Source organism: Cornus florida, unplaced genomic scaffold, assembly GCF_030987335.1.
Source record: "Cornus florida cultivar Cherokee Brave unplaced genomic scaffold, ASM3098733v1 CherokeeBrave_3.0.0_Hap2_Chr06, whole genome shotgun sequence".
Taxonomy (NCBI): domain Eukaryota; kingdom Viridiplantae; phylum Streptophyta; class Magnoliopsida; order Cornales; family Cornaceae; genus Cornus; species Cornus florida.
The window spans coordinates 99,069,567-99,141,655 of record NW_026775576.1 but is presented as its reverse complement, the minus strand read 5'-3'; the positions used below and the strand labels follow the sequence as shown (position 1 = coordinate 99,141,655).

The 72,089-nt window shown below is 32.2% G+C and overlaps 4 protein-coding genes and 1 long non-coding RNA gene across 7 annotated transcripts; 1 reads left to right on the top strand and 4 right to left on the bottom strand.

The window, feature by feature from the left end:
• Nucleotides 1–29,646: 29,646 nt before the first annotated feature.
• Nucleotides 29,647–31,381, bottom strand: LOC132313277 (UPF0481 protein At3g47200-like). The gene is made up of 2 exons (XM_059811975.1): nt 30,908–31,381; nt 29,647–30,814 (listed from the first exon to the last, which is right to left on the bottom strand). Exons 1-2 carry the CDS (start codon nt 31,240–31,242, stop codon nt 29,848–29,850), a joined length of 1,302 nt encoding a protein of 433 aa, XP_059667958.1. The 5' UTR covers nt 31,243–31,381; the 3' UTR covers nt 29,647–29,847.
• Nucleotides 31,382–32,730: 1,349 nt separating this feature from the next.
• Nucleotides 32,731–42,061, top strand: LOC132313274 (uncharacterized). Of its 3 annotated transcripts, XM_059811972.1 has the most exons (5): nt 32,731–33,003; nt 33,661–33,711; nt 40,923–40,934; nt 41,350–41,397; nt 41,518–42,061. In XM_059811972.1, exons 1-5 carry the CDS (start codon nt 32,799–32,801, stop codon nt 41,784–41,786), a joined length of 585 nt encoding a protein of 194 aa, XP_059667955.1. In that variant the 5' UTR covers nt 32,731–32,798; the 3' UTR covers nt 41,787–42,061. The 3 variants fall into 3 exon arrangements, with proteins under 3 accessions (XP_059667955.1, XP_059667956.1, XP_059667957.1); XM_059811973.1 differs by lacking the exon at nt 40,923–40,934 and having other exon boundaries at nt 32,732–33,003; XM_059811974.1 differs by lacking the exons at nt 40,923–40,934; nt 41,350–41,397 and having other exon boundaries at nt 32,732–33,003.
• A 296-nt stretch (nt 42,062–42,357) lies between these two features.
• LOC132313275 (uncharacterized) lies at nt 42,358–43,875 on the bottom strand. The gene is made up of 2 exons (XR_009483406.1): nt 43,021–43,875; nt 42,358–42,936 (listed from the first exon to the last, which is right to left on the bottom strand). It is a non-coding gene; the product is annotated as an uncharacterized LOC132313275 (long non-coding RNA).
• Nucleotides 43,876–60,210: 16,335 nt separating this feature from the next.
• Nucleotides 60,211–63,163, bottom strand: LOC132315065 (UPF0481 protein At3g47200-like). Its single transcript, XM_059813823.1, has 4 exons — nt 62,739–63,163; nt 62,344–62,391; nt 61,201–62,130; nt 60,211–61,020 (listed from the first exon to the last, which is right to left on the bottom strand). Exons 3-4 carry the CDS (start codon nt 62,075–62,077, stop codon nt 60,398–60,400), a joined length of 1,500 nt encoding a protein of 499 aa, XP_059669806.1. The 5' UTR covers nt 62,078–62,130; nt 62,344–62,391; nt 62,739–63,163; the 3' UTR covers nt 60,211–60,397.
• Nucleotides 63,164–68,713: 5,550 nt separating this feature from the next.
• LOC132314703 (UPF0481 protein At3g47200-like) lies at nt 68,714–69,367 on the bottom strand. The gene has a single exon (XM_059813530.1). The coding sequence runs from the start codon at nt 69,365–69,367 to the stop codon at nt 68,714–68,716; it is 654 nt and encodes a 217-aa protein (XP_059669513.1).
• Between the last annotated feature and the right edge of the window lie 2,722 nt (nt 69,368–72,089).

Below are 72,089 nucleotides of genomic sequence, written 5' to 3'. Positions count from 1 at the left end.
GACAAACACTTATCCCTTACAACAAGGCACATGAGCATTGTTAAATATATTTTCTTTCTTCACATTATTGATAGTATCCTTCAACTAAATGGGTTGCAATACATAAATGTTCACGAGGACCTAAATAATTGACCGTCCTTCTCATGGCTTTGTCCCAAAAATTGGACCAACAACCAAAAAAATAATTTCATCCACAATAAATGCATAACAATCATGTTTACATGTGAAGACTCTAATTAAAGTCCTCAACTTTAAAAGCATTAACTAATTATTTATTGTTTGGCCTATTTGAACACACACATTAATAAAACATTGACAGAATAAGCATTTGGACTTACTAGCAGACACGCTACTTCGTTCACATTTTAGCCTTAAATTGCACTGTTGTGATTTAATCTCGTCCATTCATGTTTCATGGGATGAGGTTAAAATGCAATATAAATGAAGAGGTACAATATACAGTATATTAATTTTTTTTTTACTTCGGGACGTTTTAAAATACTAAAAATTTAGATTCTCCAAAATACTCAAGAATTTTAAAAAGGAGGGAGTAAAAGAAAATCTTTTAAAAAAATTAGCATGATAATTTTAATTAGAAATTAAGTGATAAAAGTTTATACTCTCTATTTTCTTATTGATAAAAGCTTGTTGTTAAAGTTCACCAGAAATTGAAGTCAAGGTATAAAAAAAAAATTTTAATTTTTAAAATATTTTTTTTATAATTAAAACAATTTGTGAAGAAAATTGACTACCTATCAAATTTTCATTTCTATTTATTTAAGGTGGCATATTTTTTGTTGTTTTTTTTTTTTAAAAAAAAAAAAAAAACTTGTGGTTGAATTTTATAAATATATAAAATGTAATACTAAAATGAAAAAAAAAAAAATACTAACATGATATATAAAAAAAAAAAAAAAAAAAACTTGTGGTTGAATTTTATAAATATATAAAATGTAATACTAAAATGAAAAAAAAAAAAAATACTAACATGATATATAAAGTAATAATACATAATCTATAAAAATTGTCAATTTTAAATTACAGAGTACAAAGTCCTCTCTCCAAAAAAAAATTTATGACTTTGCCCATATAGTCCACGAATCATATTGTGAATCCTATATATACTAGGATAAAATTTTAGACTTTAGTAGACAGATACTCTCTTTTCTTTTGGAGCCCAAAACCTGAGATTCTTCGTCTTTCTTCCATTGTGCTACATTAGAGCCTTAATGGATTGTTCGACTTCCCTCAACCAAAACATAAAATGGTTACATGTCACATTAATATGATAACACATCAATTATAAGGAAAATATATTTACTTCTTTCCGTGTAAGGAACACAAATATTATTCATACATATTCAATAATTTTAAAGAGTTTTCTATTTTTATTTTTTTTTAAAAAAATCAACATGCAGTTTTTAACAACCTTATAATAGACGGTGATTGCTGTTTTGTAATTTCATCCTCTAAACCTCAGTCTTACATGGCATCAATTTGGGAGCAGCCACAATGGACAATGAGTTGGGTAAGGAGAAAATGTAAGAGTTGACTGAATAAAACTTTACCCGAAAAAAATAAATAAATAAAAGAATAAAACTTATCATAAGCTACCAAAATTTTGCCCCTAAAATCATTTATGAATAAAGACAAGTGCGTGATTATAAAACTGGTCTTGATTTGAATTTCTTAGGTTTACAACGTGAAGGTTAGATTTCTCAAAGAATTAAAAGTGTCTTGTATAAAATAATTCATTAATATCATGTATAACTTAACAAAATTGGTCACCAAGATTTTATGCTAGCTTTAAATGGAGACAAGTGAATGACTACAAGTTAAGCTGGTCATATATGTTGTAACTTAATCTCTTGAATTTATCTTTACCCATGGATGGCCTTAATTTGAATTGCTTATCTTTACAACTGGATGATCACATTTATAAAAGAATCTAGTGAAGATTATATGCTTTCTATTACAATAAATGTTGTAAATTTACTTACCCAAAAAAAATAAATGTTATAAATGAAAACAAGTGAATGAGTAATTTTAACCCAAAAAATTAAAAAAAAAAGTGAATGAGTAATCGAATCTATTATAACCTAATCTCTTGAACTTGAGTATCAAATATCTAAAAGAATTTATTGTCTTGCATAAAACAATTCATCAATATCATATATAATATATATAAATGGTAACTGTGACTAAATGTTATCTATCTAGTGTAAATGTGTAATTGAAAAGTTTGACATCATTTATATACTTCAACTAGTTTTGTACGTAGTCATAGCCTTAGTTGCTTTTTTTCTTTTTAAAAAAAAGGAAAAATTATTCTTATACCAAAATCTCAAATTTATTTATCTAATCAAAAGAGTTTTTATCTATTTAATTTAGTGAATGAGATTCATATTTGGGTTTATCCACACTATCAAATGAATAGAAACCCTTGTCGAGAGACTAATAGAAAGAATGAGGTTTCTTGCTTCCCTTGTTCAAAATATAAACACAGAAAAAATTCCCTCACAATCTCGTGAATTCTTGCCTTGTCCAATACTAGAAACTCTATTATTTGCACAAATACAATCCACAATTCATATTTTTTTTTTGAGTACATATTTCAGCCCTATAATACATGCATTATTTAAGTCAGAATATGAATCAAAAACAATATCTTAAAAATTTTTCTTTCAAATCTTTACCGATACGACTATGCCCTTACGCGTCGTCGAATACTAAAAATTCTAATATTTACCAAGACACAATCTACAATTAAGTTACATGATCTCCAATGCAAATTTTGGTTGTGGGAAAGTCTTCGAATTGATAGCGCGGTGGGACCATCCCAAACGTAATGACGTATGCAAAGAACTACTAGTACAATTTTGACTGTCGTCACTAGTACCCATGCAAACTTGATTCTAAATTTTTTAACGTGGTGCATTTATTCTCAATTTCTCACAATTTTTATGAGGACCTAATTAAGTATCTGACCGTCCTTTTCATGAGTGGTCCAAAAAAGTGGATCGATAAAAATAAAAAAAATATTTTCTTCTTTTGGCGCGACCTTGACAACTGACACGAAGGAAACATTGGCCATAAGCATTTGAACGTCTTATTCGATATCACTATTGTTCACATTTAGCCCTAAATGACCCTGTCGTGATTCAACCTTATCCATTAGTGTTTCAAGGGATAAGAGAGAATTAATGGATGAGGTTAAAATGCAATATAAATGGAGACAGAATTTTGTTTCAGATATTATTTTTTTTAATAAATAAAAATAAAATAATTAATACAAACAAAAAATAAATATAATAAATAATAAAATTTTTGGCGTTTTTATAAAAATTTTAATTTTTTTTATTAATTAGTTATTTTGTATTTTTTTTAGAAATTTTTTATTTTTATTTTATCTTAGGGACATTTTAGGTATTTCAATCTTCAAATTGAAGAATTGTTCTTAATTAGTTACTCAATTTGAAAAATGGACAAAATACAAACCCTCTTTCCCAGAGGGGAGGTTGGGTGTTTGAGCCATTGTGAAAGTATGAATGTATATTTGCTTAACCTTCATGAAAAAAAAATTAAAATGCATTTTCTCTCCGGCCAGATCAGCTTGTGAGTAAAAAGAAAAAACAAGAGTCAACCATTGATTATGAAATAATTTTGATTTAATTTTCATATTTCATGCTCTTTTTTCTTGAAATATGAGATGTTTTCTGCGGGGTGATACTTAAAGTAGAACTTAAATGAAATTGATTTTTTTTTAGATACAAAAGTTTGAACAAGAAGTTCGATTTCTTTAGTGGAGAAAGTATTTCACTAGTGTTCAATCACTTCTCCCAAAAGAGAAAGAAATATTTTCACCGAACTATAAAGTAGGATGTACTTCATCATGAATCTCATGCTAAAACCATATGTTGATCTTAAATGGACTGCAAGTTGGAAGCTTAACAACCTTATACTAGAAGTTGAGCAGGTCTTGATTTGGATTTCATATCTTTAGAACTTGAATATCAGATTTTCCTAGAAATCTGGTGTCTTATATAAAATAATTCATCAATAGCATATATATATATATATAACTTTACAAAGAGAAGTGATAGATATTTCGACTTCAATTGTCGACTATTCCTCCGAATATAATGTAGTTGGGAATGAGTTGAAGAGAAAGAGATGTTTACGGAAATTTTTTTAAGAGTTTCAATGGGATCCAACCACGTTGTATTTGAAGTAAGAGTCGACAATTAATGTTAGAAGATCTATCATTTTTCTTTTAGAAAATTAAGATTATGTTATGCTAGCTTTTCTATCACAATATAAGCTGGAGACAAGCCAATGACTGCGAATCCTATCTACTGTAACTTAATCTCTTGAATAATCCTTACGAATATTAGATGTATTCAACGAGAAGATCACCTAAATAAAAGAATCTAATGTATACTCTACGCAACCAATAAATGTTGTAAATGGAAACAAGTAAAAGACTAGGACTAGAAGTGGTCCTGTCTATTGTGACCAAATCTCTTGAAGTATCCAGACCAAATGAGTGGTGTTGATTTCTTTTGTTTACCTTTTGAACTGAAATATCATATTTTTAGAAGAATTATTGCCTTGTATAAGACAATTCATCAACATCGTATACAATTTATACCAATATCATATTTCTATTGGTCACGAGTTTGTTTGATTTTCTATGACTATAAATGTATCTTATCTGTGTGATAGGGAAATGTTTGATAACTTTTATTGGAAATTAAGTGACATTTGTTTGCTTTTCTATGACAATAAATGTTGCTTATCTGGTATGATAGAGAAATGTTTTAACAACTTTTATTGGAAATTAAGTGACATTTAAACAGAAAGTTCTCTCTATTTTTTATTGATAAATGTTTATTATTAAAGTTTATGAGAAATTGAAATCAAAAGATTCAAATAAAAAATTTCCAGAATTGAATTTTGAAAAAATTAAAACAATTTGTGAAGAAATATGAACGACCTAACAGTGCTTTTCAGTTACCACTTCTGTTATATCAACTTTGTCATCTCCATTAATTTAGGTTGCATCTTTCTTTTACTTTTTTTTTTATTCTACTTTTCTCAATATATATACACACAATAAAACTATTATATATGATATAAAAAGTCGATCTTTAAAATTTTCAAGTTTTAATTGCAGGGAACTAATTTGGCTCCCCAAATAAAGTTTTTTTAACTTTGCCAATGTAATTCCAGAAGATAAAGTTTTAGGCACCATAATATATTTTTTTACCATCTCAAAAGGGTACCCAAAAGTCTCTCCCTGATTTGGAATTTTCATTTGTGATGGGTAGTTATACTGTGCAAAATACAAACACAGATTAGCCCCTCACAATCTCAGAAACAATCACAATGGAAATGAATATGCCATTGCCATATTGTATGAACAATATTTATCTCCTGAAACGTAACTGAGGCAAAAATGAGTTAACCAATTTGGAATGAGTTTGACACAAGTATAAAAATGGGTTTTACTGTTTTGCTATTTTATTTTCTTCTTTTGAGTTTTTATTTTTTAAATTATAAAGGAATGTCACATTAATACGATGACACATCAGTTATAAGCAAAAGGTTTCTCCTCCTTTGCATGTAAGGTTACACCTCTCTCTCTCTCTATATATTGGGGAAAATGTATGTTCATATTATTCAATATCTTTTCAAAAATAAATATTTTTAATAAGTAAAAATGGAAAGCGCCCAAAACTCGCCCGTTAATAGAACTTCCACTAGTCAAATGAATCTAAAATAATTTGATTTATTTTTCAATTTGCACTCTCTTTTTTCTTGAGATTTTAGATATTTTAATGTGACATATGTTGAAAGAATCTAGTGAAGATTATGCTTTCTATTGCAATAAATGTTGTAAATTTACTTACCCATAAAAAATAAATGTTATAAATGAAAACAAGTGAATGAGTAATCGAATCTACAATAACCTAATCTCTTGAACTTTGAGCATCAAGTATCTAAAAGAATTTATTGTCTTGTATAAAACAATTCATCGATATCATATATAATATATATAAATGGTCACCGTGACTAAATGTTATTTATCTAATGTAAATGTGTAATTGAAAAGTTCCACATGATTTATGTACTTCAACTACTTTTGTAGCTAGTCATAGTCTTAGTTGCTTTCTTATTATTTATTTTATTTTAAAAGAAAAATTATTCTTGTACGAAAATTTTTAAATTTATTTGTCTAATCAAAAGAGTTTTTATCCATTTAATTTAGTAAATGACATACATGTTTGGGCTTATCCACACTATGCTTATCTACACTATCAAATGGACAGAAACCGTTTCCGATAGAAAGAATGAGGTTTCTTGCTTGCCTTGTTCAAAATATAAACACAGAAACCCCCCTCACAATCTCGTAACATACCAAGATTCTTGCCTCATCCAATATTAGAAACTCTAATATTTACACAAATACAATCCACAATTTATATTTTTTCTTAGAGCACATATATCAGCCCTACAATGCACAAACCATTAAGGTCAGGATACGGATCAAAAACGATATCTCAATAATTTCGCTTTCAAATCTCTACCAACGCGACTATGCCCAAATGACTTGTCCAATACTATAAATTCTAATATTTACTAAAACACAATCCACAATTCATTAAGATACATGACCTCCAATGCAAATTTTGGTTGTGGGAAGTCTTCGAATTGATTGCGCAGTGGGATCATCCCAAATGTAATGACGTATGCAAAGAACTACTGTACGATTTTGATTGAAGTCATTACCATGTAAACTTGATTCTAAATTTTTTATTGTTAGGGTGCATTCATTCTTAATTTCTCACAATTTTTATGAGTATCTAATTAAATACCTTATCGTCCTTCTCATGCATCGGCCAAAAAAGTGGACCAACAAAAAATAAAAAAATATTTTCTTCTTTTGGTGCGACCTTGACAACTGACACGAAGGAAGCATTGGAGCATTTAGACGTCTTATTCGATATCACTATTGTTCACATTTAGCCCTAAATGGCCCTGTCGTGATTTAACCTTATCCATTAATGTTTCAAGGGTTTTAAAGAGGAGTAATGGATGAGGTTAAAATGCAATATAAATGGAGACAGAATTTTGTTTCAGAATTTTTTTTTTAAAAATATATATATAAAAAATAATTAATACAAATTAACAATAAATAATAAAAATTTTGGAGTTTTTATAAAAATTTTAAATTTTTTTATTAATTAGTTATTTTGTGTTTTTTCAAAAAAATTTTACATTTATTTTGTCTTAGGGGCATTTTAGATAATTCAATCTTCAAATTGAAGAATTGTTCTTAGTTAGTTACTCAATTTGAAAAATGGGGTGTTTGAGCCATAGTGAAAGTATGAATGTGTGTATTTGCTTAACCTTCCTAAAAAAAAAAAAATTTTAGCATGCATTTTCTCTCGGGCCAGATCAGCTTGTAAGTAAAAAGAAAAGACAAGAGTCAGCCATTGATTATGAAATAATTTTGATTTATTTTTCATATTTCATGCCTTTTTTTTTCTTGAGATATGAGATGTTTTATGTGAGGTGATACATAAAGTAGAACTTAAATGAAATTGATTTTTTAGTAGATATAAACATTTGGACAAAAAGTTCGATTTCTTTAGTGGAAAAATTATTTCACTGGTATTTAATCACTACTCCCAAAAAGAAAATAAATAAATAATTTTCCCGAACTATAAAGTAGGATGTACTTCATTATAAATCTCACGGTAAAATCATATGTTGATCCTAAATGTGCTGCAAGTTAGAAGCTAACAACCTTATCCTAGAAGTTGAACAAGTCTTGATTTGGATTTCATATCTTTAGAACTTGAAGATCAGATCTTACAAGAAATCTGGTTTCTTATAAAAAATAATTCTGGTAGCTTTTCTGTCACAATATACGCTGGAGACCAGCGAATGACTGGGAATTGAGTTAGTCCTATCTATTGTAACTTAATCTCTTGAATAATCCTTACGAATATTAGATGTATTCTACGAGAAGATAACCTAAATAAAAGAATCTAATGTATATAATATTCTACGCTACCAATAAATGTAGTAAATAGAAACAAGTAAATGACTAGGACTTGAAGTGGTCCTGTCTATTGTAACCTAATCTCTTGAAGTATCCAGACCAAATGAGTAGTGTTGATTTCTTTTGTTTACCTTTTCAACTGAAATATCATATTTCTAGAAGAATTATTGCCTTGTATATGACAATTCATCGACATCATATACAACATATATATCAATATCATATTTCTATTGTCCCGAGCTTGTTTGTTTTTCTATGACTTTGAGAAGAATACAAATAAGGTAATAAGACTATGGACACTATGAAGATGACCGGAAAAAAAAAATTGTTTGAGAAGAATACGAATAAGATAATAAGACTATGGATAATATGAAGATGACCGGAAGAATGTGGGTATATATAAATAGAAATATATATATATATATATATATATATATACACACACACAATTACATATATATTGGTAATAGATCATAAATATTTAACGATTTTTTTGTACAAATTTCTCAATAGATTTAGGTATTACTCAATAATCTGATTTTAAGAATTACATATCATCTTGTATTCGAATCATGCACGACGAGAGTATTCACAACATCACTCTTTGATTCGGGATTGGCTCTCTCTCTATTTAAGGTTTTGAATCAGTTTTCTTCTCTAGCAGTAATTCAATTAGTACAGTGATTTAATTTGATGTATCTAGTCCGTGTAAATTCTAAAATATACCAATTATGAAAAAAAAATTCTAAAATATATTACATAACAAGATAAAGATAAGTCGATTCTTAAAAAAAAAAAAAATAAATAAAGATAAGTTGTATCTAATTTTGGAGACTTGTGAGCTTTTCGGTATTCCTTTTTAGGATATACAATCACCTTCCCACCTTCCTTTTTATTTATTTCTTTTACGATGGGTTGAGAACTTGACATGGCTTGGTGTAACGGGTGAACGCTTGTCCATTTATGCAAAAGCTCCCCTATCCAAACTCGCAACGCCCTCGTTGCGGTCAGGCCACCTTGCTTACCCGGGGTGGCTCACCCGGACGCCTTCCGGGCCGGGCGCTTGGCATGGTACCGGATCAAGGACTGGATCTGGCTCTGATACAACTGTAACGGGTGAGCGCTTGCCCATTTACCCAAAAGCTCGAACTATTGGGTAGTACTGCATACCCACTCATTTATACCCATGTCACTTTTCATCCGGATATGATGTGAGACAAATCTCCCTTTATAACACTTGGCCACATCAGGTTCGGTGATTAATTTGGAGATACCTTTCTATTCCTATTACTGCTCCTATAACAATAAGTGAAAGTGAAATGTTTGACAACTTTTATTGGAAATTAAGTGACATTTGTTTGCTTTTCTACGACAATAAATGTTGCTTATCTGGTGTGATAGAGAAATGTTTGATAACTTTTATTAAAAATTACTGCTCCTATGGTGTGATAGTGAAATGTTTGACAACTTTTATTGGAAATTAAGTGACATTTGTTTGCTTTTCTATGACAATAAATGTTGCTTATCTGGTGTGATAGAGAAATGTTTGATAACTTTTATTAAAAATTAAGTGACATTTAAACAGAAAGTACTCTATTTTTTTATTGGTAAATGTTTATTATTAAAGTTTACGAGAAATTGAAATCAAAAGATTCATATAAAAAATTTCAGAATTGAATTTTGAAAAAATTAAAACAATTTGTGAAGAATAATGGACGACCTAACAATGCTTTACCTCTTCTGTTATATCAACTTTTTCAACTCCATTAATTTAGGTTGCATCTTTTTCTTTTCTTTTTTCATTCTACTTTTCTCATTATATATACACACAATAAAACTATTATATATGATGTAAAAAGTCGATCTTTAAAATTTTCAAGTTTTAATTGCAGGGTACTAATTTGGCTCCCCAAATAAAGTTTTTTAACTTTGCCAATGTAATTCCAGAAGATAAAGTTTTAGGCACCATTATATATTTTTTTACCGTCTCAAAAGGGTACTCAAAAGCGGTGATTGTTCGTCTTTCCCTGATTTGGAATTTACATTTGTGATTGGAAATTATACTGTTCAAAATACAAACACAGATTAGCCCCTCACAACCTCAGAAATTATCACAATGGAAATGAATATGCCATTGCCATATGAAAAATATTTATCTCTAGAAACGTAACTGAGGCAAAAATGAATTAACCAATTTGGAATGAGTTTGACACAAGTAAAAAATGGGTTTAACTGTTTCGTTATTTTGTTTTCTTCTTTTGAGTTTTTATTTTTTAAATTATAAAAAAGGATACATGTCACATTAATACGATGACACATCAATTATAAGCAAAAGGTTTCTCCTCCTTTGCATGTAAGGTTACACCACCTCTCTCTCTCTCTCTCTCTATATATATTGGGGAAAATGTAAGGAAACAAATATATGTTCATACTATTCAATATCTTTTCAAAAATATATATTTTTAATTAGCGTCCCAGCTGACATTTATTACAATTTTATACGCATGGTTTTGACCTATAGAAATTCTGTAGTAATTAATAAGTGAAAATGGAGAGCGCTTAAGACTCTCCTGCTGATAGAACTTCCACCCGTCAAATGAACATAAAATAATTTGATTTATTTTTTTAATTTGCACTCTTTTTTCTTCTTGAGATTTTAGATATTTTAACTGACATATGCTGAAAGTAATATGGTTGTCGGTCATCAGTAATAGGTAATTTTTTTTGCGAAAAAAAAATATACTCACTCCGTCCTATAAAATTTGTTTATTTGAAGAACTGTAATTCACAATAAAATTTTAATTGTAACAAATTCATCAACACGATAAGATTTATTTTATCACTATAGTTGATAGATGTAATATATACTCTTTTCAGCTTATTAAATTTATTCACCTTGAAAAGTGTGACTCATAATGTACTTGTTTTTAATTACACCTGTAAATACTAAATAGAGACAAACAAATGACAACGAGTTATTTACCCAAAAAAACAAAATGACAATAAGTTGAATTAGTCATTTCTCAGACACTTCGGGCACATGAGTTAAGTGTTTGATAAAATGATTCATCAATATTTATCATATACTTACCAAGTGTCTTGTGGTTTAGTAATTTTTTCTCTACCGAAGTTAAAGGTTAAAATTCGAGTCTTTAAACGAGCAAAACGGATGCACGAGTGCTTTTGGTCAATGATCAAAAAAATAATAAAATAAATATAAATAAAAAAAATTTGTCAAATACTGTAACTTAACATAGTCACTAAAATTGTATACTTTTCTAGCTATCACAATAATGTTATTTAGGTGGTGCAAGAAATGCTCGACATGATTGCTCACTGGTGGGTACCTGCTAGTGTTGGGCATAGCTTTAATTACCGCCGCTTAAGTTTGACATGATTGCTCAACGACTTAGGTTTCAGCTAGTGTGTGAGTTACTTTCGCATTAATTACGTAGTAATTTACCTACGTAGTATTTTGTTATCTACTAACTGAAAGGACTTAACAACAAGTACGTGCGTCCCATTACTAATACTATCTCCCAATTGGCTCCCACGTGACAAAATTCTTAACTTATTTAGAAATTTAATTTTTTTATTTTTATTTTATTTTATGATATTGAAGTTTTAATAGTTTTTTTTATTACATAAATAAGATTAAAATTTTAAATACATTCTTGTTAAAAGATAAAATAATATTTTGAAATTAGTGTACTTGTTTATACTGTATTTGATAAGAAGGAAGAAAACGTATGGAGAAAAAATAAAAAGGAAGTAAATTTATTCAGTATAGTTGATATAAGGAAATAAAGGAGAATAGGAAGAATGACACGTCTTTCCTCCTTTACAAATTTTCATTTGCCAAAAAAATGAACAGAAAGGAGGGAAGACAAGTGAACTATTATAGAAGTTTTAAATTAAATGTTATCCTAAATTATACAATATTTAAATTACAATATTATAACTATTATTGGATATATTTGTAAAATAATTCAAAAAAAATTATTTTCTTTTCACTTGATAAATTATGAGTTTTTCTTTTCACTTGATAAATTATGAGTTTATTATATTTTCTTCTATCCAATCGAACAGAAAGAAGAAAATATACCCATCACTTCTTATTTCCCTTCCATACAAATTTTTTTTTTTTTCCTTATCGAATAGAGCATTAATTAAAAGAATAATTTGAAAATGTTAAAAAAAATTAGTACATCTATTCTTAGACTGGACATGTATTTTGAGACATTCCAAAATAAAAACATGAACAAGTATTTTGAGACAAGAAATATTTGAATTTGTCATCTTGCATACGTATTTGTGGAAACATTGGCCATAAGCATTTAGACTTCTCATTAGACATAAGTATTGTTCACATTTAGCCTTAAATGGCACTGTCGTAGTGATTTAAGCTTATCCATTTTTTTTTTCACAACCTTATCCATTCATTGTTCAAGGGATGAGAGAGGAGTAATGTGTGAGATATATTTTTGTAATTGGCAAATTTTGGTAACAAAACAAGTACTAGTCGAGCTGTAATTTCAGTTACCATATCAGGATCTACATCGATTGCGGAGTTGTAGAGTTGTTCAGAAGAAGAAACTACCGTTGATCATCAAAAAGGAAAGAACAACACATTAGGAAGTCGTTTCTCACTTAGGACATAAATACCTACAAGATATATTTTCCAGAGTTACCAAAAATACAAAATCTAAGTCCAAATTGGATTCTGTCAAGTGGGAACCAGTACCTGAATTTGGGAACCGATTCAAGAAAGTTGAGATTCGAGAAAAATAATTCTGTCCTTTGGGAACCTGTACCAAGATTCTTCTACCGGTACCACTACTATTTCAGTTTATGGAAATTCAGTCCTGATCAGTTTTGAACTTCCTATTTGGTCTAGAAGTTTACCAAAAGTACTATGCACGAAATTTCCTTTATTTTCAGAAGGAATAGGACTTTGAAAACTCTATATAAACCCTGGTACACATTTAGGTTTATTCATGACTTTAGTACCACAACTTCATTATTCGTAAAAGCCTTAGGAAGATTCGTAAAAGCCTTAGGAAGAATATTCTTGTAGAAAATCCAAGAGATTTCTCTGTCATCTTTCTAGAGCACATACACATAAACACATAGTGAGTTTAGAGTTGTGGTGTTCAAAATCCTGATCGTGATCATATAGTTACATCTACGACGATCAGAAAAAAACAGATCTACTTCTACATCGAATTCAGATATTGAAAAAAAGAAGAAGGTAAAAGCGATCACACTTTGAAAGGGTTTGAGCATTCGAGGAGTGTTGTCTGATCTACCTGGTACTCTTTTACAGATATCAAGCATAAGTTTGATGTCAAGTTGTTGTTGGACAGGGAGTCGCAAAGGCAAATGATTGTTAGCAATAGGTGTTTGGTTGAACGATAGGGTGTGAGCCAGAATCAAAGTTCAGTGTACTTTGTTTCAAACATAGTGGATCTATTTACTTTGGACTGCACAGTCCACGAAGATTTTTCCTTCAACTGGAGTTTCCTCGCTAAAAATCCTGGTGTCCTTCTTTACTCAATCTGAAAAATATAAAGAGTTTTTTTTTTAAGTGATATTTACGCATTCTGTATACAGCAGAGGTGACTAATATTTGAGATACGTCATTGCCTGGTATATGATTTATTTAATCAGGTTAAAATGAGTGAACCATTTTGGAATCTTTTTGACTATGTAAAAATATGTGGGCTTTTTTTATATTTTATTTTCTTCTTTTGAAGTTTTTTTCTCAAAAACATAAGAAAGGAACATGTCACATTAATATGTTAACTATCAATTATAAGAAAAAGAGTTTTCCTTCCATCCATGTATGAATATTGTTCATACATATTCAATATTTTTACAGGTTTTATCAAATGGACAGGAGCCTCTAGCTACTACAAACTCTAGTTTCTAAAGGAGAGGTCGGGTGTTTGACCCTTAGTGAAAGTATTAGTACGTATTTATTTAACCTTCCTAAAAAAAGGAAAAAGAAAAATTTAGCATGCATTTTCTCGCAGGCCAGATCAGCCTGTAAGTAGAAAAGAAAAACAAGACTCAACCATTGATAAACCTTCCACTAGTCAAATGAATCTGAAATAATTTTGATTTATTTTTCATATTTCAAGCTTTATTATTATTCTTTTTTCTTGAGATTTGAGGTGTTTTATACTAGGGAATACATAAAGTAGAACTTAAATGAAATTGATTTTTTGTATATACAAAAAATTGAACAAGTAGTTCAGATTTCTTTAGTGGAGAAAATATTTCACCGTTGTGAAAAAGAAAGAAATAATTTCTCCGAACTATAAAGTAGGATGTACTCTATTGTGAATCTCACGTTAAATCATATGATGATCTTAGGCTGTAAATTGGAAGTTTAACAACCTTATACTCCTACTAAAAATTGAGTAGGTCTTAATTTGGATTTCATATCTTTACAACTTGAACATCAGATTTCTCAATAAATCTAATATCTTGTATAAAATAATTCATCAACAAACGTATGTATAACTTAACAAAATTAATATTATGTTATGCTAGCTTTTCTGTCACAATATATGTTGGAGACAAATGAATGACTGCGAATTGAGCTGTATTGTGTTACGTATATTGAATTCTAGATTGTAAAATACAATTTATGGAATGGGAAAGATGTTATAATTATAATAAAACAATTAATATTATAAAAATGATTATACAACAAATATAATTGTATTGAAACAGTAAAACAAATCAGAAAAGGAAAAGATCGATAGTTCTGGCCTGTTAGATAGAGAGGCACGCAATGCGCTGTCCTAAAGTCTTTGAAGTCTCCCTTACGTGCAGTTAATTTTGATCCACCAAAGACTCCAAGATACAACTCTAATGTTCCCTATGCGCACGATCACAGAGAAGCTTTCACCAAGTTTGTGGTCACGTTGCCCAGAGAAACAGAGAATATATATATATTGTAAGAGTATACTGTATGATTGAAAAAAGGATATAATCGTAGTAGGTTTTCTTAGAGTAAAACTTGTTATTTTATATATATCTCCGCTAATCAAACCCTAGATAATAATAGAATTCGATTACGTATTTTCATAAAGAGATGCGGCGTTTGGCTTAACAGTTATAATATTTATTTTAATTTCTTTTAATTTCATTATTATTATTTACAGTTAATTATAAAGGAATTTTGAATTTCTAACCAATAGAAATTCAAGAGTTAGAAGTTTTTAAAACTTCTCTGATAACTCTAACAATCCCCCACAAGTTTTAAAACTTAAAAAAAAATAAATAATAATAATAATAATAATAATAATAATAATAATAAAGATCATAATTAAAAAATATATCATAATGGGCAATTGAATACTATGCAATGGAAGCAAGACTCTTCCGAACTTGAACTTGCACTTAGTGTCGATAGTTTTCATTTGAGGGTCTTGAGAGACTAGGTCTTGAACTCGGCCCTTGAGTCAAACTTTAACATATCACACACACACTATTGACGATAAACTTGGTTTCACGGTTTTAGCGCTATTAATCGCCATGCGCTTGTATCTTGATTCTCATGAGAGTTACTAGAGAACAACCCAATTCTCATAGTCGCAGCCTTACGACAGCTCCCATTTAGGTGAGTTCTCCAAAGGTACATGTGACAGATACCTTGCAAGAGTATGCTTACCTCGGGCTCATTCAGGGCAATGCCCTTCCTAACGTCACATTAAACAGCACAAATGCCATAGGGATGGGTGGGAGAAAATCTTCATGAGAAACCTCCTAAATAAAGTGTTGTAAACGAGTCACGCAGTACGGATTGTTTCTACCCATTGAACCTTCTTCATGGTATCTCCAATCACAAAGGACGGGTTACCTCCGAAGGTGATTCCCTTATGGGCTTAAGCCCATCCCCCTCGACAAATCTAGGACTACGCTCTTAGACAGACCTTTAGTCAATTGGTTGGCTAAACTCATTTCCGACTTAATATACTCTAAGGAGATTATACTCCTATTCAACATGCTCCTCACAGACTTATATCTTACTTGTATATGTCTATTCATTTTCTTATTTGTATGGGATTGTTTCACTAGATCAATAGTTGCCTTACAATCACAATGTATATGTTTTGCAGGAATTGATTTATTTACTAATGGTAAATCTAATAAAAGACTCTTGATCCATTCAGCTTCAGTGCATGTTGTATCTAATGCTATAAGCTCAGATTCCATTGTACTTCTGGATATAATTGTTTGTTTTCTGGAACTCCATGATATTGCAGCTCCTCCTAAGAGAAATATATAACCACTGGTTGATTTAACCTCTAAACTATCGGTAATCCAATTGGCATCACTATATCCCTCTACCATCTCAGGAAAACCTTTATAACATAAAGAATTTTCAATAGTTCTTCTTAGGTATCTAAAGACTCGCTCTAAAGCTGTCCAATGTTCTATACTCGGGTTATGAGTATATCTACTAAGTCTTCCCACAGCATATGAAATATCAGGCCTAGTTTTATTAGCTAAATATAGTAAAGATCCAATCATTTGTGAATATTTTAATTGGGAAACAGGATCCCCCCTATTTTTCTTCAAATGTACATTCGGATCATAAGGAGTTGATGCAAGTTTACTCTCAAAATAATTAAATTTTCTCAACATCTTCTCAATTGTATTAGATTGACTTATAGTAATTCCATTTAAATTTCTCTCAATTTTCATTCCTAAGATCATATAAGCTTCTCCTAAATCTTTCATATCAAAACCCAAAGATAAGTATGTCTTAATGTCATTTACTATTTCCAAATTTGTTCCAAAAATTAATATGTCATCCACATAAAGACATAGTATTACATGATCTCCATAACTCTCTTTATAGTATAAACATTTATCATGCTCATTTATTTTAAATCCATAATCCAAAATAACTCTATCAATTTTTTCATGCCACTGCTTAGGAGCTTGCTTAAGACCATATAATGACTTGACTAATCTACATACCTTGTGTTCTTGGCCTTTTACAATATAACCTTCTGGTTGTTCCATATAGATTTCTTCATCTAAATCCCCATTTAAAAATGCGGTCTTTACATCCATTTGATGAATTACTAAGTTATGTATGGATGCTAAAACTATTAATATCCTAATAGTGGTAATACTATATACAGGTGAGTAAGTATCAAAATAATATATTCCTTTCTTTTGTGTAAATCCCTTAGCTACTAGTCTTGCCTTATACTTGTCTATACTTCCATCAGGTCTTAATTTCTTTCTAAATACCCATTTACAACCAATGGCTTTATTTCCAGGAGGTAAATCAGTCAACACCCAAGTATTGTTTTGAACTATAGATTCAAATTCACTATTTATAGCCTCCTTCCAAAAAGGAGCATATATAAAAGACAAGGCTTCTTTGTAGGTGTTTGGTTCTCCTTCTACTACAAATGTATAGAACCCTTCTCCAAAATTCTTCTCTATTCGGGGTCTTTTACTTCTTCTAAGTTCATCAACTATATCAACTATATGGGGTCTTTTTCGGAAGATATACTAGAAGAAGGTTTCTCGTAAGTAGAGTTTGATTGTTTATCAACTATATGGTGTGGAATTCTTGTTTTAAATGGAAAAATGTTTTCAAAAAATGTAGCGTCTCTAGACTCAATTATTGTATTATTTGATATTTCACTAATTTCAGAGTCAAACACTAAAAATCTATTAGCATCACTATTTTGGGCATAACCTAAGAAAATAGCATCTACTGTTTTAGGTTCTATTTTCTTTTTCTTAGGTTCAGGTATAGCCACTTTTGCTAAACAACCCCACACTCGTAGGAATTTAATATTAGGTGTTCTTCCTTTCCAAATTGCATTGGGGGTCTTTTCATTATCTCCAACAGTTACCCTATTAAGTATCAAACATGCAGTGAGTATTGCTTCCCCCCACAAATTCTCGGATACACCAGAATTAGTTAATAGAGCGTTTATCATGTCCAACAAAGTCTGATTTTTCCTTTCTGCCACACCATTAGATTGAGGTGAATAAGGGGCAGTAACTTCATTTATAATTCCACTTTCTTCACAGAATGTACCAAGAACATTCCATTAATACTCTCTTCTTCTATCGGACCTAAGTCTTTTAATTTTCTTCTCTAGTTGATTCTCCACTTCATTTTTGTACACTTTAGATCTTTCAAACATCTTATCCTTTGTTTTAATTAGGTATACATAAGAATATTTTGAACAATCATCTATAAATATCACAAAGTACTTTTTCCCACCTCTAGTTGGAAGTCTATTTGAATCACATACGTCACTATGAATTAATTCTAAAAGTTGGGTATTTCTTTTAACAGACTTAAAATGTTTTCTAGGTTGCTTTGCTTGAACACATACTTCACATTTTTGCTTCAAATCAATCTTAGTCTTTGGAATTAAATTTAAATCCATTAATCTTTTAATTTTCTTCAAGTTTACATGTCCTAATCTTCCATGCCATACATCATAGGATTCAACATTACAAACTTGAAGAGAATTTTTATTAATATCAGAAATTACTTTCATCTTAAACAAACCTTTGGTAACATAACCTTTTCCAATAAATATATTATTCCTAGTAATCACTATTCTATTAGACTCCATTACAACTTTATATCCTTGTTGCACTAAGGACGATCAACTAATAAGATTTTTTCTCACTTCAGGAACATGTCGCACATCCTTGAGAACCAAAGTCTTTCCAGAAGTCATCTTTAGCTCTATATCTCCAATTCCAAGTACACGTGTGACCGAGTCATTCCCTAGAGTTACACTTCCTCCACTTGAGTTCTAAAATTTTTTAAAGCAATCACGATCAAAACATACATGTACATTAGCACCAGAATCTAACCACCAATCTCTGTTGTGGTAAGTGTAATTAATAATTGGATTGAGATTATACCTTAATGCATTTTCATTTGAATTTTCTTGATCCACTAACAGATTGACTTGAGCTTTAGAACCACTCTGATTTTGAAAAAAACTTATGCCTGGGCTTGTACACTTCAGTTTTCTTGTAAAAGCAGTCCCTCGCTTTGTGATTGATCCTCCCACAGACATAGCAATGTTTATCCTCATTGCCCTTAGTATTTTTGAATTTATTACCTTGATTATTCCTGACATTCTTATTAAAATGTTTGTGGTGGTTGTTATTTCTAATTGTTCCCTTAAAGTTCCTTCCTTTAGGCCTAAAGTGATTCCTATTGTTATTAGAATTACTTGTATTTTCAACTAAGTTTACTTTAGTTGTCTTTTCATTTTCATTTTGGACTCTTGACCTATGGTTTTCTTCAACCCTTAGTGAATTAATTACATGGGTCAAGGTTAGATCTTCTTGTTTATGTCTAAGAGACCTAGCAAAATCAGACTAAGAAGGTGGTAATTTTTCAATAAGACAAGACACTCTAAAATCCTCACTTAACTTAGTTTCTTTCCTTTCCACTTTCCTAAGTAGCTCTTGAAATTCATGGATTTGATCACTAACTTTTTTATTTTCAACCATCTGATAGTTATTAAAGTTTGAGACTGCAAATCGTGTAATACCCCTAATTTTAAAAGGATAGTCTCGGTATTTATTTATTTGTTTTAATTGTATTTTTAATTATTTAATTGATTATTTGACTAATTGCTTATGTGTTTAATTGAATTAGGTATTACTTGATTATTTGATTATGTGTCTATGTATTATTTGTATTTGTCTATGTGTTAATTGTTTAATTAGATTATGTGCTTAAATGGTGTTTTGATTAATTGTAAATTAAATGTTTTCTTTTCTTTTATTATTTTATTTTATTTTTCTTTTATAGTTATGGTTAGTAGTAATGGGCCAACCAATTGAATCCCGTGAACTACTTGGATAAGAGGTTGGATGATATTATATATATATATATAAAGGAAAGTAATTTATTAATTACTTTTATGGTAACTTGGGTAGTAATATTTAATCTAATGTATATGTTTTATATTTAAATAATAAAAATATACATAGATTTGATATGTGCTATGTTTTGAGTTACTTTATAATATAATGGTAACTTTAGTATTATTGGATAATCCATTAATAAATAATGGGATGTGTATAATTTATTTATTTAACAAAGATATACATAAATTATATACTTAACATATTTTATTTACCTTTTTAATATTTTAATATTTAGTTTTTTAAGTTGACTTGGATTGGGAAAAGGGTTAGGGTTATTTTATTTAGCGTATAAATATATAGCTATAAGTTGAAAAAGGGGGTTAGAAATATTCACATGATATATTCTAGAGAGAGAGTTAGAGAGGGAATGATGAAAAGAAAGGAATGAGGAGAAAAACCCTGTAGAGAAAAGATCAAGAAAGAAGAAATTTAACTTTCGATCCGAAAGTTTATGGCAAATTCTTCTTCTATCTCTTTCCCTTTGATTCGTGTTTCTGTACATGCTTAGGAAATTCCAAGATTTATTAAACACAGAAAATTAAATAATTATGCATGTTTAATTGGATTAAAACATAGGTTTTTATAAAATTGGTTCATATCTGTTCTTGTATTATGAACTGATAAATATATGATTTTGATTTGTTTTCTGGTGTGAATTTTTTACATGTTTGAATTATGTATTTTTCATATCTGTGAAATGATGGAACGTAGAAACATGCCTAGGATTCCTGAACATTAAATAGGGACTAGGTTTGGGTTTAAATAAATTTAAATGCACTCAATCATAATGATGCTTGCTATTTGAAGGTTTTAAACAAACGAATGGAATTAATCTTTTAATATGTTTTAGCAATTGAGATTAAATATGTAGGATGAATTGGATATGGAGAATACTTATTTGACGGTATAATAAAATATCATCATATGTATAAGATTCAGTTTATGTAGGACATATGATATAGGAAACTTAAATAAATAATAAGTCATTCCTATTTTGTGATAACTTGATATCATATTATCATAGTTATTTTTGGATTGTTTGATGTATTTCCTTAATCGTTACATCAATTGTTGGATTGTGTGATTTAATGTACCGGTATGGGACGGTGGCATTCTAGGGACGGATTAACTTATCAGTTAAGTCTTACCTATTTTATATAAGGGAATGGATTAACTAAAATGTTAAGTCCTACTTATATTCAAGTCAGGTCAGCTGAACAAGTTGAATGACTTATGGAGGATTAGTTTATTATATAAGGGAATGGATTAACTAAAATGTTAAGTCCTACTTATATTCAAGTCAGGTCAGCTGAATAAGTTGAATGACTTATGGAGGATTAATTTATACTGGATAGGATGGTTTCTAGATTATATATATAAGTATGGTGCCATGATATGAGCTTGAGTCTCAGGATCAGTGGTTAGGGCGCGTATATCGCCAGGGATGTGTAGCTAGATATAGTGTAGTTGTGTACCTTGGTAGGTCTAGGTACTCATGCCCACTATATGTGCGTTTTGCATGTTGCCTACTATTCAGGTTGAGACAACCCTATAGTCTAGTGAGGTTCCTTTAGTGTGTATATATATATATACGGACTACTAGTTATTGTTGGATTGATTAGGATGTATACGTGTATCGAATCTGTGCTTGGATTGTAGTAGAGTAGAACTTGTTTGTGGGTCTGACCCACCATTATTTTTTTAGGTGTTCGTCAAGAGTAGAGGTTATTCGTACTAAGCAGGGACCAGTCTACTTCACTTTTCCGGAGTCTACATAGGAGTTTCTTTTACGTTTCAGTTTTTTGATGTAGACAATTATTGTTGTCACTTGTTTTATTTTGGATTTTTTTTAGGGGTCCACACAGTATGGATTCCCGAGTTGTATTAATGGAGGATTAATTGTATCAGAATATTTTTATTATTAATAGGAATTTATTTTGAGGAGTTATTGGATTGTTATTTTAGTTTTCTTTCAGCAAAATATTTATTTCTATTTATTCTTTTGTACTCTGTATTCGTTTATTACCGATTTTGTTTTTGATATCCTCGGGTATTCGGGCGTGGGCCTGGCCAACCCGCATTCGAAAATCCATGGGTATCACAAATCGCTCTACACCAGCATCTTCAATTCCATACTCTGCTTCCAAGGCATTCCAAAGGTCTTTGGCACTACTAGTGGTATGATAGACATCATAAAGGTGATCCAATACTGCACTTAAAATTCTATTGTGGCAATGAAATTCAATTTGTTCGGGAGTTAACCATGAGGACAACTCTAAGTTACTTTGAGATTCTCCTAAGGCAGATATAAGTCCTAAGACAGTCAACAAATATTTTATTTGTTTTTGCCATCTTCCAAAATTCACACTACTAAACTTTTCTGGTTTAACAGTATTAGCATCTTCCAATTTAGATATATTCATGTTTCCAAAAAAAGCCACCTTCCAAAATTCACACTACTAAACTTTTCTGGTTTAACAGTATTAGCATCTTCCAATTTAGATATATTCATGTTTCCAAAAAAAATACAAAGGGTAAATCAAGATATATAAATCTGTTAGAAACTAAAAGAAAGATGTCACTATATAATTCTAATAATTTTTTTTTTTATATTAATAATATATTCCAATTCAAGTAACATTGAAACATACAATAATAAATTATTTGTATTCTAAACAGGACATTCAATAAATTATAATTAAACAGATTATTATTATAATTATTTAAACAATACTGTTTAATCTTTCAAAATAAGAGATTTTAGAAAAATAAATTAAAGCACAGTCTCTTTCTTATTTAAAATTACCGACAAAAAATAAAAATTTAAATTGGAAACAAATCATGCAAACCGATAAAAATTTGTAAAGTGACAATCTGTTTGTATAAAGCAACGATTCTATAAGGTAGGGATTCTATCAGTAATAATTCTATAAGGTAAGGATTCTATTAAAGTAACAATCTGTTTACATACAATATCGTTTTATAAAGTAACGATTTTCAGGGTGCATATGCAAAGGTTATATATATATATATATATATATATATATATATATATATATATATTACATTATTAACAATCATAGCAACCTTCAAAATTTAGTTAAAAAAACTTTAAAGAGATAAAGAGAGTTTGTGTTTGTTTGCTTATGCATATAAAAGAAAAGTGTGAAAAAATTGCCTTCAAAAATAAAAAATTATGTATATATATATTAGAATCAACTTTATGAAATTGCAAAGAAAATCCTTTTAATACCTTGAAGAAATAAAGAAGTTCATGGATAATTGTTCATGCGTGCCAATGAAAAAAAAAAAAATCTAGAAAGATTATCTAAAACATGAAAAGTCACGTTTATTAATAAACGCTTTAATAATCATTAGAAAGAAATCTAAACATGAAAAGTCAAGAAAACAATTATTTATTAAAATAATTGTTTTAATAACCATTAAAAAGAAATCTAAAAGGACAACTCTTAAATAACAGTTAGCTAGCAGCCAATTATTATAAAACCTAATTTTAAAAAGGTAACTCTTAAAGCATAAAAATTCAAATAAATAATTTTTAAATTAAAAGATCTATAGGTACTTTAAAATGTATATAAATTTTATAAATCCAAATAAAGCTGTAGATTTTTAAAATAATAATAATAGTTTAAATGTGTAAAAATTTTAAAAATTTATGCAACATTGCTAGTGATCATTAAGATTGGCAAAGAGAGGGAAATGATTCACTAGTCACTTTCGAAACAAAAAAGAATGAATTTTAAAATGTAAATAAAAATATATAATTAATAATTCATAAAATATTTATATAATTTATTCTCATAGGATTTACTACATAAAATAACTATAAAAAAAATTAAAATAATAGAACAACAAACATTACACAATCTTTTCTTTGTTTTAGTGCTTTAAAGTTCTCACCCCTCATCACGTCCAGTGCTTTGATATTGCAACTCCTTCTCTAATGTGAGCACTTTAAAATTTTAAAAAAGAAATTAAAAAAAAAAACTGCCATATGAATTTAAGATATACATTATGCGCAATAAAAGTACAAAAAAATAAAAAAAATCCAAGATCTCATGTCATGAGAAACTCATCTTCATCTATGACTCAATAGCGTTATCTATTTTCTTAAGATGGATAATGTTAATATGTATTGTGTATTATCATAAATCATCTGAACCTCACAACATAAAATTTTAATAACACATGACAAATAGATTTCATCATTAAAAACATTAGAAGAGAAATAAAATAATGAATAATAAATATTATACATATATATTAACAAGAAACATACATTCCAAAAAATAAGGCTGCGACTTGCAACTTGCAATTGATGCATATGAACAAAATCATCACTCTCGTGTTTTTCAAAGTTGTCGTTTGAACATTACAAAAAAACCTCTGAGAAGAACTTTTTGCATAGACACGTAAAAAGGGAAATATAGTTTGCAACATGAGTTCAACTTAGGCATCATTTATATAAGATATATAGAAGAGATATATACAGATATATGAAAAATCTGAATATAAAAGACATTATAGAAGTTATAACTAATGGGGTTCTACAATCGTGAAGTTTCAAACAACAGCTAAAAACTGAAACAACATTTATAAAATATTGAAATTGAGTATATATTATTATTACCAAACAGTGTATATTAAAAATCCAAATATAATACACTTTTATAACAGTCGTGTAATTTCAAACAATAACTTAATTAAAACTGAAATGACGCTTATTAAAATCGAGTATATATTATTATTATCAAAAAACGTATATTAAAAATCCAAATATAACACAGTCGTGTAGTTTCAAACAACTTGGTTAAAACTGAAACGATGCTTATAAAATATTAAAATCGAGTATATATTATTATTACCAAAATGTGTATATAAAAAATACAATGAGAATACACTTTTATAGGGTAAATAGATATATATATACACACACACATATATTCTATTTTTTTCAATTTAGTAATTTATTATTCACATTTTATATATATATATATATATATATATATATATATATATATATATATATATATATCTAAGCACTCAACAATTAGTTCAAAGACTTTAGATTGTTACGTATATTGAATTCCAGATTGTAAAATACAATTTATGGAATGTGAAAGATGTTATAATTATAATAAAACAATTAATATTATAAAAATGATTATACAACAAATATAATTGTATTGAAACAGTAAAACAAATCAGAAAAGGAAAAGATCTATAGTTCTGGCCTGTTAGATGGAGAGGCACGCAATGCGCTGTCCTAAAATCTTTGAAGTCTCCCTTACGTGCAGGTAATTTCGATCCACCAAAGATTCTAAGATATAACTCCAATGTTCCAATGTTCCCTATGCGCACGATCACAGAGAAGCTTTCACCAAGTTTGATGTCACGTTGCCCAGAGAAACAGAGAATATATATATATTGTAGGAGTATACTGTATGATGAAGAAATGATATAATCGCAGTAGGTTTTCTGAGAGTAGAACTTGTTATTTTATATTTATCTCCGCTAATCAAACCCTAGATATTAATAGAATTTGATTACGTATTTTCATAAAGAGATGCGACGTTTGGCTTAATAGTTATAATATTTATTTTAATTTCTTTTAATTTTATTATTATTATTTATAGTTAATTATAAAGGAATTTTGAATTTCTAACCAATAGAAATTCAAGAGTTAGAAGTTTTTAAAACTTCTCTGATAACTCTAACATGTTGTAACTTAATCTCTTGAATAATCCTTACCAACATTGGATGGGTTTAATATGAATTGCTTATATTTACAACGTGGGAAGATCACATTTATCCAATATTGCAATAAAGGAAATGGAAACAAGTGAAATGAGTTGATTGGAATTGTTTAGTTTTTCAACTGAAATACAGTATCATAGTTTTAGAAGAATTATTGTCTTGTATGAGACAATTCATCAACGTCGATGAAACATATATAAGTGGTCACGAGTTTGTTTGTTTTCTCGTGACAATAAATGTTGCCTATGTGATATGATAGAGAAATGTTTGACATGATATATATAGCTCAACTACTTTAGTACCTCTATATGGACTTAGCCTTAGTTGCTTTCTCTTGAATTACTTATTTATGGGCCTTCAATCGCCATTTAGGTTAAATTAATACTCTCTTTTTAAAAAAAAATTAAAAATGTCTTTAAATTTTTTAAAAGAGATATTTTTTTTAAAACAAAAATAGTATTATCTCCTAAATATTTATCAAATACGTATAAAAGTTGGAGAACAAGTTATATTCGATGGAGGTTGGATTTTATTATTCCACAATTGATTTTATTAAAATAAATACATCATAACGTGGCTCAAAAAGTACAGTAATAAAAAGAAATCATGCGAGTAATGACTTCAACCAAAGCCGTCAACTTGCATACGTATTTGTGCGTATTATCCTTAAATTTATTGTTGTAGTACCATTTTAGGCCCATTTGACCACTATTTTTCACATTTAGCCTTAAATGACACTGTCGTCATTTAGCCTTATCTATTCATGTTTCAAGGGATGAGAGAGGAGTAATAATGGATGATGAGAGAGGAGTAATAATGGATGAGGTTAAAATGCAATATAAATAGAGACAGAATTTTGTTTTAGGTTTGAACAAAAATAATATATAAAAAATATATCTTTTTAAGTTTTAAACTAAAGAGACTTGACAATTTTTATTGAAAATTAAGTGACATTTAAACAAAAGTACTCTCTATTTCTTTTATTGATAAATGTTTATTATTAAAGTTTATGAGAAATTGAAATAAAAATATTCAAATAAAAAAATTTCAGAATTTGAATTTTGATAAAATTACTGTAAAACAATTTGTGAAGAAAAATTGACTACCTAACAATGCATTTCAGTTATCACTTCTGTTTTATCAATTTTTTCATCTTCATTAATTTAGGTTGCATCTTTCTTCTTCTTCTTTTTTTATTTTTATTTATTTTTTTATTTTTTTTATTGTACTTTTCTCAATATATACACACACTAAGAATTTTATGATTTAAAAAGTAATATTGCAATCGATCTTTAAAATTTTTGAGTTTTAATTGCATGGTACTAATTTGACTCCACTCTAAGGATATTATGATATAAAAAATGATATTGCAATCTATCTTTAAAATTTTCGAGTTTTAATTGCATGGTATTAATTTGTCTCCCCAAATAAAGTTTTATTTATTTATTTTTTGCTTTGCCCATGTAATTCGGGAAGATAAAGTTTTAGGCACCATAATATATTTTCTTTCCATCTCAAAAGGGTGCTCAAAAGCTGTGATTGTTCGGCTCTCCTTGATCAGGAATTTCCATTTGTGATGGGTAGTTATACTCAAAATACAAACACAGATTAGTCCTTCACAATCTCAGAAACAATCACCATGGAAATGAATATGCCATTGCCATATCATATGAACAATATTTATCTCCTGAAATGTAACAGAGGCAAAAATGAATTAGCCAATTTGGAATGAGTTTGACACAAGTAGAAAATGAGTTTAATGTTTTGTTATTTCATTTTCTTCTTTTGATTTTTGATTTTTTAAATTATAAAGGATACATGTCACATTAATAAGATGACAGTCAATTTCAAGCAGAAGGCTTCTCCTCCTTTGCATGTAAGGTAACACACACACACACATATATTTTGGGGAAAGTGTAAGGAAACAAATATATGTTCATACATATTCAATATCTTTTAAAAAATAAATATTTTTGGCCTATTAAAATATGTAGTAACTAATAAGTTAAAATGGAAAGCAACCAAGACTCGCTTGTTGATAGAACTTCTATTAATCAAATGAATCTGAAATAATTTAATTTATTTTTCAATTTGTATTTTTTTTTTTTTTTTTGAGATTTTAGATGTTTTAATGTGACATATTTTGAAAGTAATATGGTTGTTGGTCATCAATAATAAGCATTCTTTATTGCCTTGAGAAAAAAATATAATCACTCCGTCACATAAACTTGTCAATTTTGAAAATTTTGACTCACAATAAAATTTTAGTTGTAACAAATTCATTAACATGACAATTTTTATTTTGTCACTAAAGTTGATTATTGTAATATATACTCCCTCTGTTCTATAAAATTTAACCACTTTAAAAATTGTGCGTCACAAAATATTTGTTCTTAGTTATATCTTTAAAGATAGACAAACAAATGACAACGAGTTGAATTGGTCATATCCATAAGACCATGAACACATGAGTTAAGAGTTTGGTAAAATGGTTCATCAATATTTATCATATATACTAACCAAGGGGCTTGTGGCCCAGTGGTATTTCATCTACCTCCTAAAGTGAGTGGTGAAAATTTCAATTTCTAAATAAGCAAAGTGAGTCGGTTAATTTCTTACCAATGCAAAAAATAATAATAATAAAATAAAAAAAAGTCACCAAAATTGTATACTTTTCTAGCCATCACAATAAACATTGTTTATGTGGTGCAAGAAATGCTCCACATGATAGTTCACTACGAAAATTGTCTACTTTTCTAGCTAGTGTTGGGCATAGCCTTAATTGCTTTCGCACTGATGTATCAGCTGGGTGTTTGTTGCTTTCGCATTAATGACCTAATTTGTAATTTACTTTCGCTTTATCAGCTAGGGCGTTAGTTACTTTCGTAAAATATGGATTCCCTCTAGCTAGTGTTGGGCATAGCCTTAATTGCTTTCGCACTGATGTATCAGCTAGGGTGTTTGTTGCTTTCGCATTAATGACCTAATTTGTAATTTACTTTCGCTTTATCAGCTAGGGCGTTAGTTACTTTCGTAAAATATGGATTCCCTCGTAAATAATTCACCGAGTTGACCATCTATACCTATCATCAGATTCAGATTGGGCAAAATTCAGTTTGAATCCGATTCGTAATTCGTTTACAGGCTTAATGTAAACAGGGTCAGAGCAGGTTGATCATGGAACCTACTCGGTTCTTTTATGAATTGACAGGTTGATCATGAATCATTAAATCACGACCTAAAACTAAAACTAATTGATCGGTTTAAAACTATGTGGAACATGAACATTTGGACTTATTTAGATATAGCTAATTATTTTTTTTTCCCATTTAAGTGCTGTTTGATCCAATTAAAAATTATGTTAAATAATTTTTAATTTATTAAATGATATTTAATATGTATTATCAAACATATTTAATTAAATAAGTATTTTAATATATTTAGAATTAAGTGTTGAATTAAATTATCAATCAACACTATAATCTTGCATGACATTGTCATGAATTAACCACGTCCATTTATGGAATTAGTGAGTTATAATCAATGAGGTTAAAAATGCAATCTATATGAGACAGTCTCATAGAAATTTGTGTTGGAGGCCGGTTTGGATAATAAAAACACAAAAAAACTCATTTAAGCTAAGGAAAATGATTACGACGCTGAACCAGCCAAATGAATGGGAAGCCTAAGCGGCATGATTGTTGATGTGGAACCTAAGTTTCGATCGCACACCAAACATCATGTGACAATTATATTAGTAAATTAAGGTTGCAATTTGAAAAAAAAAGAAAGTTCCAACATTAAAATTGACTTTAATTATAGTAGGTGTATTGATTGGGAAATTAAACACTAACAATAAAGAGACATAATTATACAGTGAAGCTTATTACATATGATCACAGTACATGCATAGGGAATTCAGATACATTTCCTTACAACTTCTAATGCTATTTCCCAGCCAATGAGACATTAATTGGTAGATTCTAGGAACACACACTAACCATTTCACATTATTGCACAGTTCAACCGACATACATAATTAATTAATAATAAGAAAGCAAGGTGTAGATGGTCTGCAACAAGGTGAGCGCAAAGAGGATGATAGCAGCAATGACTGATATGATTGTCCACGGATTGCTAAAATAATCCTGTCTCAGTTTTACAAGGAATTTTGGCCAGCTTCGCTTGCAGTAACTGTTGACGTCTATGCATTGATTTTTGAAGCAGAAATCGTTTTCAGATACATTTTTGCAAATATTGTTGAAGAAAACAGACACCTCTTCACTTGAACCCAAATGGTTGTGTATTATACCAGCTTCCTCAAGCAATTCAACATCCTCTGGGGAGTTGATGAGTTTATCCATGAGGAGAGCAAGTGACGTGAAGTAACGTTCTACACCAGGACAACTTTGCTCAAAAGCAATGATGTTTCTGAAGAATGGCTCTGTATGGTCATAAATGCAGAAAGGTGGGATTTCAAAACGACCTCTCTTACACAGCCCAACACAAGACCGATCATCAGTACGAAACCTGACGTCCAATAGAGTTTTCGCATTACCTGCGGCCTCCAACTTGACTCCTGCCATTTTGAGTTTTGCTGCAGAATATTTGAAATCCTCCCCCGTTGTGTTGCCAGTTGAATGCTCCTTTTCGGCTGTGTAGCTTTTGTGTAACAGATGGAGTATATGACAACAAGTAGTAGTTGATGCATCCTTCGTCTCCTTTGTGTCCTTCCCTGTCCCTGTTTGAGATGCCACGGCTTCAGAATTGTCCAAAAGACACAATGAACAATATTTCCCACCAGTTGTCTGTTCTTTCGCAACTGTTAGCGCTTTCTGGAAGCCCATCACATCTTCAAAGAATGAAAGTAGACATTTAGTGAGGGAGGGATATTCTTCATTTCTTTCAGAAGCGTCTTTCTCGATCAGCCAGAACAATTCTTGAAGAACAAGAAATGGAATCTGGTTCTCGAATAAGAGTAAATCGTGTCTGACAGCATTGTACCTGAAACTGTTGTGCAAAATTAGGTCAGGATCGTTATAGTGATGCCTGAGTAGGAGTTCAATAATGAAGCAACCGTCAGTCAGCATCATTTCTACGAACTTTTTCGATGGCATGGCCTCAGAGAAATCTTCTGCGTAGTATTTCCGAGCACAATTTTCGCGTTTTGACACAGCCTCCTCACAACAGTTTTTCAATTCTTTCTGCTTCTCTTCAGATGGAGCTCGAGAAAGCAAGCGATCCATGTATCTCGATTTGACAGCCTCCATTGCTTGCAGATGCGGCTCAGCTCTGTGCAGAGGACCAATGGATACCATGCTGGGGTTGTAGGCTGTTTTATTCAGTTCACGAATCCCATCGGGGATTCTGTGAATACAAGGAGTGGGAAAAGTAAGGTCATCGATTAGTCCATACTCCAAACAAATCAGAGCATCCATAACCGATCGATCTCTTTGGTACTGAATTAATTTGATGGTTCTTGTGTCTTCAAGCGTACGTGTTAAGCTTAGCAGCGGCTGTGAGTTTGATTAAGGTAACACTCAGCCGCCTCTATTTATACTTAAAAAATGGGACTTCTACGGTGATTGGAATTCATTTCTTTTAACTCGATTTGATAAATATATAAATTAATAACTCATATAATTTAATTAGTGAATTGCAATGTCTCCTATTATTGGAGGAAAAATTATTTGGCACTTAAATATGTGGATGTCTTGTAAAAATAAGTAAACAAATTTTAAAATTTGTGAACTGTGACCACAAACTCATTGAAGAAAATATTGTTTGACACTTAAATATATGAATTTCTTGCAAAAATGTTTATGCAAATTTCTAGAATTATTTATACAAGATGAGCATGACAGATAGTATCATTTTCCCGAGAATGGGAAGCCCACATGAGGAGCTTCAAGAGGGTGTATGCCCAAACTATGTAGACATGTATTTTCGATAAAAATTTTGCCAAAACAACCAAATATTTGTTGTGTAGTGTTATTACTATTACTTATAAGAGGTGATGTGACAAGAAACCTATAAGATTTCGATATTTATAATTTTAAAGTTAAAGAAAAATTCTAGTCCTACAATTTTATAAATAAAAAATAAAAATAAATAGTGAACCATGGGAGAATACCTCTTTAGAATAATTATATTCTAATCAAAATTTAAAATTAATATATTTTGTCAAAGATATATATATATATATAAATATTTTTTTAATACTGTAGGTGGATTGAATCTATTATGATTTTATTCCCTGCATCTTTTAACCACATGTAAAATAAAATCATCATCCAAAGTTAACCTTTTCACAGTGTGTCAAAAGTTGGTACGTTCATTTTTCCATCTGTGGTAATATCAGAAGTCAACCTTTTCATACTGTCAAAAAGTGGCCAAACAACCAATATTTGTCGTGTAGCGTTACACTGTTATTTGTATTAGTTTTAATATGTCGGTGATGAAACATTTCAGGATTCCATATCTACAATTATTATTATGATAAAGAAAACTGCTATATTTCACCACAAAAATTACAAGAACAATAATAATTAAAAATAAATAAATAAAACAAACTATGCAAGAACAATAATAATTATAAATAAATAAATAAAACAAACCATGCAAGAACAATAATAATTATAAATAAATAAATAAAACCATATCTACAATTATTCTTATGATAAAGAAAACTGCTATATTTCACCACAAAAATTACAAAAACAATAATAATTAAAAATAAATAAATAAAACGAACCATGCAAGAACAATAATAATTAAAAATAAATACATAAAACAAACCATGCAAGAACAATAATAATTATAAATAAATAAATAAAACCATACGTACGGAATTATCTTTTTATGGAAAAAATAAATAAATATTTGTGGCAAAATGGGTTGAAGTGAATGCTTTAAATAAGCGGCCATATTAGGTACTCCCATCATCCATCTCTCACCAGTACACACTTGTGTGACAATTTGAATTTGCGCTAGAATGAAACACAGCAGTTTTCCCTTGATTGCCACCGCCACCACCATCTCTTCCTTCCGACACTACCACCATGGCCTCTTTCTCTTACTACTAGCTTCTTCTTTTGTGTCCAGTCTTGCCGGTTCCGGTGAAAGTCCTCGTCCAAACCTTGGAAGCCTCAAGCGGTCTTACTCATCTCCAACGTGTCCAGCTGATCAGTCTGATCCAGGTATGCATTTATATCTTATTAATTGGGTTCAAAAAAAATATACTTTGCAATTTAGTTAGCATTAACCCAAAAAAGAAATAAATAAATATATATTTGGTTTTTTTTTTTTTTTCGATAATTATGATTTGGTTTTTCTCTAGAGTTAATTTTTTTACCAAGTATATTTTTTCTTTTTTCAGTAAATGCTAAGTATATTTCTTTGAACCCAATTAATTAATTAATTAACCTAAACAACCGGCCGCCCATGAGATCGATGAGATCGACCAACAATATTGGTTGTAAATATCATAAGACTACTTGTGTGTATATACATATCAATTTTAATTTCTCAGAGGTTTGAACTTCAGAACTGCAGTGGAAGGGCAGGCCTTAGTGCATGATTCACTTCTTCCCATCAAACAGCTGGGAAAACGAAGCTGACAACTAGTTGGAAGGATCAGTAAATTTCATTGTCAATATATGTGAAATAATGCACAATTAATTAAAGCATAGACTAGTTCTTGTTGTAGAGGATACCATTTTTTGAATTTCTTGCCTCACATATTGATTATTTATTTATCGTTTTTAATTGTCTAACTTGGAGTTCATGGGTGAGAGCGCCCAAATTTCCTTACATCAATCAAACTAATTAGTATAACTTCAACAAACTTCATGCAGGTAAAAAGGTAGAAGAGGAGTCGTCCAATGGCCTCACCAAATATCCCAATGGTATGCACGCGGATTCAATGAAAATCTTAAAAAATTATAAGAAATTTAAATATTAAAATAATTATATGACACCATACTACTTACGAAGTGTAAAGATTTTTTATTTTTTTAAAATTTCACATTTTTATTGCTATATTATACATATGCTATTGTACCCTTTACCAATCACCTAGAATTTTTTTAACACTATAACCAGTTATCTCACCCATAAATAGGATCCATATGTGTTATTTATTATTCAATTCAATATAATTTTTATTATTTATAACATAGTAATAGGGCCCGAATAATAATAATCTTAGTCCATTGTTGTCCCCGTCGAAAATGGTACCATCAGCCCATCTCAAAGTTCTCTAAATAAAATCATCTATTTTCCCTTCAGTCGACAAATATCACTATCAACCACCTCTTTTATCAGCGTGCCAGATCTTCACGGATCCGTTAACGTGACGGACCTTCACACAACTGCCAAAGCGCCTCCAGTGGTAATCATGGGTGCTTCTATGCGTCTCAGAGTGTCGGATCTTCAAAGCTCCACCAACGCGCCTCAGTGGTGATCATGCGCTTCCACTTGCTCTCATAGGTCTGATCTAATTCCACATCATCCTGACTTACCGCCACATCAACAATGCCTGTCAACAAAAGTCTGACCTTTTTATACTGATGGTATATACACCAAATCTCTTCTGGTCAGCTATTTTTATGATATTATCTCCGAACTCAAGCTAGTTTTATATACCTTGAGTTAAACTCAAATGAGTTGGCTCAAGTGGGTATAAACTTGAACTTACCCAAGTCTAAGGTTTAACTCTTTTAATGTGCAAACAATTTATTGGTTGGGGTGGGGTTATCAACTAGGAAAAAAAACTTATCTTGAGTTAACCCAAAGGAGTTGGCTCAAGTGAATAAGAATTTGAACTCGTCCAGGTCTAAGGTTTGACTCTTCTTAGGAACAAACAATTCATTGAGAGGGGGAAGAGGGGGGTGAGTATCAACTAGGAGAAAAAAAACCCACCTTGAGTTTGAGAGAGATTATTATGCTGTGTTTGGTGTGCAGGAATGGACTATAATCCTCCATTCCAATCATTCATTTATTTGATATTCAATTTAAAGTAGGAGTGACTATTTTATTGGAATGAAAATTCATTCAACAACTAAACCTACAGATTGACCATTCCATTTCTAAATAAATTTTTTTTTTTTTTTTTTAAAAAAAAATCATGGTCCCAAAAAAACGATTAAGTTTTAAGTTCAAAAACCGCCATCATCACTGCCTTCCACCACCATTGCCACCACCACTATCGCCTTCCACCATTACCGCCACTATTACCATTGCTTTCCACCACCACCCCCACCACCACCACCACCACTTCCACCACAACCACCACCACATTTCACCACCGTCACTGTTACCGCCATCATTGTTGTTGCCTTCAATTACCATACTGCCGCCGCATCCACTACCTTCCACCACCAAATTCCACTACTACCATCTTTCACCACCTCAACTTTCATTATCTTCCACCACCACCGCCACCGCCTTAACCTCCACTACCTTCCAACATCATCGCCAACACCGTAACTTCCACTTCCTTCCACCACTATCCCCTACCCTACTGACGCCTTCCACCACTACCACCACTGCTTCTACCACCACCTTCCACCAACACCACTAACGTTTGCCACCACAACCGCTTCCGCCTTCCAACACCACCACTGCTTTCCACCCTCACCACCATCTCACTGACTTCCATCAAGGATGGACTATAATATTTGCTTAACCTTCCCAATATATATATAAGAAAAAAATAATTTTATTTTTTATTTGTTACCAAACATATTTTTTCTTTTCCTTTCAAAAAAATTCAAAGTAGATGTATGTTACCAAACGTATTTTGCTTCAAACAGGCCCTTAATAAGTAATTTTGATCTTGAAAGCTTTTAGATGAATAATGACAATCGATACGGGTTGACTCTTATCTTGAAGTGGATTTTTTAAAGTAATTTTCTATTATCATTTTTTTCTTTTTTAATTATCCCAACATTAAATTTGTTTGGTATTTTTTACAATTAAATTATTATTATTTATTTATTTGGTAAGAATATTTGTTTTACAATAATATTATTTAATAAGATGTTATCATATTTGATAATAGTAATTTTATTAATGAAAGAGTGTAATTGTCTTTATAAAAAATAAAAATGTCAAAATTTTCTAATGAAAATAGTTAACTAAAATATTTAATAGCTTCTAATGGTTACCATACACATCTAAACGTAATTTTTTTTAAATAAAAGTATTTTTAAGCAATAGAGAAGCAATCCCAAATGGGCTTTAAGTTTAAATTTTTAGGCTCTATTTGATTAGATGGAAATAAGTAAGAGAAGAAAAGAAATAGAAATTGAAAAGAAAGTGAGGTGAATTTAAGGAAAAGTAATTTTCTACCAGGCATTTGGTTAACATGAAAATTTATTTAAGAAAATTGTTGGACAATATTAATTAGTTAGTTTAGATAGTATGAAAGTGAAAAAAAAAAAGAAAAAAAAAGAAAAAAAAAAGGTGATTGTACATACCAAAACTACCCTTATGATGTCAAATGCAAAAAAATAAACAAATTTATGTGTGATGATAACCATTTTTAGTAAAGAAATAGTAAAATGATGGATTATTAAATTTAATTATATAATTATTTAGTATTTATCTTAATTATTTATATTTAAAATAAGGCTTCATAATTTTTTTTTTAGATAGAAGTAATTATTAATTTAAGAGAAACTAAACTTTAAAAAATTTAAAAATTGATTATATGTTTTTTTTTTCTTGGTAAAATTATATATTATTGTTGCCAAGTATATTATTATCAATTATTAGATCAAAAAAATAATAACAAAAAAATAAAGTTAGATGAGCCTCACATGGCTCACGCACCCAAAGAAACCCACTAAAAAACAAAGAAAGAAATCACTAAACAAAATTTTTTTTTTTTAGTTAAAGGAATCACTAAACAAGTTACCTCTCTTTTGACAATTTATTTTGTACTATTAAATTTTTGGATAAAATAGGTACATCCAATAAAAATGAACTCCTTTCACGTAAAAATATTATTTTTGCTTCTTTTTGTTGGAAAAGTTTGGGAAAAAATAGTGGCGTACGTCCTCTTTTCTTCTATCCAAATAACAAAAAAATTTAAAATTTTCTCTTTCATTTCTTTTTTAATTGATTCCATCTAACTAAACAAAGCCTCACTGAAATGTAACTTCAATTAATAGTCTTCTTCTTCTTCTTCTTTCTGTTTTTTTTTTTTTTTTCTTAAGTCTTCTTCTTCTTCTTCTTCTTCTTCTTCTTTTTTTTTTTTTTTTTTTTTTTTTTTTTTTTTTTTTTTTGTAGGTGTCATGCAATAGTTTGTCCAATTTTAAACATTAATGTTCAATATTTTCTAACCTTTTCATTGTTTACCCTTATTGCAAAAGTTAAAAAAAATCGTGGACTCTACCAACTCAAACAAAAATGATAAATTTGAAAATTCATTCATGTAAATGTAATAAATTAGTAATAAAAAATTAAAATCAATATCCTAAATTTTGACATTTAAAATGGAGTATTTTAATTTTTTAACACGTGCATCTAAACAACCACATAGTGCAAATTTTAATATTTTAATCCTCTAGAACATCCTGTCAATTTTATCGACTTATAAGTGGGTCACCACTACCCATTTAGTCAGTTAAATTTTGTTTATTTTATTTTTTAGGTTAATTATAATGATTCTCCCTAAAGTTTATCATAATGACATCTGTACATAAGTTAAGTCTTTATTAAACAAAGACACCCCGACTATCACCCTGCCACGTCTCACAGTTAGGCTCCGTTTGGTTAGATGAGAATAAGTTAGAAAAGAAAAGAAATAGAAAGTGAAAGAAAAGTGAAGTGAATGAAAAGAAAAAAGATTTTTTAGTACGCATTTGGTTAGTATGAAAATTTATCTAAGAAAATTGTAAAAAAATATTAGTTTGTTTGTTTGGATAGTATGAGAGTGAAAAGAAAGTGATTATGCATACCGAAACTACCCTTATGAATTAAAATGATAAATTATTAAATTCAAATATATAATTGTTTATATTTATTTTTATTATTTATATTTAGAATAAGGCTTCATAATATTTTCTAGGTAAAACTAATTATTAGTTTAAGATAAACAAATTAAAAAAAAATAATTAGAGACTACTATTTGGGAGAAAAATTAAATATTTTACCATATATATATATATATATCCATACTGGATTATGAGTAGCTAGAATTGCAACATAGAACAGATAATTAAAAAAAATAAAAAATTCTATTTAGAAGCAAGATCTATTTTACCATGAATTTGGTTACTATTAAAGTCTTTCGAGAAAGTTATGATAAAATATTTACTTATCAAAAAAAAAAAAAGTTATGATAAAATATGATTTTATTAATTTGGGTAGGATGAAAGTGAAAAAAAAAAAAAATTCTACTTACCAAAATTACTTTTATATCAGTTAGAATTTAAAAAATAAATATTGTTCTATAGATGAGAAAAAAAAATTATAATAAAATAAGGCAAACTAATTTTTAAAGGTTGGATTACACATAATTAGAGAGCAGAGGAGGCTCAATTAAATATTAATATTTTTTTTCTTTTATTTTTGAACCTTCGCATTACATACGTGGATTATACTAAAAAAGATGCACCTATCCAATTTTATTTAAAGAAAAAAAAATTATTGCTTCATAAAAATAGTTGTTGAAAACTCACAAAGTCACAAAAGGGAGGATTACCCAACAACAAATATAAACAAGTTAGTTGGATTAAATAGGAAAGTCAAATAAAAGGGACTCCATTCACGGGAAAATACTATTTTCGCTTGTTTTGTGCGTGAAAATTTTTGGGGACAAATAGACCGATGCGGGAAACTAAATTTTCTCTTTCTTTTCTTTTTCCTTCTATCCAAACTCCAAAAAAGTTTAAAATTTTTCTCTTTCCTTTCTTTTCTAGTTGATTCCACTTAACTCTAATCGAAGCTCGCATAATATTGGTCAAGCTTACAGGGTAATTTTTTTTAAAAAACTCATTTTAAGGAATTAACATTGTTGCCCATTAACTTAACAATTAATCAATTTAAATAATAAAATTACCATTCTAACCTTGTATATATTTTTTATTATTTTTAAATAAAAATAAATTCAAACCCAAAAATTTCTTTCTCCCTAATACTGCTCATTACATGTTTTGGATATACAAATCTATCGTCTTCATCAACCTCTATTGCAGTGAATGTCTCATCCACCATCACCACCACTTCACTATTCAAAATTCAGATCTTCAACCTACATTCACACACACAAACACACATACAGGGGCGGAGCTCCCTATGGGATAACCCGGTCTTTTTCTAATTTGTTTGTAAGCTTGAAAAAGACCTAGGGGCTGTGCCCCTGCGCGCGCGCGCGCACACATACACCATCAATTTCAAACACCTAAATCTTCAATATAGATATACATATACATATATGTATCTATATACCTCTATGATCCTAGCATGACTTCGACGGTGGCCGCGGCGGAGGTAGAGGTGGAAGCGGAGGCAGCGTCGACACCACCACAACCTTCACCTTAAGCACGAGAATGATCCAAATTAAGAAGTACTTATTCATTACATGGATGGGCCTTATCTCCCTTTTCGGCAATGACACCGCCCAATTTGATACGTCCAAATTCCCCACACGATTCGGCGGCCAGATCCGGAGGTTCAACGACGACGATTTTTATTTTTGTGGTGACGGCGGCAACAGTGATGTGGGATTTAGGGGTGGAAAGATTTAGGGATTTGGTGATGGGTTTGAGGGAAGGGGCGTAGGTTGGGTTTGTTAGGGTTAGGCTAGGTTTGAGAGGTTATAGTTGTTCGTTGGTTTATTTTTTCTATTGTGATGGTGGTGGGTTTGTTAAGGTTAGATTTGAAAGGCCATGTTCTTCATTGCTCTGTTTTTTCTGTGGTGGTGGTGGGTTTGTTAGAGCAACTCTAATGGTAAAATGCTAAATTGGATGCCAAATATATATTTTGACAGTATTACAGTGTCAAAATGCTACATTTTAACAATTCTGCTCCAATGATACATTTTATGTAAAATGCTATTTTTTGATACAATCACCGTTCTTTTTCAACTACCATTCCCACAATTCATATTTGCATTAGTAATGTTAATATTAGACACATTCCAAGTCAATTTGTAAACATTAGAAGGAAACTAAAATTAAACTTAATTAAAAAGAATCAAAAATCTAAAATATCTCGTCAAAAAAGACCCAAATATATATATATATATATGTATATATATGTATAAATTTATATATTTGATTATATTATTATTTAAATTTTTTTATATAATTTTTTTTTCTTTTTCGAAAATTTATATATTATATATATTTGATTTTATATATATATATATATATATATATATATATATATATATATATATATATATATATATATAGGGCAAATCATTTCTGCCTCCTAAATCGCCATATACGGAGTATATTTTTAGGAAAAATCATTTCAGCCTCCCCAATCGCCTCCATCTCTATTTTCGTTCTCAACTCTGAGAACTTGCCCCCTCTCTCTCTCTCCAACTACAAGCTACAAAATCTACAAGAATTAGAAGTTCAAAACCCATATATTTCAGTTTATCTATCTGTCTGTAAGAATCAAAAGTTCAAAACCTATTACCTATATCAAAACCCATATCGGCATATGATTTCAGATTGTTCAAAAAAATCAAAACCCATATCTTTCAGTTTCCATCGCCCGCTGTTCTAGTTCGGGTTCGCCGTTCGCAAGCTTCAGCCGCCGTCTCTCAACTTTTAAGCTTGCCTCCCTCTCTCTCTCTGCAACTGCTAACTTGTATGTATGGGTTTTGTTTTAATTTTTTTCTAAATCAACTAATCGAGGTCTGGAATTCTTGATTTTGTGTATGCATATATATCTCTGCAACTGTAATTATGGTTTTGTAATCAAAAGTTCAAAACCCATATATTTTTGGTAAATTTGACACAAAATATAGAAATAGCTATTGCCATTTGTTTTGCTAGATTTGGCACTAAAAATGCAAAGTCAAATTTTGACAGATAATATAGCATGCCATTGGAGACCACAATTTTAACTCACCTGCTATATTTTGAATTGGCAGGTCATATGGCAGGTGGGTTGGAGATGCTCTTAGGGTTAGGATTTGAGAGGTCATTGCTCTATTTCTGTTGTGGTGGTCGGTTTGTTAGGGTTAGGTTTTGAGAGGTATGGTTGCTAGTTAATCTATTTTTTCGGTTGTGATTGTGGAAGTGTGGTGGTGTCTAGGGTTTTTGATGGAGAAGGTGAGAGGTTAGAGAGAGTAGCGACAATACTAATTAATGACATACCAAGGGTAAAAATGTCATTTAGGAGTTCTAATTATTTTTTAATTTAAATTAATAGAATATTGAAGGACAATCTTGACTTTTCACATCTTTTAAGAGTTTGGTTGGATCCAATTTTTGATGAAGGGTATCATCTTTCAAAAAAGACTCAACTTGTATATAGTTCTCATCGTAATTAATCCTTATTTTTTTGTCTTGCCAAAGGAGGGAGAGGAGGAGTGGAACACGGAACACAGCACATCGACTCGAAAAGTTGGTCACTCAATTTTCTTTTTCTTTTTCTTTTTCACCTCCCTCAACTAACTAGGCCAGAGTCAGAAGATTCTTATTATTAATTTTAAATATTCTTGTGCATGTTTCTTTTGTTTTCAGCTGCCATGAGTTGCGAATGCCCATTAATAGAAGAGGAAGCGTTTATCAAACTCAGGGAACGTGCTCCTAGCATTAGCAAACGCTTGCATGAATCGACCAGGAAAGCGCTGGAGTCTGCGGATGAAACTGCTGAAATGATTCATCTTCTTAAGCTTCTCGAGAAATCAGATGACATGTTGAACAAATTTCATGACAAGATGCATGAAAAAGCTCAAGAGTTGAAAAATATTTTCGAACAAATGCACCGGCATTTGAAGGGTAAAAAGTAAAAAGTTTACGGGTTCGTAATCAATAATGTAATTGCAATAACTGTATCAATAAAGGTGTGCTGGTGAATGGGTAAGTTTGAATATGAGACTCAGGTTAAATTCAATAAACACATATAATTAGTATCAGATTAATCGTCTCTGCTTGCACACGTGTGTGTGTGTGTGTGTGTGTGTCCAGTAGAGAAGCCCAGGACCTATTAAAGATAAAGGTTGAATAGTAAATCAAAATTGCCTGTGATTTGCCGGTTCCAGACATCTATAAATTTTTTTTTTTTTTTGAGAGAAATTCCTTAGTAGTCCTATTTTTTAAGCCCAAAAACAATCAAGTCCTAAAAAATTTTGACTAGACAAATAAGTCTTACCGTTACAATTTATTTCCACATCAGTTCAAAATTATTTTATTTTTCAATGTTACTCTTACTATTTTTTTTTTGTTTAACAAACAACGGAAGAACATTTTATAGAGAAACTGAAAGAAGGTCAACAACAATGAGATTGAGTAGACCTGAAGGTCACACATTCCAATCACTATCCTGAGCAATATAGTTACAATCTCGATTAGCCCAAGACAAAAGAAAATCACCATTGGTGAGCAACGGAAGAACATTTTATAGAGAAACTGAAAGAAGGTCAACAGCAATGAGATTGAGTAGCCCTGAAGGCCACACATTCCAATCACTATCCACTCTTTTACAACTGAGAGCCATCTTCGTTGGATGGTGAGCAACATAGTTACAATCTCGATTAGCCCAAGACAAAAGAAAATCACCATTGCCCAACTGAAGTAAAGCAAAAATATCATCTAAAACTGTAATTGAGAGAGTATCATTTGGGACAAGAGCCATGGCTACTTGACAATCTCTCTCGACAATCTCTCTCAACAATCACACTGGAGAAGCCCCAGTTAATCAACATCTTAATACTTCCACGAAGCATAAGAATTTCTGCCATAAAAGCTGACTTAACTATTAAAGTACCAATCATCTTCAAATATAAGAATTGAAGTTGTATTGGCTGCTGATTTTTTTAATTTTTTTTGGGTTTCTTCCGGGTCTCTCCTCTCTTCTCATGTCTATGTTTCTCTCTCTAAACTCTCATGCCGATTTGGACCTGGCAAATCCCACCGATCAGGCACGACCTTTTTAAATCCCTAAAAATTCAAACCCAAAATAAAAACAACAAATTAATCAAAAAGAGTATACATATCAAACTTGTATGAATTGTAGGTTCGTACGTGAGTGTTTAGCTGTCGAACGAAGCAAATTTAGCTAGTCGCCAGACGATGAAGGTGGTTCCTCTTCGTTCCAAGAGATCAAGTCGACGATGGACGAATCCTTTACTAGTTGATGGGTTTTGGTGAGGAACGGCGTCGGAATTGATCTCTGAGAATCAGACGCCGCCGTCGCCGCGGCAGCCGATTCGCCGGTCTGTTCAACCGGCAACGATCCAAACCCTAAAAGATGAAAATTCACCTCTCTCTCAGATCAAATCAAACTCAATATTTCATTTTCTTTGCTTTAAAGTTGCACATAAAACAAAAAACTATGGTGGAATTTGTTAAAGCCAATTGCCAAACATGGACTAATCTCCAACTATAAGAGCTGCTGCATCAGGGGAAGAAGAGTAGACAAGCAAGTAAACTGATATACTTTTCTGGTAACACCCATCTATACTTTCTTGCTCACAACCCCCAACTCATCAAATTAACAATCAACAACTAATACAATCAGCGCAGCTTGGTCTCTTCTTCCTCTTTCTCTGGTGGCTTGGACGGCATGACAAGTTAGAGAGAGGAACACAGAGAAAGAGGAGAGACCGAAAGAATAAAAAAGGAAAGTCAGCAGCCATTTATTGGAAAATAAAATAAATTTAAACTGATTTGGAAATAAATTGTAAAAAGAGGACATGTCCAAAAAAATAAAATTTAGGACTTAATTTTCTTTCAGTTTACTTAGATAGAGTAAGTTTCTTCAAATAGGCAACACATAAAACGCAACTTGTCCGCCTCTATTACTTGGAGACGTTGTTATGTTAATCCCTCCGTTGGAAATGCTATTCCAATTCGGGGAAATTTCCTTTCTTTGTTGGGTTCTAAATCATCCCAGAAGATATGGCTAGGATTGCTACGTCTTCTGAGTACTAAATACCAACTAAAATTAGGAATTGGCATTACCAACCTCTTACAAAATATCCTGTGCGAGTCAACTGTAAGGACCGCTTTGAATACAATACCTAATTGTTACGAGATAGTTGAATATATGACAGATATAAATATCCAAGTAGAATGTGAAAGGATTTGAACATGGTATATGTTTGGCTTCTAAAAATTGAGGTTTCACTTTTCAGGTATGCGGAAAGGAGGGTGAATGTTGGACGTGTTAGGAACTGGTGTCGTTCCAAAGTGGATATCCGAACAACTATCTAGTAGGAGATTATAGGGATCAGGGGATTGTACGAAGGACTAGAATTACCACCTTCGAAGGTTCTTTTTGCTTTGAAAAAGAACTTTTGAATTGATTTATGCCTAGTGGAAAGGAAAGCGGTATTGAAAGTGCAGAACTTCAAAGTAAAGTGCTGGAAAGTAAGAATAATAAGTGCATGACTTGAATTAAATATATTAAAACTGCATTACATGAATGTAAAGATACATAAATGTAAAGAAATTGAAGTGTTGTTGGGCTGTGTGATTTGAACAGGGTTTGCAAGTGAAGTATAAGTGCTCTATTTATAGAGCTTTCCATGTATGTAGCAGCTTGATGTGACAGCTTCAGCAACTTCCACGTGACCAAATCTCGGACTGCCATGTGTCCCATGATCTTTCAACTTTCTTTAAATGTTGCCAAGTGTAAAACCATATTCTCCCATGACTTATAACTGATAGATGGTGGACTTGGTGGTTGAATACATGCTTGCAAGCCTTCTCCCATGTTCTGGAACTACCCAGATGGAAAGGTAGCAGTTACAGCAGGAGTTGAGAACTTCCACCTGGAAGGTCCGGATCTTGCCACGTGTACCATGTCTTCCTTAGTCTTCTTATAGTGTTGACATATGTAAGAACATGTTCTCCCATGATTTATAACTGATAAATAGTGGACTTTGGCAGTTGAATGCATGTTTGTAGACCTTATCCCACATTTTGTAACTGCCCAGATGGAAAGGCAGCAGTTCCAGCAGTTGAGAAATTATATCTGGAAGGTCCAGATCATGCCATGTGTCCCACATTTTCCTCATCTTCTCATAGTGTTGACACATGTAAGAACATGTTCTCACATGATTTATAACTAATAGATAGTAGACTTTGGCGGTTGAATGCATGTTTGTAGGCCTTATCCTACATTTTGTAACTGCCCAGATAAAAAGGCAGTAGTTCCAGCAGTTGAGAAATTCTATCTGGAAGGTCCAGATCATGACACGTGTCCCACATTTTCTTCATCTTTCTTTGGTAAATGAATTATGTTTTTAGCCCACTTTACTGATTTTTAGCCCACTTTGCTGATTTTTAGCAATCTCTTCACCTAAATAAGGCAAGTGGTTGCCTTATTCTTGGAGTGACTCCTACAAATTAGGAGATATTATAGGAGTGGGGGAGTTATCATTCTTGATGACTAGGTCAAAGGTATACAAGGCTTTCCAGATGTTTGCCACATGTCCCCTTGGAAAGTCAACGTCTTTCCAACTGCAGATCTTGTACCAAATGGCTTCATTTGATGAAGCCACATGTTGCTTCATGATTGCGCTTTTGCATATCACCTTTCCAATGGGATTGGCTACGACAAACCTTTCCAGCCAGAAAATATTTATGGTGTAAACATATGCCGCCCCCTAAATTCCATGCCTTGTGGAACAACTTGATAATAAGGCATGGGATTTGAATTCCGCCATCATGAAGGAAGAATAAAAAGAAATTGAAGAAGAAGAAGTGGAAGTGGAAGTACCGGAAGAACGAGGGGATATTTTGTATGAAGCAAAAGGATAAGAAAAAGTTTCTGAAGTATTTTCAATATGGCTTGACTTAACTTGGAATTGCTAACATTCAAATGCATGTATAAGCAAGATGAGTAATTTCCAGTATGAATAAAACCTGGACCATGTAATGTAGCATCTTCTCAATGAAATGCTCCATACTTAGAAAATCAGCTGATCTTGAAAATTTAGCTAAGTCAGCTTCATAACTTTAGCCAATGTACTTTAGTACATTGCCATGAATTCCCTATCTCCAGTAAAGGGACAAAAGTATATATTTAACATTATATATGCTCCTTTAACTTACATTAATTATCCATTATAAAGGTGACCTTTGAAGTGGACATATATACCAATGAAACTAATTTTAATCAATTAAATAAAGAACTTGCTGATTGTTTGATCAACGTACTTCGTCAAAATATTTGGTTTTGTATAGGTGCTTCATTCAGAATATTTGGTTTTCGCTTGATGGCTGATTAGCAATCAATTGAAAGTGAATATGAAGAATCATGTGCGCGAATCACTAATAGATGTGAAAGTTACTTCTTGTTAATTGAAGCTTGCCAGCAAGACAATTATGTTTTCTCCAAAAAATTTTTATACTGATTTTACTTGTGTAAATTAATGAGCAGCAGTTATTTGGAAGGGGTTGTAACTTGTAAGCATTAGCTTGTAATTGTGTATACCATGCGTATCTTAATTTGTTACTTTAATAATGTGGCATTTACTGATGTTTATCTTTGTATCTTTAATAATGTAACTTCTAAACTTAAAATGTTTTTGTTGATTGTCTTATTGTAATTGATTATTTGTTTGATCACAATAGGTATACCGATAAGAGTGACAGCTTCAACTTTGGTGTTATATTGGGTGTTCTGTTAACTGGTAGAGACCCAATGGATCCATTCTTTGAGGGAGCAGTCACTGGGGGAAGTTTGGGACGGTGGCTTTAGCATTTGCAACAAGAAGGGGAGGCTCGAGAAGCATTAGATAGAAGTATCTTTGGGGAAGAAGTAGAAGAAGATGAGATGCTGATGGCAGTGAGAATTGTTGTCACATGCCTATCTGATTTGCCTGTGGATCGACCATCCAGTGATGAACTTGTTTCAATGCTCACCCAACTGCATAGTTTCTGAGATAATGTTCTCTGATTTGTCATGTAAGTCTCTGTTCTTCGTGTTTTTATTTTAGTTGTCCTGTTATGTCTATACAGTGGTTGGAAGGAAAGAAAAAAAGAAAAGAAAGTAAGCTAGTTAAGAAACAATTTCGTCTCCAAAACGCCACTGTTTAAGTTGTTTAATTAATTAATTTATACAAGTCTTTCAGCTGCAACACATCCAAGAGAAACATTTTTTGTATATGACCCCTTTGCCTTGTGCATGTGTTTAATCTTTGATAAATGCTCTTTTTATCAGCCACATTCTATGTTTCAAAATAAGGCTGTTTTGTGTGTGCGTGTTTGCTTTGACAGAAAGTGTGGAGTATTGTACACCTTAGCCCAACTTTATGTGCCGACTTGAATTTTTTGGGGGATATTATTGTATTTTTCACACTTTTTATGTTGCCATAATTCTATAGGAGTATACTGGGGCAGTGGTTATTTATTATGAACTCTGTAATTTCATTTTGCACTTCATCATACTGAAATGCCTGACTCCGTAGACGTAATCCATGTTTTGGCTGAATTACTTAAATACATGTGTTCTTGTTTGTATTCTTATCTCTTTTTCTGCTAATTTTTGCAACAGGTGTTTGTGTGTTGAAGCATTAGATTAGGAATCCGAATTCATCATTTCTCATAATCAAAATTTGGTTAGACAAAGAAACTGAAGCTTGAATAGAGTTGCACAAACCAATATTGAGAATTGCTAGTTAAGACGAAGTTGAGCTTGTAACCTGGTCAAATTTGAGTAAGCTTATAACTAACTCTGCTGAATTTCGAGTTTAACTAACACTGAAATTTCAGTGTGCGCATGGTAAGTTTTGATGGAGTTCTAAAGAAATAAACATTGTACATAATGGACTGATACTAATGTCTGGTCATATTTGGCTTTGAGGTTGCAATTCAAGTATGGGATTTGATTGCTTTCTTTGGTTAGCCAGCTGAACATGAGCTGAACATGGGCTCTCAACTTTCTTCTTTTGCTTTTTTTTCTTTTTCTGTTTTCTTTTTAATAATGACTTCTCAATCCTCAATAAATGAAATAAATGCCTAAAGATTTTTCTTTTAGGAGTAATGCATACCAAATATAAGAAAGTAATGCCCACCATGCTTACTAATGTTGGGTGTATTTCTATTATGATAAAGGGATGATATTATTGTAATGGTGGGACTTGAAAAAAAAAAAAAAAAAGTGAGTTTTGATTGATGGTGATAAAGTGAGAATTGATAATTTTAGTTCTTATGAAAAAAAAAAAAAAAATGTGTACGGTGAGATTAGCATTATTTGTGATAAGGATAAAAATAATAGGCAACTCAAAGTCAAAAGAGAAATAAGATAAGGGTAAGGGATTTATCTTACCCAAAATCTCTATGGAATCATAAAAAATATCTGGTTACCATATGTAACCAGAGTTACCATTCCTGTAAGAAGGGAACGATATCATCTTGGATCAGGGAGAATCTCGCTTCAACAACTACTACCATTAATGCTTCTATAAAAGAAATGATCAGTCAACCTAAAAAGGTACGCCATAAATTTTATATGTAATCCTTATCGGATATTAGATCGTCAAGTACTAACTTGACCGTCGGAGTGCACCCGGCAGGCACCACGCCGATCATCACTTCTCTTGTTTTACAGGAATCGTCATCGACTCCGGAGCGTGTAGATTTTTGGCATCAACAGTTAGCGCTGTCTGTGAAAACGTATATTAGTCCCAACAAATCATGGTTCGTACAAGGGAAATCTACGACAAAACTTAAAAGCAATCAGTCCCTTTACAATCTCGCTTTCTCTAAAAGAAAGAGAACAATTCATAGATTGCATACAGTTGCTCAATCCGGTAAAATTGCTAGAAAGCCCCGCCCGACCGCTAGCAGTTGTTTCATCATCGCTGTTAATCAGGTAAGTTTCATGCATTACGCGTATATCAAAATATATGTGTATACTTCCTCACATGATTTAAAGAGAAACAATTTTTTATGTGTTTCCAATTGTCTGTAAAATATTGTTCACCTACATAATGATGTAGTTCACCTAGGGACCCTTCGATACAATACTACGCTTTGCGGAGACTGTTCACAAAAAAAAAAAAAAAAAAAAAAAAAACTGTGAGTACTATTCACATGAATAGTACTCGCGGGAACTGTTCACAGGGTGTAAAAAATAAAAAATAAAATATTTTGTGAGTACCCGCGGGAATAGTACCGCGGGCACTGTTCACAGGGTTTAAAAAAAAAAAAAAAAGTTTCTTATTCTAGAGAACAATAGTTAGCTCCATTGATGATTTTGGTCCTATGATGCTTAATGATAAGTTTTTGCCTTAATTGTACCAATTCTGATATATATATAAATATGTATATATATTATCCGTTCAAACTGTACATCTGTCCTTTTATTTTTGCTTTGCTAACTTTGCAAATAGAAAGAGAACATTAGTGTTCCTTGTGCGTGAGAGGCAAGCTTGGGAATGGGGGCAAAAAGTTAACCTCTCTTATTAAAGACACGAGCTCACGAAACTCTGAAAAATCAGTTACTCACGAGGATGAACCTCCCATATTAAAATGATAAGTTCATGAAGCTCGTAACTGCCATTCCCCGTATTATAAGGGATTGATATAAAAACGTCCCGTACTATAAAGGCCCGAGCTGAATGAAGCTCGTAATTGTTGTCTTCCGTATTAAAAGGGGTCGAAATCAACTTGTAAAATATACTTCCCTTTTTAAAGGGTGAGCTGAGTGAAGCTCGTAAAATATATATTTCTTTTTAAAGGGCGAGTTGAATGAAGCTCGTAATTACCATCCCCGTATTATAAGGGATTGATATAAAAGTGCCCCGTACTATAAGGGCCCGAGCTGAATGAAGCTCATAATTGTTGTCCTCCGTATTAAAAGGGGTTGAAATCAACTTGTAAAATATACTTCCCTTTTTAAAGGGCGAGCTCGTAAAATATATTTTCCTTTTTAAGGGGCGAGCTAAGTAAAGCTCATAAATATACTTCCTTTTTTTTTAAAAGGTAAGCTCATTCAGCTTAAGAAAGCCTACTCGCTCAGCTCATGAAGTTCGGGCAAATCTTAAGAGATCAACCAAAAAAAGGTCGCCCAACAAGGGTTAACCTAAAAGGAGATTGATTTATGCCAAAGAGACGTCACTAAAAAAAAACACTTTTGACATTCTCGATACTTGACAAGCAAGCACGAGAATGAGGGGCAACTGATAAGGATAAAAATAATAGGCAACTCAAAGTCAAAAGAGAAATAAGATAAGGGTAAGGGATTTATCTTACCCAAAATCTCTATGGAATCATAAAAAATATCTGGTTACCATATGTAACCAGAGTTACCATTCCTGTAAGAAGGGAACGATATCATCTTGGATCAGGGAGAATCTCGCTTCAACAACTACTACCATTAATGCTTCTATAAAAGAAAGGATCAGTCAACCTAAAAAGGTACGCCATAAATTTTATATGTAATCCTTATCGGATATTAGATCGTCAAGTACTAACTTGACCGTCGGAGTGCACCCGGCCGGCACCACGCCGGTCATCACTTCTCTTGTTTTACAGGAATCGCCACCGACTCCGGAGCGTGTAGATTTTTGGCATCAACAATTTGATTGGAGTATAACTTAGAAGTGATTGACTCATTATATTAGCATTCCTGTGATGATTAGACCTTTTCAAATATATATATATATATTTACACTAGTTAGGACTATTTATTGTTTGAAATGATGAAGTTTATTAAATTAGTTGTTGATGCCATTTTTAGGTTTTGTTGGTGGATTGCTTAATTAACATTGTGATAGGTGAAATAATCAATTCTGTATCACTTAGAATTTACTTAATGATGAATCATAGAATTTGTAATCTAGAATTTGATACATTGATGTTTTAATATAGTAATATTACAAAATATGTGTTTGGATGAAAGAGCTAGAGTGGTAAGATTGATTTATATTAAGAGATATGATTGTATCAGCATCTAAATAGGTATACTAATATGTGCCAATGCGTTTTCTCTGCTATTCAGTGAACTTTGATTACTTGTGTATCATGTCTATAGGTAGATGACATGTAGCGTTGTTATGTTGCTGGAAACTATGAATTTGTATTGAACTTGTTATATTTTGAATGATTAGTTACAAGACTTTTGTTTATTGTCTCTCTCTTCTTCAATGAAAATTGTAACAAGAACATTAAGTTGTGGTGGGTATGATAATCTTTGATGTGATCAGTTTAGCCTTTACTATTTTTTTGGTACAAGTCTTTTTCTCCTTAATTTTATCTTAATTCTCAATTCTAAGACTTATATGTCCATTGCAGAATGAAATGACGGATAAGTCTTCTCAGATTTCTCAAAATTCTGATAGTACCAGTCTAGTGAGAAATGATGTTGAGATGGTGCAAAACCAACTAGGTATCAGGAAAGGATATCCCCGTGGGTTTGGACATGGTTTCGTGATTCCAAGCTATCAATGTGCATCCTCATCTTATGAATAGGCTTTTAGTAAAAGAGCAGAAATTGTTGAGGAAAATAATGTACAACTGGCTGTCTTTGCATTTAGTTTAAAATGATGCTCAGATTTTTGAACATATTGGAAGAGGTTTAAAGTTTATTTTTATATTCTACATGTCATATGCTTTTGATATCAATTTATCTATACTGCATGTGGGATAATATTTTGTGGGTTAGTATGTAGTTATTTCCAGTCATACATAAAAATGCTTTGAATTTTCATATTTAGAGTTTTTCTTATAAAGAATCTGAGAAGAAAAAAAAATAATAAAAACATACAAATATAGCAGGGGCCCAAAAAAAAAAAAAAAAAAATGAAAAAAGAAGAAGGTAATAGACACAGTTTCTATTTGTCACAAATGTGATAAAAAAAAAATAAAAAAACTAAAGTTATTAAGGACGGTAAATACTGTCACGAATAGTGTAGGTATTAGTGACAGTTCAAAAATTGTCCCTAATATATAACTTATTAGTGACGGTACATTCCATCCCTAATAACTTCTAGTGACGGGGTTATTTGGGATAGTAACTATCGTCACTAAAGACCATTTTTTTTGGTGACAGTCTTTTTTTGCCGTCACTAAAGATCTTTTACGACGCTGTAACTAGTGACAGATGATTTCGATTTTTAGTGACAGTTTAAGAGCTTTTAGTGACAGATTTGACTGTCACTAAAGACCTATTTTCTTGTACGTAGTTAAATAGGAATATTATTATCTTTTGCTTTTACGGCATTTATTACTTACCCTAACGAAATCTTCTTTACTTTCATTCGGATGTGGAATTTTTAGTTTCTTTTACGATGTGGTAACCCAGGTGAAAATCACCTTCAGTCAAATAGTGTGTCATTTTCACCATTTTGGAATAAGTGGAGGAGAATTGGCCACATCAATTAAAAATCTTGGTAACTTAATTTTCACCACCCTTGTATTTCATATATAAAAGCTTTAAATATTGTATTCCATATATATAAATACATTTAAATATTGTATCCAAAATACGTCTGTCTTCTTCCAAAATGTCATTTTATTCCTTTCTCTCTCTAAAAGCTTCATCAACTTGCATTAATGGACTCTCCAAGGACTCACAGTAACTTTTGAACTTCAAAACTTCACTTCAAAACCCAAACACACTCCAAAAACCCATGTAATTTCACTGAAGTATTATGTAGAAATTCCAGAGTATCATCCATAGATCTAAGCTTTATTCACATGTAAATATCGATTTTTTGTCTGTTTTTTCTTATCTGATTAAAGAGCACAAACATCATTGTTCGTACTTTTTTTAGTAGAATTTTGTTGGGATTTTACGTATAACATAAGTATGAAATATAGTTAGTACTGCTTGGGATACAAAATACGTATTGTTTTGGATGTTAAGTAGGATTATGTTGGGATGTTACTTATAATTTATACTGACTTAAATTACAAACTGTTGGGATGTTATATACAAATAATCTATTAGGATTATGTTGGAATTATTGCGTACAACTTATATTGATTTAAATTACAAATTGTTTGGGATGTTATGTAGTACACAAGTAATTAAACAAAAAAACCATGACAGTCCAGATGTTACTCTGTTCCAATATTGCTATGTTAATTTGGAATAAAATGGCCTAGTATATGAAGAAAGGGAAGTAAAAATTTATGAAAACAAATGAATGGATAAATAGATTTGAGAAATTTATGAAAACAAAGAAATTGAGGAATAGATGTGTGATTTGTTTGTGATTCGTTTGGAAGACAAATCAAAGAGAATTATCGAGATTTGAAAGAAGAAGAAGAAAATAAGTAAAAAACAATCTCTTTCTTTATCTAACTTTCTCTCTCTGAAACCTTTGGACAAATCTAAGTAAGGCGGGATTTGGGTTGATTGAAATATCATCAATAGTCCTTCTCATGTTCCAAATCTCCGCGCAAACTGCAAAATTTGGGTTGCTAAAATATTTTGGAAAGAAAAAATATTTTGGAAAGAAATCAAAATTTGGATTGGTGAAATGGCGGGATTTTGGAAAGAAATCAAAATCAACATTTTGGGAGAGAAGAAAATAGCGGGATTTAGGTTGCTGAAAATAAGGGAGGGAAGAAAAATAGTATTTGTCAACAATGTATACATACATAAATATATATATATATATGTGTGGAAATTGTGTATAAAACAAATAAACATTTTACCCACCTTAGTAACTACTGTTTATTAACACAAAAGTGAAAAAATGGGTTATTGTGGGACTGGAAGTGACCTTAGTCCGTGGTAACCCTAGTATTTACCCCTCCTGAATTTGCGACCAGAAAGTAAACCCTACTACCCGACCCAATCCCACAGTCCGTGTATTATCGGATGTGGGACTTGCGTTTGCCTCTATATATATAACAAATTAATGACAAATTCTCCACGCTTACTTGTCTATACTTCTGACAAACAGTAGGCAACTGTCTCAAAAAGACAATATATATCAAACGTCTAGAAAAACAACTTCATAAATAGATTGTTAAATCGCATAATAAAAATTATTTGTACACACAGGAAATTTTTTTTTTTATTGGACATATAATAAAAAATCGATCACAACATATCATGTAAAAAAATTATTGATTTTTATGTCTAATTTATTTTATAAGTAGACGGACCTATATACTTATCTAATTTATTTTAATTTATATATTTTTTAAATTTTCACATGTTATAAATGGTATGAGTATTCATTTATTTTATAATTGAGTTTATCTCTTTTCATAAATTTCATAAAAAGTATAATGCTAAGAATTTTTAATAACTAGTGCAACTTAAAATTCATTAGTAAGTCAATACTTTGTGTTAAATAATTATCAAAAATTTGATAAAAATCACTAAAAATACATCTTTATTAAATTATGTTGTTAATATTAGTATATTGGTGCATTTTGGATACTACGTATGAGTTTGAGAAAAATTAACGACTGCGATAATCGGATCCGTTACATTACACTAATACAGACCCGATTCCATTACACTGCACAAAGATAGATGATGAAGAAAGAAAGCATGGATAAAGACGAGACTCAATAATCAAATACTAATCATAATTAATGAGAATCATAATGTAGGCATTAAAATTTTGTTAGCATCTTCTACTCACGACGACTTGGATCCATTAAATGAGAGTTGTGTATTTATTTAAATTTTCCAATTGACCCAAACTAATTGTTATAGGTCAACTCCAATTATTTAAATAGTAATTGGGGATAATTACTCTGGATAATTATCACAATATAATAATAAAATTTATCAAGAGAAATACATGTCATCATCTTATTTATCGGGTTTAGGGTTTAGAAGAAAGAATTAGACTTAAAGAGTGAAGACCCAGAGAAAACTGAAGCTCTGCCAAACTCTTCAATCTCTAAACATTCAAATCCTAAACTTTTCGCTATCCCACCATTCAAGCTTTAAAGACGAATAACAACAAATAAATTCAAAATAGTGTCGTTCTTACTCAAATTCAATAAATTTAGCACAACAAATAAATTCAAAATAGTGTCATTCTTACTCAAATTCAATAAATTTAACACAAGCACATTAAAAGTTGTGCAATTCTTCTTCAAAAATTAACAAGTTCAAAAAATCACCAAAAAACACCGTTTGAAATCAAGCGTCCACGTCCCTCAATTGGAAATTAATTAAAGTTTTCTTCGTTTTTCAAAGATTTGAAGGAAGTTTTGATGAAAATTGATGATGTAAATCCATCCTTGGTGTAGTTAATTCACCCACATTTTTAATGTCCTACTTTAGTGGGTTTAGTGTTTGGTTGTTAACTACAGAATAGGAAGTGGAGATAGTTGTTCCTATTTTTATGTTTATCTTTTAGCATGTTCTAAGAAAGTGGAGATGACCACTACATATGTTTTATCTATAAATTAACATATGCCGTTTGCAGTGTAATAGTGTAGTGATTTAGAATCTTTGTTTTCAGAAATAATATATATCAATTTTAGTCTTTTTTGGCTTCTAAAAACAGAGCAAAGTTGGTTGTCCTCCTTTTTAATTTCCAACATTTTTGGTATCAGAGCACCCGGTTCTTTCGTGTTGGGCGTGTTGGTGGTTTTGAAGAATTGTTGCAGCAGCAAAATTCAAGGAAAGGTATTTTCTTCAGCAAATTCAAGGAGAGGTATTTTCTTGTATTTAGTAATTCATCATGTCAATTGGTATGAATGCTCTTAATCTCTCACAATTTTTAATCCCTATTTTTACCGGAGAAAATTATGAATTTTGGAGCATTAAGATGAGGACCTTTTAATTTCACAAGATTTTTGGGATCTAGTCGAATCTAGCTATGCAGATATTGAGAGCTCTAAGGCTGCTAAGAAGGCAACTGATTTGAAGTCGACTGAGTTGAAAGAGCTTCGTAAAAAGGATGCGAAGGCTTTACTTGTTTTGCAACAGGCTGTGAAAGATACAATCTTTCCTCGTATCTCAAATGCCACGAAATCAAAGGAAGCTAGCTTGGACTATTTTGAAGGATGAATTTCATGGAGACAACAAGATAACCATTGTGAAACTCCGGACCTTCAGTAGAGAGTTTGAGACTCTTCTCATGAAAGGTAGTGAATCTGTTCAAGATTTCTTTTCTAGAGTTTCTGTTGTTATAAATCAAATGAAAGCATTTGGAGAGGAAATTTCTGATCAGAAAATTGTAGAAAATATTTTAAGAAGTCTCCCTTCAAAATTTGATCATGTAGTCACTGCTATTGAGGAGTCTAAAGATTTAAAAGTTTACTCTCTTAGTGAACTAATGGGTTCTCTTCTATCTCATGAAGAAAGAATTAATAGATCATCACAGAAAAATTTTGAGCAGTCAATTCAGGCCAAGGTGGAGATTTCTAACAGAGAGAAAAGTGTTAAAGGCACTTCCACGGATTAGAAAAATGCAGGACGAGGCCGAGGAAGAGAAGGCTATCGTGGTCGTGGAAGAGGATGTGGCAGATCTGGTATGGGTCGTTAAAATGGTGATAGAGACAACCATCACAGTGAAAAAGGGAATTACAGACAGAATTATAAGGGAAAGCAATGCTATTACTGTAAGAAATTTGGCCATACTAAAGCATATTGTTGGGAAAAGGAAAAACAAGAAGCTAATTTTACTGAATCGAAGGAAGAAGTAAGTAATTTATTTCTTACTTGTTTAAATTCCAATGAAAGCAAAGATGATATATGGTTGTTAGATAGTGGTTGTAGTAACCATATGACAGGAGAAATAAGTTTCTTTCGTACTCTTGATGAATCAGTAAAGTTGCAATTTGGCTTGGTGATGATAAACAAGTTCAAATTGAAGGTAAGGGAACCATTGTGGTTAAGAGCAAGACAGGTATTGAAAGATTAATTAATGATATTTTCTATATTCCTGATTTAGCTTATAATCTGTTGAGTGTTAAACAATTGACTCAAAAGGATATACTGTCTTATTTCATGATGATATATGTGAAATTAAAAAGGGGAAATCTGATTTGCCTCTTATTAAAGTTTACATGACTAAGAACAAGATGTTTCCTCTGGATCTTTCATGTTTTGATGATTGTGCACTAGTTGCCAATGTTAATGATGGGTCGAGGCTTTGGCATTTGTGTTATGGACATTTGCATTTTAATGGGCTGAAATTGTTGAGTCAGAAAAAGATGGTGTCCGGTCTTCCTTCTATTATTTGTATTGATGATATTTGCAAAAGTTGTATTTATGGGAAGCAGCATCGCTTACCATTTCCAGTCGGAAAAGCTTTAAGAGCAAAGATGCCTCTAGAACTCCTTCATGCAAATAGTTGTGGCCCAACAAATACTCAATCCTTAAACAATATTAGATATTTCTTGTTGTTTACTGATGATTATACTCGCATGAGTTGGGTTTACTTTCTTACTTACAAATCAAAAGCTGTTGAGAAATTTCAGGAATTTAAAGCTTTTGCAGAAAAAGAAGGTAGGCATGTTTTAAAAACTCTTCGAATTGACAGAGAGGGAGAATTCTTATCAAATCAGTTTGAGTCTTTTTGCAAGCTAAAAGGCATCCAAATGCAATTGACGGTAAGAAGAACTCCTGAACAGAATGGGGTCGCTGAAAGAAAGAACAGGATAGTTGTGGAAATGGCTAGAAGTATGTTGAGTGAAAAGCGGCTTCTAAATGATTTTTGGGCAAAAGCAGTGGCAACTTTAGTCTTCCTCCTTAATATATCTCCAACAAAGGCGGTGCGTAATATAACTCAATATGAAGCTTGGTGGAAACGAAAGCCCGATGTAAGTCGTTTAAAAGTTTTTGGTAGTATTGCTTATTCTTTGATCGACTCAAATGACCGTACCAAGCTTGATAGGAAAAGTGAGAAATGTATCTTTGTTGGGTATAGTGATGAAACGAAGGGCTATCGGTTGTGTAATTCGGAAACTAAGAAACTAATTATTTGCAAAGACGTTGTTTTTGATGAAAATAGTTTCTGGAATTGGGAGAGTGAAAAAAATCAGATTGTGCCATTTGTTGAAGATGAAACTGAGCCGACATAGAGTATGGAGAAAGTAATGACTCCAAAATCCTCTCCATCATCAAGTTCTTCGGGGAGCACTCCTTCAAGGGATATAAGTAGTGAAGACAGCAACCACATGGATCCTACTCTTGATACTGATACACCTCCACGTAAGTTTCAGTCTTTGAAAGAAATTTATGAGTCATGCACTTTTACTCTTATGATTTCAGAACTTGTGAGTTATGAGGAGGCACAAGGAATACAATAATAGGAAAATTCTATCCAAGAAGAAATGGCAGCAATTGAAAAAATAAAATATGGGAGCTAGTTGGCTTGCCACTTGAGAATGATGCAATTGGTGTGAAATGGGTTTACAAAGTGAAGTACAATTCAGATGGTACTGTGCAAAAATTCAAGGCAAGGCTCGTTACGAAAGGGTATGTGCAACAATATAGTATAGACTTCTTTGACACTTTTTCCCATGTTGCTCGATTTGAAATTATCAGAATGATTTTAAGCTTAGTAGCTCAAATGAAATGGCAAGTATTTCAATTTGATGTTAAATCTACTTTTTTAAATGGGTATTTGGAAGAAGATGTGTATGTTGAACAACCATAGGGATTTGTCATCAAAGGAAATGGGGAGAAAGTCTACAAATTAAAAAAGGCTTTATATGGATTAAAGCAAGCTCTACGAGCGTGGTACAGCAGACTTGATTCATATCTTCGTCAAAACGGGTTTCATCGAAGTGATAGTGCGCCTACTTTGTATGTGAAGGCAAAAGGTAATGATATTCTCATTGCATGTGTATATGTGGATGATATTATATACACTGGATCTTTTAGCTTCTTCATTAAAGAATTCAGGGAGAGTATGATGCAAGAGTTTGAAATCTCTGATTTGGGGTTATTGCATTTTTTTCTTGGTCTTCAAGTTCAACAAACTAATGATGGTATTTTTATCTCTCAAGAAAAATATGTATTAGATTTGCTCAAGAAATTTAATATGTCAAATTGCAAGATTTTTCTACTCCCATGAATACAAGTGAGAAGTTATCAATGAATGATGGGACTCTAAAGGCCGATCAAATGGTTTTTAGAAGCATGGTTGGAGGATTGTTGTATTTGACTCATTCTAGACCGGATATCATGTTTCCAGTGAGTTTAATCTCAAGATTTATGCATAATCCTTCTACACATCATCGTGAAGCAGCAAAACAGATTCTTCGCTATGTTCGGGCAACAAGTAATTTTGGGATTTGGTATAAACCAATTCCTTATTTTAAATTGCTTGGTTTTACTGACAGTGATTGGGCTAGTTTTACAGATGACAGGAAAAGCACAAGCGGTTTTATCTTCAATCTTGGTTCGGGAGCTGTGTCTAGGGTTTCAAAGAAACAAGCAACAGTTGCATTATCATCTTTAGAAGCTAAGTATTATGCAGTTTCATTAGCTATTTGTCAAGCTATTTGGATGCGAAGAATTTTGGAAGACTTACATCAATGTCAGAGAGAGAAGACAGAGATCTATTGTGATAACCAGGCTACAATTGCAATGACAAGGAATCCAATTTTTCATGGAAGAACAAAGCACATTGAAATCCGTCACCATTTCATTCGGGATGTTGTTGCGGAAGGAATAATTATGATGAAGTATTGTTCAACCAATGATCAAGTTGCAGATGGATTCACCAAAGCACTCTCTTATATGAAATTTGTTAAATTTAGATCTTCTCTCAGTGTTTCTAGTTTTTGAATCAAGGGGGAGTGATGAAAATTGATGATGCAAATCCATCCTTGGTGTAGTTAATTCACCCAAGTTTTTAGTGTCCTACTTTAGTGGGTTTAGTGTTTGGTTGTTAACTGCAGAATAGGAAGTGGAGATAGTTGTTCCTATTTTTATGTTTATCTTTCAGTATGTTCTAAGAAAGTGGGGATGACCACTACATATGTTTTATCTATAAATTAGCATATGCCGTATGCAATGTAATAGTGTGGTGATTTAGAATCTTTGTTTTCAGAAATAATATATATCAATTTCAGTCTTTTTTGGCTTCTAAAAACAGAGCAAAGTTGGTTGTCCTCCTTTTTAATTTCCAACAAGTTTATCACAGTCAGTTCAAGATCAAGCTTTGAAGCTCTTGCACCAACCAGCAAAGAAGATCAAATAGAGGATAATTTCTTTCTTTTGTAAAGAATATCCAATTTTTTATAAATCAATAAAATCATTATTTACTCAGTATTTCGTTCTTTGATTTGTAGTTACTAAATTTGTATGAACGCATACAATGGAGATACAAAGATTATTATTGAAGGCCCAAATAATGCGACAAATCACAGAGATTAAAAAGGTCACTCTAATGTTTGCGAAAGAGAAATCCTAAAGATGACAGTACATAGGTGGTGATATATATAAAATTATTACAACTAGTATATAATATTTTATAATTAAAGACGACATTCCATGTGGATTGAGGCATTAGGATTTTTCATAAGAACATATTGTGTAGATGGTCTGCAAAAGCGTGAGCACAAAAAGGACAAATGCAGCAATGACCGACAACACTATCCATAAATTACCAGCACAATTACGTTTCAACGTCCCCAATTCTTTCCTCCAAGTTTTGCGGAAACGCTTCATCTGATACAATAGGTCACCGTAATAGAAATGTCGGGGAACAGCAGCATTCCTGCAAATACCGTTGAAGATTTTCAACACAGATTCACTTGTACCCAAATGGTTACATATGACTCCTGCATTTTCAAGAATTTGAACGTCCTCCACGGAGTCCATGAGGATATCCATAAGGAATGCGTGCGACGTGAAATAACTGATCTTAATCCATGGATTACATTGCTCGAAAGCAATGAGGTTTCTCAAGAATGACTCTGTGAAATTATGGATGGAGAAACGTGGGATTTCAAGACGGCCTCGCCAAAAAAAAACATAACTATCATGATTGAGAAACTTCACATCGAACAGGTTGAATCCTCTTTTATTATTACTCTTCCGCAGCTTGATTCCTGTAATGCGAAGTTGTGTTGCTGTTGCACCTTGGTATCCCACTGGTTGCTCCTCTCCCTCTCCCCCTCCCCCTCCTCCTGCAAAATATTAATTAGAACAGTTAACCTTTGCATTAGTTCTACTAGTTGAGTTGAACACGACTCTTTGATATATGATTGTTATCTCAAATATGATTTGTTTGATAATTTTGCAGAGATCGACATGAATATGATTGTTATCAAAAAATTAACATAATTAAGTACTAGTTGTTGTACTACCTCGGGGATCCTTCACAGAAACAGGAGGTTGGTAGCAAATGTATATGAGATGGAGTATATGCAGAGGAGCTTCCTCATTTTTTATAGTTATGTCACCAGTGTCTCCTAACCCCATTATATCACCAAAGAATCCAAGGAGATATTCAATAAGGGAAGCGTTAGGGACAGGTGCAGGAGTAGGGGTAGTGTTAGGGGTACGGCTAAAGGTACGGATACGGAATGATGATCGGACGCTCCCACTTACACCTGGTGGGATACCTTCACTTGTAGTTGCAGTTGCTGGGAGACGTGTCACCGTCAGTCTGAACAATTCTTCAAGAACTTTGAAGGGAATCTGGTTCTCGAGTAGTAGCAAGTCACGTTGGACGGCAGAGTACCTTAAAGGATTATGCAAGATGGGGTTGTCCTGTTCCTTTTTGTGATGCCTGTATACAAGTTCCATAATGAAGCAACCATCAATTAATATCATTCCTAGAAGATTGGTGATGGTAACATTTTCAGCATTTTCCTTGAAGTGATCTGGATAGCATTTCTTCAAAGTGTTTTGCATGTTTAACATAGCTGCCTCACATTCTTTACGTGTTTCCTCTGGATTCTGAGTTCTTTCAAATAGGAAACACATGTACCTCAATTTGTCAGCCTCCATTGCTTGTAGATATTCGTTTCCACTGTGAAGAGGTCCAATAGATACAACACTAGGGGTATAAGCTTTTTCATTTTCTTCACGAAGCATATTGGGGACTCTTTTTATGACGAGATCTCTAGGGGCGTGTTCAATATTTTTTGTGTTGTCTTCGATTTTCTTATCTAGAGAACTTCTAAGCTGATCAGCTATCGTTGAGTTAGAACTAGAATTTTCTCCACGCTCCAACGGCATCTCTAGCTACTTGACTTTCTCTCTCTCTTGGTTTGTGTTTGTGTAGGTGTTCACTGTGACAACATGTTCATAATATAGTTACTGTCCTGTATACAGGTAGTGGCGCAATTAGAGTATTCAATTTTTTAGCAACAAATTAAATTATGTTTACACAAATAATGAGAACCCACCTAGCTAGCTAGCTAATATAGTGACAGTACCTTTAAGAATTGACTACAGCCATACAACAAATACATCATAATTACAACATGTATATTTATACATACCATTAATCGACTAATTTGACTTTGTTGAATCAATAAAGGATCTGCATTCTGAAACAAAATTATTAAAAGTGACAATTAATAATTTAATACTAAGAAATACTATATATATATATATATATATATATATATATATATATATATATATATATAGGAAAGAAGTTCTGGCTCTGCCTTGCCTTGAGAGTGAATAAAACAAATGATGACAGCAGAATAAAGACTACAAAAGTGAGTGCAAAGAAACTAAACACAACACACACTGAGATAGGGACGCTTGAGGCCTCAACGCTGGCGAGTTTTGTGCCAAAAGTTCATAGATATATGCGGAATTAAGAGAGAGAGAGAGATATATATAGAGAGAGAGAGAGAGGGAGAGAGAGGGAGGGAGACTGGCGTACCTGATTGTCAGAACGATGACAGTTCACTTCCTGGTGCTGTAATGGAATGCCCAAAAATGGCTCTTTATAATCACTTGGGCAGATATTATAATACAGACATATAATAATAGTAGTATTTTTATTTAGGGTCTTTTGGTCTAGGTGAGTTTTATAAAAGTAAAGTCTTTATATACTTTTACTTTGGTGATGACCGTAAAAAATTTGGTTTCTGTCATCAATCGCTACTGCCCAATCAATTACACAAATACAAATAATATGGGAAGCCGGTGTTATAATGAAAACAATTGAAGAAGGTCTCTTTAATATTGACACAACTCATAAAATGTTTATTTTGCTCAAAATTAAATTGTTTCAGGAATTATTGTGGATAAAAATGTCAAGACATCATATTTAGAAAGATAAACACCTTAACTTGCACTCAATAGTCATATAGTTCATATAACACAGCTATATAATACAATTTTGAGACATTTACGGTTATAAAATCAAATTGCTTCGATCGGCACTTGTTATCTAGAAAATGCTAATTTTATCTTAGGAGTCGAGTAATCTCACATTTGGCAAAGCAAGAATTGCGTGTTGATGGGTGAAACACTTTTTAATTTTAAATAAAAGGTCTCTAATGCTTTACTTTACAATGAATTAGGCAAGGTATATGTTGATTCTCAATTACTTTATACTAATTGAAGCAAAGTATATTCAAAATTTTCTTTTACTTTACACTAATTGAGACAATTTATATATTGATTTTCTTTTTAGGCTCCATTTGTTTGAACGAAAAATATTTTTCAGAAATATTTTTTTATTTTATGGTGTTTGGTTGTCATAAAATATTTATTAAGAAAAAAAATATTAAAATTTAATAAAATCGACAAAGTAAAAATAAAAATATATATTTTTCAAAAATAATAATTTACGTCAAAACAAACAGAGCCTTAATTACACTGATTGAGACACTGTATATAATTGATTCCCTCCTGCTCAATATGAGACCCATGTTTTCTTGTGCTTTTGTGCTGTTCAAGCGTTGCATGCTTTGTTTGCTCATCAACTAAACTGCTCCAAAAAAAAGAAAAAAAAATCTAAACTGCCCCGCCTCTTGACAAGCGTTCCATGTTGGGTAACTTGTTGGGCCCATTTCTATGATATTGGGGCCTGATTTGGGCTTTAATCCTGTATGTGCAAAGTGTCCAATTTATCAAGTCACATGCCCATTTATTTAAAATAGACTCTGATTTGTGTTTCGCCTCTACATGCAAAGTGTCTTCTACACCTGTCCATCAACTCAACTAAGCCCACTCCTTTGATTATAAGGATTATGGTAGAGTTCACTTGCTCCTCAATTCTTGCTTGTCCAGCTCACTGGTCAACCCATTTTCCCCAATATTTTTAACAACTATGGATCTATATCAACAGTGGCGGATCCAAGGGGAGCTTGGGTGGGCTTGAGCCCTGTCAAAATTTTTTTTTATTTTTTATTTTAGTATAGGTATATTTATCCCAATGTTTTAAAAAAGAAAAAATTAGTAATAGTATTAACCCTCCAATTTTAACCTATCCAAACAAGCCCAATATTTAAGCCACAATTTTAAATCAAAGACCCAACCAAATAGGTCAAAACCAAACAAGCTCTAAACAATCACAAAGACATAATACATAAAATTCTTAAATTCCTAATCTTGCACAAATCAGAAAACTCACTCCTTCTCTCCCTCTAAAGTCTAACCTTATTTCTTCTAAAATTTTCCAACTCTTTAATCTTTCGATCCCCAAATCCCCTTATTTAATATTGGCACCCCCATTAATAATTCCTAGATTCGCCCTTATATATCAAAATCCACATCCCTTCCAAATGTCGCGGTTTGATTTACACATGCCAACTCAAATGTGGCTACTTCTTATTGGTTTATATTTAGGGTACATTCGGCCCTCCCCCTCAATCGCTAGTTATTGATGTGTAAATAATTCTTGTCACAGCTACCATTCAAGTTCGCAATCTAGGACCATGGTTCAATGGATAATTCCTGGACCTGTATTCCTTAGATATGATCTAGTTTGATGGGTAACAATTATTAACCCAGAACCTAGCAATAATTGCACAAAATTGAAAGAGGACTTTTATTTATGAGTAGGCATATTTTGGCTTGGTCTGTTTCTGAGATTAATTAGGATTAAGTCCGTTCTAAAAATATTGAATGGTCAATTCTGTTTGATATATACATACCAATCAAATGAAAAATCAAAATCTCAAATTGATGTGATTTAGGGGATTTAATAGTTTTTTTATTTTTTTTATTTTTTATCATCTCATATTTTTATAATTATTATAAACACATATACGGCATACATATTAGATTATTTATTTTTATTTTTTCCTTAAACATGTTGCAGGGGCTCTTTTTTGCTCAGTAATAAAATAGTAATCCTGATTACGCGATGCATCACTCCCAATCCGGATTACGCGAGTAATCCTGCAGATTTAGAGGGCTGAAGGGTCTTCCTCGAGCCTTGTCCCATGTTGCCATGTCACTTCTCCCCTAATCAAGGGCATTAAATGTTGCTTGGCCGTCGATTGGTTAAGTCTGATACAGCATTAATTGTGATTTTAAGGTTTGCTGTCATAACGTGTATAATCTCATCAGCTTGTTAATTGGGCTTTGCTAAGAGCGAAGGCACTTCTTGACTTCTCATTCACCAATTCAAGATCCTCCTAAGTTTCCCAAATATGGACTCCTATAACACAGAGATCCTACCTCATCTCGTGCTAAGGAGCTCCGATCTCTCGGGTATCGCCAGGCGATACCCTAATTATAACAACACACATTACTACCGACCTATTATTACAGGTACTTACAATATATATATATATATATATATATATGTTTTAATTAACTTGACACATTTGAACATGATTGAGTGGATTAATTATTTGAGCGTCAAGATCCGCTCCGCCATCATAGTTTGCTGGGATGTATGTATGGTCTCAATGGCTAATTGATAGTTTAGTTTCTGACAGTAACTTCTCCCTATTAAAAATATTATTTTTTCAAAATCACATAAAGCAAGAACGTAACCGAAAGCGAATTCGAAAGCGACAGAATTAAGTTATAAATAATGACAATGGGAACAAAATCGCTCACGGAGTGTGAGAGCAGGAGCGCGTTCGGAACGTGGGAGTGATATCTGTTAACGAGGATCGTGTGACTTAGATTTTGCCTTTTTAGTTAAAAAATACAAAAAATAAAAATTTGTTTATATTGCAATTAAGAAACAAAAAAGACTTTCCACCTTAAAACTACTTTAATAAAATTATTTGATTTTCTTGCAAATGTAATTTATTGGATGCATTCAGAATCTCACTAGAGATTAATTTCCCTTCATCATTTTCTTTTTAGGTGAGATTTTATAAATTAAAATAATCTAATTTTCTGGAGATCATAATCTTTAAGTCTGCTAAATCGAGAAAAGGCATGCTTATGAGGGAAAATCAGCCAAGCTTACAGCATAACTGAAACAAGCTGGAACACCAGTAACAAGAGAGAAACCAAACAAAAACAAAAACAGCATCTTATGTAATTGAGAACGATAAGCTAATGTAATAGACCTAAAAATAATTGTTGTTCAATATATGGTCACTTTTACAGTAAATATTTAAATTTGGTAACTATTGTGTATATCTTTCTTTTCAGTCACAATGATATTGTTCATCTGATGTGAACTGTGAAGGAAAAGCTTGGACTTGAAGGGCCGCTATCAACATAAGAGACTATCCAACATAATAGAAATATCATGATTTTTTTTTTATTTTTTTATTTATTGAAATCCGTTATACGTCCTTTTAACTATTCAATGGAATCTAAGAAAACGTAATGGTGTGAACATATTAAATTCTCAACCTAAATCCAATCAATAAGTTTCCAATGGGACCTTATTTGAATTATTCAAGTAAGATCCCATCCCATGTTAGAAAAACATTGATTTATTTACGTGGGATCCCACTATGTTGCCTATTTATTGCTTGATGGGGGCGGCAGTCCCACTGAATTTGTTTTTATTTGTATTATATATTACTCCGTATATATTTTGTAAATTTTTAAAAATGTTGTTATTGAAATTATGAAAAAAGATATTAATATATTATAATATATGTTTGGATTAGACCTTTTCTCATTTTATAATTGTTTTTTTGTTGTGTATATAAATTTTACTAATTTTCCCTCTCAAAATTTTTTTCCTTCAATTTTAACTTATAATTCTCTGTAATCAAGGATTTTGTGACTTAATAGTATTTCCTCTATCATCCTAAAGTATAAGGTGATGGTTCAAGTTTCTAAAAGAGTAAAATGAGTGTTTGAGTTTCTTGTCGATGCCAAAATAATAATAATAATAAAAAATCTGCTTTCTCTATGCACCTCGCTCTCACATGTATTTCTTTTTTAACAAAAGAAAATCATGCAAATAAGTTATTTATTTGGTGTAATCTAATTAGGGAGTAAATTCTGATTTGGAGATCCTTACTTGGAATAGTTCAAGTTTACAATACAAAACAAGTTTTATTTATTAATTTTTAGGAAAAATTACATATTAATGAAGTCAAAGTTTCATATTTACTTAGAGACTGAGTTAAAGTTCCATATTTCTCTAAAATGGATTGCTGAGGTGGCACATGGTTTTTTACTGTTTAAAAAATTGTGGTGCCTAAAATGCCCTTCCCTAACAAAAAAGTAGTATCTTCAGTTCAAAAAAGTAGTACCTTCAGTTCAAAAAAGTAGTACCTTCGGAGAAAAAGTAGTACCTTCGTGGGTGTTTAAAAAACATGATACTTGGACGCCAAAAAGTAGTACCTTCAGTTCAAAAAAGTAGTACCTTCGAAGAAAAAGTAGTACCTTTGCGGAAGGGTATTTTAGGCACCACAATTTCTAAACAGTAAAAAATCATGTGCCACCTCAGCAATCCATTTTAGATAATTATGGAACTTTGACTCAACCTCTAAGTAAATATGGAACTTTAACTCCATTTATATGTAATTTTTCCTAATTTTTAATTATTGCAAGTAAGGTACTTTTAGGTTTGTTAAATTCTAACTAATTTGACTTGGAAAGACGTGGACACGAGGGGTCTCAAACTTTCCGATATTTTGAAAGTTTCAAATGATTGAGTAGTATCTAATTGAAATCCTACAATGTTTCTGTTTAGTCAATTTGTGTATGTTTGCTAGTGGTTTTTGCTTTTCTTGTTAGCTGGCTTTTGGAAATGGGACTGATCTAGTCTCTTTTATTCTGAAGCCGTGATCCCACTCTTGTTGTTGGTTAGTTTCTTTTAATAAAAATAAGGAAATATATATATATGTATATATATATATATATTAGTCCAACCTTAATTAGGGTCAAGTTCAAGAGACATATATAAATTTTGTCAAGAGACATTCTTGTTTATTTGTTGATTTAGATAAATGATGGGAACAAAATCAGACTTGTTTTGTTTTTTAACACAATTGGAACAGCTCTCTGTTTAGAAGTAAGAGTTAAAGCTCAAGTTAAAAATGTTCAACTCACAATTGGAAACTATTTAGGTTCTTTCTCTGAACAATTTGGTCATCATATCTAAAATATTGGAACAAAATCAAATTCTCAAAGACAATTTTGAAACAAATTGAAGAAGTTCCAGCAAAATTGAGCTCATATAGGAGAGATTGGTTAATTAAACACTAACAGTAATGATATATAATTATACGGTACAGCTTATATATATATATTAAAAAGATATTACATTTACATATGATCAGAGTACATAGCAAATTCAAATACAATTAATTCTCACAACTAGTACTAATGCTGTTTTTATTAAAGACAACATTAATTCTGGATTACTTGTGCTGATCCAGAAGAATAGGGAGAGAATATTGGTAGGAACATCCTAATATTATTACATATATTGCACACTTCAACGTAACAGATATATATATATATATAAAATTAATAATAAGAAAGCAAGGTGTAGATGGTCTGCAGCAATGTGAGCGCAAAGAGGAAGAAAGCAGCAATTATTGAAATGATCGTCCATGGACTACCAAAATAATCACGTCTCAGTTTTGCTGCAAATTTTGGCCAGCTTTGCTTGCAATAGTTGCTTACCTCCTTGCATGGCTCTTGGAAGCTGGAATCGTTTGGACTCACATTCTTGCAGATATTGTTGAAGACAAGAAATTCCTCTTCCGTTGATCCCAAACCATTGCGTATTATACCAACTTCCTCAAGCAATCCAACATCCTCTGGGGAGTTGATGAGTTTGTCCATGAGAAAAGCATGTGAAGTGAATTTTCGATCCTTTATACCAATGCAACTTTGCTCGAAAGCAATGAGGTTTCTCAAGAATGTGGCAGTGTAGTCATCAACGCGAAAAGGTGGGATTTCAAAACAACCCCTCTTACACACCCGAAAACAATAGCGTCGATCTTTACTGAACTTGATGTCGAATAGGTCTTCCAGATTACCTGCCTGGAACTTGACTCCTGCCAAGTCGAGTTGTGTTGCAGAATATTTGAAATCCGACCATGTCTCCATCCCCGTCTCGTCTTTCCTTGCAGCTTCCTTGACACCAGAATGCTTGTATGACATTTGGGGTGCCATATAATTCTTAATTGGGAGCTAAGAGTTGCATATTCCTATATGCTTCGTTTCTTGGGTTTTTTCAAGCTGCAGCTTCTTTTGAGAACGCTGCAGGTAGCTATCATGTAACAAATGGAGTATATGACAAATAGTTGCCGCATACTCTTCCTCCTGCTTTTTTTGTGTCCTCGGACGGCCTGGGGTATGAATTCACCATAACACTGACAGTATTTGCTTGTTCAATAATTCTAGTTTGGCCCAACATATTTTCAAAGAATGAAAATAGACATTTAGCAAGGGAGGGATAGACCTGGTTGGGTTCTGCAGCTTGGATGTAACCCATGGTAAGGTTGAACAATTCTTGAAGAACAAAGAATGGAATCTGGTTCTCAAATAGGAGCTGTGGAGGGAAAAAAACTCCTTCCAATAAAAAGCGCACACGTCATCACTACACATATCTATATTCCAAGGACATATAAGGCCCATCATGCTCAAGCCCAAATTGAGGGTATTTATAGCCCGAGACCATTGTTATTTGTCCTCCAACCTCCATCAAGGCCGAATCAAGAGGTCATCAGCCCAACTTGTTAATATTTAACATCCGGTCCGTTACTCAAGCCCAGCCGGATCAAAATATGTTCAGCCCAGTTATTCAAGAATGCACAAGTCCTACCAGTTGAAGGATTTACCGTAGAAGGAAAATTCTGAGATAGGAAGTTCTGTACAAGGCAAGTTCTATGTATGGAAAATTAGACAATGGAAATAACTCTATTAGTAAAGAATGTTTATATAGAAAGAATTGGAGGGCAAGCAACGCGAGTCCTACCATAATTTTACAATCTTTTGTATATAAATAGAGGCTTAGACCTCCAATAAAGGGATCAAGCAATTCTACGCTTCGAGATATATTGTTCTTGTTTATTTTACTATTGATTGAGTGAGTTGTTTTATTTTTCTTAATCATTATTGGTTGAGCGAAATTTTGCACCTACACTTTGGCGCCGTTTGTGGGAATCGTATAAAAATATACTCCCACTTGTTCTTCAAATCAAATCCTTAGTCGTATCTGGAATGTCAAACGGAGAGTTAGCAATGAATCAACAGATAGAATTGATGCAAAAGATGCGAGAGGAGTTCTTGCACCAATTTGAGACACTCCGGCAAGCAAACGATACGAGTGTCGCCCAGATAGCTGCGCTTCAGCAGCAGACTCATACGCTGCATACGGCAATGGCCAGGCTAACACCACAACCACGACCAGGCGATGCTGCGGCACCACCCCCCACCCAGAATTTACCTCCAGTTCACGAGCCTCCGGCCAACGGGACACCACCCAACGAGGCTTGACCTAATGAGGTTCAGCAAAAGCAAGGGACGAGGTCCGAGGCGGTTGCTTCGGACAATCTCCCTTGCCGCACACAGGACGAACAGGCCGAGTCCAGCCATAGGCTTACGGTATGGTCCAATGGCGTTCCAGATGGTGCACGCGTACAAGATGCCTTCGACGAAAAGAAGCTATTAAGAGTTCAGACACCAGCCGAGATGGCTAGAGAGCACAAGAACTCCTTGGTCAAGACCCCCTTTACTGACGATGTGTACCTTGTGGAGAGACCAAAGAAGTTCACTATGCCATCCTTCACCCAGTTCGATGGGGCAGGAGACCCTCTCGGCATCTCGATCATTATGCGCAAAAGATGGCACTGGACGATCATAACGATCCGTGGATGTGTAAGGTTTTTCCTACCAGTTTAACCGGAGAAGCGTTAGAATGGTTCAGGAATAGGCCACACAAGTTTATCCCTGATTATGAGACCTTGTGCACTATGTTCTTAGCCCAGTGTTGCGGAAATAAGAAGCAGAAGAAAAGTATCGCCAGCCTTTTCACCATAAGGTAAAGGAAGGGAGAAACTCTGCAAGATTTCTTATCCAGGTTTAACATGGAAGCCTCGGAGATAGCAGATTGCCACCCTGCCACGGAAATCGAAACATTTAAGCTGGCAATGATCCAGGGAACCAAGTTTCACACATCCTTGATCAAATATTCCCCCCCGGATATGCAGACTTTGAACGCTAGGGCACAAATCTACATTCGGTTGGAGGAAAACGTAGCCCACCGTGCACAGCACGCTACCCTCGTCACAGTGGAAAACAAGTCTCGAGAGAAAGCTGCAAGCACAAGGATGCAGAAGGTTCCTCATATCGCTACACAAGTCACCCAAGCGCCTGAGAAGAGGCAAAGGACAGAGGACATGCTTACCCCTCTCCGTACTACAGCGCCTATTCCAAGAGAATAAGACGAGGTTCGCAACTCCTCAGCCCATGAAACAACCCTTGGAGCAGAGGGACAAAAGCAAACATTGTGCCTACCATAGAGACTATGGGCATACCACCAATGACTGCAGGTCCCTTCAGCGACAGGTAGAAAGCATGATAACGAGAGGAGAGTTGGTGGAGTATGTCGCCACGAAGGAGTACGTAAAACCTCGGGAGGTTAACCCTCGACGGGTGGAGGGCGGTCAGGTAAAGGTTATCCATACCATACACGGAAGGTCAGAGGATGATGAAGAGTCTGAAGAATTGTACAGATCCAAGCTGAGAGAGGCTCATAAGTTACGAAGATTGTCTTCGATAAACACGGTTGCACCAGGCAGCATCAACATTGGATTCGGTAACAATGATCTGTCTAGAGTCCAGCGCCCGCATAAGGACCCCTTGGTCATCAGCCTCCTGGTAGCGAATTATA

Coding starts and splice junctions, on each gene's coding strand:
- LOC132314703 (XM_059813530.1), bottom strand. CDS start 69,367: ATGGCACCCCAAATGTCATACAAGCATTCTGGTGTCAAGGAAGCTGCA.
- LOC132315065 (XM_059813823.1), bottom strand. CDS start 62,077: ATGCCGTTGGAGCGTGGAGAAAATTCTAGTTCTAACTCAACGATAGCT. Junction 61,021..61,200: donor TTCTGTGAAGGATCCCCGAG/GTAGTACAACAA, acceptor AATATTTTGCAG/GAGGAGGGGGAGGGGGAGAG.
- LOC132313277 (XM_059811975.1), bottom strand. CDS start 31,242: ATGGATGCTCTGATTTGTTTGGAGTATGGACTAATCGATGACCTTACT. Junction 30,815..30,907: donor GAGGCCATGCCATCGAAAAA/GTTCGTAGAAAT, acceptor TTTGCACAACAG/TTTCAGGTACAATGCTGTCA.
- LOC132313274 (XM_059811972.1), top strand. CDS start 32,799: ATGAAACACAGCAGTTTTCCCTTGATTGCCACCGCCACCACCATCTCT. Junction 33,004..33,660: donor AGCTGATCAGTCTGATCCAG/GTATGCATTTAT, acceptor AACTTCATGCAG/GTAAAAAGGTAGAAGAGGAG. Junction 41,398..41,517: donor ACAGCACATCGACTCGAAAA/GTTGGTCACTCA, acceptor TTTTGTTTTCAG/CTGCCATGAGTTGCGAATGC.